This window comes from Coloeus monedula, assembly GCF_965178545.1.
Source record: "Coloeus monedula genome assembly, chromosome: 4".
Classification (NCBI taxonomy): Eukaryota; Metazoa; Chordata; class Aves; order Passeriformes; family Corvidae; genus Coloeus; species Coloeus monedula.
In genome coordinates, this window is record NC_138784.1 from 70,337,989 (window position 1) to 70,397,657 (window position 59,669).

The window sequence follows — 59,669 nt, forward strand, 5'->3', positions numbered from 1 at the left end:
TGCCTCCAGGCCTCCTTTGCTGCAAAAGCTACAACAAACATCATCCTAATTTTGCAGCTGAGATGAAGCAGGCCTCTCCGACCAGGATTGCTTTATATGAACTGGCTGCACGCTCCTCTTGTCCCCTGGAAATGCCTTGGGGTAAAAACCATCACCTTTTTGATAATAAAAGGAGGAATAATAAATAAATAATAAAAGGAGGAAAGTCAGGGACCAATGGCTTTTTTTCTACACGGCAGGTGGCATTGCATAGAAAAGATAAAAAGGGATTTTTTTTTTTTCCCAAACTTTACATAGATAAATTGAAAGCATGAGTCAACACCTATGGTCCCAGCATCCCCTTGACCATGCCCTGACACCAAACACAAGCAGCCAGGCACCAGCATCTGTGGAGATGATGCCAGAGCCAGCCAGGGGCTTTGGGCAGAGCTCTGTCATGGGGCTGAGGAAGGACGGATCCTAAGCAGGTTGTTTGAATGCAGCACAGGGTTGGTGTGGCAGTGCTAGGTTTAGTTTAGCAAGCTGCAGCTTTCCCTGGGAGCTCAGCAGGGCTGCTGAGGGCAGGGCAGCCATTCTGTCCTCCCGAGGTCCATTTCGGACGGCTCCGCGCTCTTGCTCCGGCAGCTCTCAGCTCTACAACACAGTGACGGTGAAGGAGGCGAGAAGGGTCTCGCCATGAGGGTTTCAGAGGATCTTTTAATGGTTACATCTTGTCCCAGTGATCCCCAAAGGCACAGAGACCTGGTGATCCGGGTGCAGGGGGTTTCCCAGAGGCTCAGGGGCGGTACCTGGGCGGAGTTGGGATACAGGAACCAACAGGGAGATCCCGAGGGAGTGGCCAAGGCGAGGGGCAGGGGAATGTGGTGGGGGGAACAATTGAAAGGCATTTAATAAATGAATCAGTGGGAAATACAAGACCACAGGTTAGCTTTGAGCGCTTGGTAGATCAGCAGGAGGGCCTAAGGTTTATTTTTTATGCAAAAGCCCTGGTTTGCATGGAGAGCTGCCCCCGGTGGCAGTGAGATAAATGTGAGCTGCTTCCCAAAACCATTTCCTGCACCTCCCCGTTCCCCACTGGCCTTCAGCTGGTGTTAGAGGAGCCACAGTGCTACTCTTTGAATCACTTCTGCCTGTAAGCTGTGGTCAGTGTCTCAGAGGGTATAACTTTGGAGCTGTGTTGATTTCTATCAGCAGAGTACATGGCTCTTTAGGGGTTTTTTGAATGAGAGAAGATATGTGCTAAGAAGCACATTTGTTTCCACTTTTGTATCTGAAAGGCCACCTATTCTTGTTTGGAGAGAAAGTCTAAAGCCCTGTTGGCAGCCCTTTCCTAATGCATAAAATAACAATTTATTCTTCTAACCATATGAAAACACTGTTTTTTCCTCTTTCTCTGCACAACTGAAAATGTGAATTAATGACTCGTTTCCTACACTCTTGACTGAGAAGTCCAAAAGCTATTTTTTTTTTGCCTCTATCCTGAGTGCCCAGCTCTCAGCAGGGACAATAAAATTACATCCCCCCTGATCTGCTCCCCAATGGAGGAAGGGCTGCAAGTGTTGTCCGTGCACTCATTAACTCACATTACAGGAAAAGTCCTGTTGCTGCTGCCATATACCCAGAACTCTGGAATTATCGTGCCTAAAGCCCCAGGAAAATGTGCTGGGGTTTTGCTCAACAAGGAGCAATATTTCTTTATAGATCCCATCAAGTTTTGCAGATGTTTTAGAACATATCTAAGGAATGGTGATACTTTAGTAGCTCAGGGGCTGTACCTGATGCAGACTCCAGCAGGACTGATGCAGAATAGCTGTTCTATTAGAAATTACACAAGCAAGAGCATTTATTAAAAAATCATTGTATTCTGGATATCTAAAACCTGTGACTGCTTTAATGATTTAGTCCTTATTCAGAGAGAAAAGCAGTACTGCTGGTGCAATGGTGCAACATCATTATATTTATATTAATTTTTATCACAAAGATGGAAAAAACACACCCATCCAAAAGCTTTCATGCTGCTATGAAATCTGAGAGCAAGTTTGTGAACTAAACCTGAAATCTCGATTTTCACAGCCTGCTGATGAGGCCTTTCTGCTGTGAGAGCTGTGCTGAGATTTCTCCCCAAGGTGGGGATGTGCTGCCAGCCCTACAGGATCCAGCCCTACACATTTGCTGGTGCAAAGCTGTGCCAAATGACGGAGTCTTTTAGGTGCAGACAGGCTTCTGTGCTGCAGCCCGGCACAAAGCTTGTGAGCAGGTCTGTGGGTGTCCTTCTTCTTCCCCATTCCGGCTTTAATGGTTTTTCACAAGAAATATTGGCTTTTGGGCTCCCTTAGATGAATTGGCAGGCCCTAACGAGCTGTGAATGCAATTTAATAAAGCTCACATTTGTAGGACAGAAATGGTTCTGTGGAAGGAAATGAGGGAAGGTGGGAAAAGGGGGGAAGGAGGGCACAGAGGTGCATGGCCTCAGAGCATGAAAAAGCCAAAGATGAAATTGTAAGAACGTGTAGAGTTTTCAGACTTAGAAACAGCCAGAAGAGAATATCTGCTTCTCCCAGTTAGGTTTTTGGAATTGTTAAGTTATTGGCTAATATTAAATTGCTGAGTTATTGGTTCCAAAACATGCTCCAGGAGCTGTGACAGGAGGTAGAGGTGAAAAGGTGGTCTGACACACCTGCAAACAGGCTCGATGCTGCAGGAGAAGCCACAGAGAAGTAGGAGTTCAGAATGGCACAGTTGGCCTTGCTCTGAGGTGAGCAGCAACTGCAACACCCCAAACTGAAGGGCTCAGCCCACACCTGACTCTGTGGGAGTAACAAACCTATGTGAGATGTCCAAGATGCTGGAGCAAGCATCACTTTATGGAGCAAGCTCAGACCTAGATGCTGATGTCCTCCCAAAAACCCTGTACCTGTGGCCAGCCCCCAGCCAGTCTAAGCCAGAAGCTCTGACACTGCTGTTGAGGGCTGCAAAAAGAGGTCCAAAACACATTCTGTTAGCAAATTTGCTTTGGCAGCCTCTTCCAGCGCAGTACCAACTTCTGGGATGTAGCCATTGCTTAGCTGGCCTTCCTTACTGTAACTTGGGCATCGGGATTTCTGGCTCCCCTTGTTTCCTCTCTCATCACTCTCCAGAGCAGAAGTTGGCTCCACACACACCTGATTTGCCTGATCAAGCACAGAGGACCAAATCAATCACTTTAGACTGAAAATATGCTTTGCTTTCTTGCTTTTCTTGCCTTTTTTGGGTTTTTTTTGGCTTATGTGCCACTGCACCAGGAATCACCTTTGTAGCATATTTGCCCTTGACCTCAAGGACAGGTCATTTCCCTGAGTCTTTAGACTGGATGATGCCATCTCGTGGACAGCCCCTCCAGCTGTGGAAATAAATTGGATTATTGCAACATTCATTTATGTCACGTAGCACAGTACTGTGTAAATCTGCTCCCTTCTCCTCGTTCCCCCTTGGGAATGAATCTTGGAGAAGGTGTGAGGTTCCTGCAGGGGGTTTTGGTTCTCCAAGGTGGGTGGGCCATGTTCTCTCTGTGTTTTCCGGGATTCCTCTATTTAAGAAACAAGCTCTTGCATAACTGTGCACGAAGCCATGCACACATTCATAAACCATCTCCTCCCACACACCCCAGGCACAGCTGAAACATGCAAGCTGGAACAAAGAGCCACCTTACAGTACCCTAGAGATACATAACTGCAAGAATATAGGCAATAAGGCATATTTTATGCTGCCTTTTAAATTTTTTAATGTCAGAGTACCAAACCTGGAATAATTAGGTTTGTGTCCAACTTGCAAGACATCTCACTGTTGGAAAAGCTCATGCATGGTGTTATTGTCTACAAAAGGATCCAGTTCAGTAAAAATCCTCAGCAACGTAAAACTACACACAAATATTGCTTGGATCAAGTTAACCATCTCTCTCCAGCTCCACTCTTCATTTTTACCCCTGTATTTCATTCTAGTAACTCTCTGCCCCTTATTTTTTATTTCTTCTCTACAATTCCTCTCAATCCTAATAAACATCATCTGAATTTCAAAATAATAGAATTTACTCAAATGTGACATTTGACAAAGTACAGCCTTTAGTTACTGAAATCCTAAATAATTGTCTTAGTTTTCCCCAAATTCATTATAGTTTTTTTTGCCAAAAGATAGTCTTATGGTACCAAAAAAAAACCAAACCAAAACAAAACACAAAAAAAAAAAAAAAAAACAAAACCAAAAAAAACCCCCTGAATGCTATTGTAAGAAAAATCATCAAATAGGAAGAAAAATGTATAGGCTAGGATCTAAATGTCATAAATTGTATTTTAATTAGAGTGGAAACTCAAACTTTACAAAGATAGCAGGTATGTTATCTCATCTTAATAGTATTTTGGGTTTCTTACTTAATTTAAAGATGTCTTTCGCTTTATTGATGGTAAAACATACCCAGTCTGAGAGAATTGCCTTTAATTAGGAGAAGCAAGTGCTGGATCTATGAATGGAAGCATTTGTAGGAAGTATGCTGCCAGGATTATCCTATTTAACAAGCTGTTGGAGGCTCATGGAAAATGTTGTGAAATGTTATGGGTTGAGCACAGGCTCTGTGCACACAGGATTGGGGGCAGAATGATGGATGCAACTCCAGTGGGAGATAGCAGTGGGAGAAAGATTTGTCCAGAGAGATGCTAAACACACCCCACATTTTAGCCTTAAGGGCTTTTGTGACTACTCTGTCTCCATTTGTGCCCACAAGTGGTCCACTGGGCCATTGCTATCAATTTTGACAGTTAAAAATCAAATACATGAAACAGCTGCACGTTTTATGAAAAACAGTGGTTGGGTAGAGGAAAAGGAGAGTCTGAAATCAGTGCCTCCCCTAAATAAGCAGTAGTGTAAGGGCAGCAGATATCAGTTCTGCTTGTCCTTCCGGCTGACCAGAGAGCCCATGAGCTGCAGAGCCCAGGAACAGCTCAAAATTATCCCCAGGAGGTTGTGCTTTGCCCATGGCTGAGGAACACAGAGAGAAGTCTGAGGATGAGCTTAATGCAAGGGATTCTGTGTAGGTACAGAGGAGGTGAAGTTTGGAAACCAGAATTTGGTTTCCTACTGTTTGCAGAACGATTTACTGGGCTTATTTGTGTTAGCCTCTGTTTTGGCTCCTTCTGGTCCCTTTTCTACGGGGATACTCAGTCCTGCAGTTCCTGGCCATGAAGATCCTCTCCCTGCAGGGTTTGGGGTGCTCTGAGTGCAAGACGTGCTGCAAGTCCAGACTCCCATAAAGGGATACCACAGGAGATAAAAGTAAGCTACAAAGCAATATCCCACTAGGGGAGACCTCCTTTTCCCTGGTTTTAGCTGTGGTTTTCAGCCCATCACCACAGAGTTCCTGGAAGTCATGGATGCACTCTTAGGTGCCTGTAAGGGGTGACCAAGGCAAGCAGCACCAATTTCTCATCTGAACTTCTGCACTTCTGCTGGAGAAACCTCTATGATTGAGAAAGGCTAAATGCCACTATTTTCCCATGTTTTCCAGCAGCTTCTTCCAGCCTGAATCTCTGTGTAACACACTCATCCTGCCACTGTGCCTCCTTCCTTTCCCCACTCTCCCAGCCTCAAGATGGGTGGGAGAAAACCACTTGAGGAGGCTCCTGTTGCTGAGGGAGACCCCTGCAGTGAGCACAGAGCACGAGGGAGAACGTCCTGCCCAGGGAGGACCTTCTGCAGTCAGAAGTCCTTGCTGAAGAAGCCTCAGAGGAAAATGCCTCAGCAGCAGCAGGACATGATGCTGTTCTCAGGCTCCAGAGGTTCCCAGTAGCTGGTTAATGCCACTACAAACAGAAACCTGCTTCTACAGCTATAAAAGTCAGGTGCCAGACTGGTGGTTGGTTACACGTGGCAGTTGCAGGTGTCTGGAACAACTCTGGCTAATTTATTTCAGGGTTGAGTCCTGTTTTTCCCCTATATTAAATTTAAAGAGGGCTTTGCAGCCATGAAGTCAATACAGCCCTGATCTGACACATGAAAGCTGTAGGCTGAATAACTTATTAGCACCCTCGGTAATGAAAAACACTTCAATATTTAGGACTAATGCAGATTTTCTACTGAAAAAATTCAAAAATCTGTGAACAGCATCTGCAGCCATGTGCTCAAGGTAATAATTAAGGAGAATTATCTTTGCTATATGTATTAAAACAACATAATTGGAGATTATATGTCCATGTTAAAGAGAAGCAGATAATCTTTTGCTTAGGAAATTAACATCAAGTGCAGTAACTGTTTCCATACCTGGAAGAATCTCAGGCTGAATTAGACAAATGGGAACCAGATGTCCAAATATTACATACCAGTTTCTGTTCTTCATCTTGTGACCCCAGTGTGAAGCAAACTCCATCCTTGGGCAGTGCTCCAATCTCCTCCTTGAATGCACATGACAGAGGCTGTGTGCAGTGAGGGTCTCAGATGTTCATGGATTTATGAAAAAATCCTATGAAAGGCTTATGAAAAACCCTTTTTCCTAACATACTAGGAGAAATGCTGAGCATGATCTGGAGACATAAAAAACTGGTTCTGTTACTGGTTGCCAAAGTATTTAAGATGTCACATATTTTATTTAGAAATCCATGATGCTTCCCTAATGGCTTAGCCAGCAAATAAATCACAGGCACTGGAAGGAGCCATCATCAATCACTGCTTAGGCCTATACAGACCTGATTGGTGAAAAAGCAGCAATTAGCACCCATTAGCACTTATTTTCAAGTCTTCTCCATGGAAAAGGGTCATCCAAAGCAAGTTAAAAGTGTCCAGTGTAGAAGTTCTTTGACAGTTTAATGTTTCTGACTCAAAGTCATTTGCAGTTTACCTGCAAGGGAGCAGAATGTAGGTAGGGCTTGTGCAGACTTGGGTTTGGGGGTTTATTTCTATAGTGACTCATAAAGGAAATTTATGCTGAAGGTGTTCCTGCCCTCAGGGCATTTGCAATACGTATTTCTCATAGATTCATTACCCACTGCTACAGAAACTACCACTGCAGCCTTTCCTTCAGGAAGGGGCTTTCAGAGATCTCACTCTCGCCCATCTTTCTACCTAGCTGCCTGCTTTCATGATATTTAATACGTTTAAGAAAGCTCTTGATCAAATTCGGTCAAAAATGGAGATCCATGATGTATGATTCCATCATACTTTTTTTTTTCTTTCTTTCTTTCTGGAGGTATTCATGCTCCAAAGAACACCAAATCCCAAAGGGCAAACACTTTGTGACAGAGGCCTTTCTGCAGACACTTCCCTCCCTTTTATATGCACGACCCCATTGTGCATTTCCTTTCAAAAGATCTGCTATCCCTTTCCCAGGTGTATGCAAGTACAAAGGATACCAGATGAGCTTTCTTCCTCTTGCTGTGAGATGAGGTTGAAAAACCTGTCTCCAGGCGATCAGAATCTGCCACCAAGCCCACCGGGTCTTTTTGCAGCTCAGTGATGCCAATCAAATGGTTTCTATGAGAGACAAAGTGCTATTCCTGGACTCCGGCTGACTTCTTGCTGTGGATCATCGCCTCCTGGAAAAGGGAGAAAACCCAAATCCAAACCCTGTGCTGGAGCTGAATTTCCTTTCCTCTTCAGCCCTGTGCACTGAGAAGGGCTGAACCACCACATCCCCAAATGAGATAGGAAAGCACCGAGGGCTTCCACCTGGAATCAGGGAAACCAAGCATGGATACCACTTTGAAAGGGCACATGGCATCCCCAGGTGAGATCTAAAGTTTGGGGAGGGTTGTCTCACTGGATAAGGCAGAAATTTTCACACCGTATGGAAAGTGAAGGAATAGGATGAGGAAGGGTCTCAAGTTAAGACTGAGCAGAATCAATGTTATTCCTGCAGATTCCCCAGACTCTCTTTGTAGCTTGCCTTAGGGCTGGGATTATTTTCTCCTCTGAGGGCTCTCCCTGCTCATCTTTGCTATCTATTGGCTGATTTCTTTTAGAAACAACACAGAGCTCAGCCCCCTTTCCCATATTGAAAAAGTCAGATCTTGCCTTTTCTAACAAATCACATTTTCTTGTGGTAACAATGAACTATCCCATGAGCAAAAAACTCACAGAGAAAAAAGTCCTTCCTGACCCTGGACCCAGGGCACAAGTGGCAGGTGTGTGCTGAAAGAGCAGCCAGCAATAATTAGCCAAAATGCTCATGAACGTGCCTAAACAGTCCTGGATGGGAAGAAACATGAATGTGTGGAACAGCAGGGACTGGAAGCAGATCTTAGTCCATTCCTGACCCCAAAACCAGGACACAAGGGGCATCTTGCTGTTGCAGAAGCAGCAGGCAATAACTTGGAAAATGCAGCCAGAGAAGGCAGGTCGGACCCTTTGCTGCCTTCTACCCTGCACAGGCTTCAAAGATGGTATCACAGGCCAAGCTGTTCCTTCTGGGATTAGAGCCTGGCATCCAGTGCAGTTAGAAAAACATGTTTCATGATTGCAGTAGTTTTTTCTAAGCAATTTGAGTTCACAGTTGTTCTTCAGCTCAGGGGTGCTCCTTGGAGAAATCTGTCTGGCACTGGAGCATCTCTCCTGTGAGGAAAGGCAGAGAGCTGGGAGTGGTCCATGTACAGAAGAGAAGGCTCAGGGCAATCTTTTGAATCTACGTAACTATGGAAAGTGGAATAGCAGTCAACAATGTGTTCTGGCAGCCAGGAGGGCAAACTATGTCCTGGGATGCATCAGGCCCAGCACCACCAGACAGGTAAGGGAGGGGATTCACTTCAAGTCCAAGGCAGTTTTGGCCACCACAATGTAAGAAGGACATCAGACTATTCAAGTGTGTCCAGAGGATGGTGAACAAGATGGTGAGAAGTCTCAAGGGCAAGATTTATGAGGAACAGCTGAGGTCACTTGGTTTTTTCAGCTTGGAGAAGCGGAGGCTGAGGAGAGACCTCGTCACAGTCTGCACCTCCCCCAAGGGGGACGGTGGAGGTGCTGGTCTCTGCTCTCTGGTGACCAGCAGCAGGACATGAGGCAATGGCAAGAAGCTGCACCGGGGATGCTGTCCATGTGAGCTCTGGGAAAAGGTTCTTCACTGAGCAGGTGCTCAGGCACTGGAAGAGGCTCCCTGGGGAAGTGCTTACAGCACCAAGCCTGACAGTGTTCAAGGAGGGTCTGCACGATGCTCTCAGTCCCACAGTTTAGTTTTAGGTAGTTTAGTTTTAGGTAGTCCTGTGAGGAGCAGGGAGCTGGACTCAATGATCTTTATGAATCCCTTCTAACTTGAATTATTCCGTGATTCTTTAGTCAATCTTTGGCCACTCTCCAATGACCAATGTATTTCTTGCAACATTGTGCCTAAAGCAACACATCTCACTACACCACCCTCTCCTCAAACAAAATAATCTCTCATTTTTTCCATCCCTCTCTCCTCCTAGCCCAGAATGACACCTGCCTTTATCCTCCCCCAACAGCTTATTATCACCTTGCATTTAATGGTCTCTACTGTAACTTATCCACTCCCACTGCACTGCTGCTCTGCCAGCTCTCACCCATTTATACTCGAATGTCTGATTTCTCCTCCTAACTACTGCTCTTTGCACTTGCCTTTATCAAATTTCTTCCCGTTATTTCAGGCCATTTTTCCTGTGTATTATGGCCATTTCTAATTCTGATACAAACCTCCAAAGTGCCTGAGTGTATTCTCAAGTCACTGCCAACCACAGATTTTTATACAGGCTGTTTATTTCACCGCTCCAGCCATTAACGAAGCTGTGGAAAAATACAAACCCTGAAATAAAATGTATAGTGGTCTCACAATGCCCTCTCTGGCTTCATAGCAATAGCCATTCCAAGTACAGTTTTTCTGCTAAATTGTGTTAATTTACTTCATTTCTTCTTTTCCTTGAAAAAAATGAAAAAGAATATAGTGAGGCAAAGAAAACATTAACAGCATCAGTTTTCTCTGAATCACCCATCATTTTTTCTCCATACACTCATTTTTTCACACTTAATCATGTGCCTTTCCCTCAGATTTCCGTAGTTTTCATTTTGATTGATCCTTACAAGCCCTTGCTGTGCCATTTTCCCTTCACATTAGGACATTGCTGATGGGCCATTAAAAAAGCACCTCTTTTCAGTTATCCCACCCACCTCTCCCAAATGGACCCAGGCATTGACACCCACACTTACCAAAACTGCCTTTTCAGGTCCTTATTCTGCTTCTCTCATCTCCCTGCTTTCTCCAGAGCACCAAATGCCAACTCCATGGCCACTTTCACCTGAATTACTTCTGACTTTTAAAGTTTTAACCACTTCAAATAAGCCTGACTGCAACCCAGAACATTCAGCTCTAAAATAATACCCTGTACCTTCTGAAATACAAACTGTCCTCTGGAAAAAATTCTATTAACTCTCTGTCTTTTCAAGTCTTCCCATGTTCGGCACTTTCCCAACAGATTCTCAAGTATTATTTGGACATAGTGGTGGATAAAAAGTTGAGCACAAGCTGGACATGGGCACTCACAGCCTAGAAAGCCAAACATGTCCTGGGCTGCATCCCCAGCACCACGAGCTGCAGATCAAGGCAAGGGATTCTGCCCCTCTGCTCTGTTGAGACCCCACCTGCAGTGCTGGATCCAGCTCTGGTGTCCCCAGTACAGGAGAGATATGGACCTGTTTGAGCAAGTTCAGAGAAAGGCCGCAAAAAGGATCCCAGGGCTGGAACACCTCTCCTTTGAGGAAAGGCTGAAGGAGATGGGGAAAGCTGGGGAAAGTTCTGGGTAAACCATATTCCAATCTTTCAGTACTTAAAAGGGGCTTATAGGAAACATAAAGAGAGACTTTTACCAGGGACTGTAGTGACAGGACACAGGGCAGCAGCTTTAAACTGCAAGAGGGTCAGTTTAGACTGACATTAAGGAAGAAATTTTTCTGTATGAAGTTGCTGAGACACAGGAACAGGGTGCCCAGAGAAGTTGTGGTTGCCCCATTCCTGTAAGTGTTTGAGGACTAGAGGACATTTAACAGTCCTTTCCAAACCAAACCATTCTGTGATTCCCAAGCTTTGGAAATAACACTGCTGGTGTTCGGCACAGTGCCTCCAGCCTTTCCTGAGTGACAGGTCTGTGATCCAGTGCTGCCGTTTATCTCCCAAAGTCACTGCAATGCACATCAATCATTCCTGACACATCCTGACACTGAGCTCCTCCTGTGTATTCCACATTCTGGTGTACAGACGTTTTAGCTTCACATGTTGTTCATTCTCTCTCCTGGAACTTAACAGTCCCAGCTCTGATGAATAATTCATTTACGTCAATGAAGTGCTACAGTCTGTCAGGACACAGTTTCATAGCAGAAGCCAAGACAGAACCCAAAATTTCAAGCCCCTCCACCAGCTGGATTTGAGCCCTAAAGACTAGAAACAACAAGTATTGATTATTCTCTTTCTTTTGGACAGTAATGCTGTTTAGGAGCCACAAGTCTCTCCTGGAAGTTCAGCTGTAACTAGCATCCTTCCCTGAAGAAAGGTTCTGAGCAGCCAGTGTTTATGACCAACCAGCCAACCAACCTTTCCCTACAAGCTGCCAAAACATGTCCTTGGAAGAAGCCTGGCCAGCTGTTAAGAGGACCTTGGAGCAATCAAAGCACTATTGATATCCAGGTAGTACATTGCTGCAATAGCTCACATGAAGAAATATAGCAGGATACCTCCCTCCCCCCGTCTGCCCTCCCCAAAAGAAAGAACCAAAAAGCCCCAAACCACACTTACTGCAGTGCCAATGTCATTACTACTACAAAATCCTGTAATCACATGTAACTGCGTAAGGGCTCTGTATCGCTGAGAAAGCTTCAAGTCTCCACAAAATACACCAGCTATGGCAACAAGTCTTATTTTAGCTCGATATAATTTCAGGATGACCACAAGCTGGAGATTTTCTCTTTACACAGGTCATCAAATTCAGATAGAAGACACTTAATTCAACAGCCAGACAAGCTTTTGCTAAGGTAGATTTATTAGGCCGCTAAACATCAGTGTTACCAAGTGTCCTTCATGAATGAAAAGAATTATGGTTTGTTTCTGTGTTACACTTTAGGTCCATCTTCTCTTGGCCAAAATTATGTATTTTAGTTCAGTATTATTTGTTGAACTAATGTCCAAAATGTAATGTGTGTCCAAACACAACTTTTTGCGTCTAAGGTTGAAATCAATTACCAGTCGCCAAGCTGATTTGCCTATTTATGCTCCCTGTGCTCCTCTCTGGCTGTTTGACACTTCAAATTTGGGACAGTCTGTGAAAGCTGAACTCAGCCATGCACAAAGCTACAGAAGGATTTTTACACAGTTTGTGTCATGCTATTACCCATCTCCACACTGCCACTGCTCTGTTTTCGGGTCCTTTCACCTGGCAATGCTCACCTGAAAGCCTGAAACCAGGAGTGTGCAAAGGTCTCTGTTGCCCCAATGAGCACCTGAACTGCATCTCACAGGGTACCTTTTATCTGCATCCTGGACGTGAGCAATAGGTGAGTACGTAACAATGAGATACATGAGATCTCTAGCTAAGGGTGCCAGATGCAGTTATGTGGATTTTTACAAGCTGTGATCAGAATCGAACAAGTGCTACTGATTTTACTGAGACTTGGGCCTGGATACTACTCCCCTACTTTTAGGGTTTAGGGGGTTTTTTAGATATTATAGAGCACCACTCGAAAACGTGTCTTTGTAAGAGAAAGGAAAAAGTGGATAGGGAGAGGTTTTAAAATTCAGATCAGTATTATCCATGCTGCTGTTACTGCCAATTCTGATCTTAACATTTATCCAAATAAGAGACTGGGGGATGAGGAAAGACATGGACAATACCAGAGAAAGAAAAGTCAAAGGAGAACAAACGGAATGGACAGTCTGAAACCCAGAAGGACAAGAGTGTTACTCCAAACACTGAACTAAGGCAGGACATGTTAAGAACTGCTACTAATGGGGTTACAGGAATCCTGGTCCCCACTATCCATCTGGGAGATTAAACATCACAAGTATTGGCTGTGAAACAATGAGGACTTTTCCTTGGCAGAGCTGCAGCCCAAGAACTGAATCTCACTGCTGGAGCCATCAGACACAGCCAGACTTTTGCAGGGTTTGGCAGGCACAGAATCTGTATAAAAATGACTGCATGTTACCTCCCTCTAAAACTTCTGTGTTTGTCATCTAGATGAGACTGCAAGCATCCTTACACTGTGTTTTAAGCATATAATTAAGAATATATAGTATATAGTTGGTCCTTACTCATCAACTGGTGATGATATAATTGAATTCCATGAACAAGGGACCTGAACAGTTGGAATTTTGTATTTTCAAATTTCTGTATATGATGGCTAGAGGCAGAAACTGCTTTTATGATGAAATACAAAAGAGTGTCATATACTATTCAGTGTAAAATTGATCTGAAGCATTTTTAATCTACCAACATTAGCTCCCTCAGCTCCCCAAAAGGAATATGTTTGTTAATTATCCTAGATCAAAAGGACACGTGGAGTGAAAATTCTTTTAGAAGAGGAATTTTTAATTTATAGACAAACAAAATTCACTGTCTGGTTACCTGAATTTAGGGAAAAAAGCAAAGTACATCTAAAGTATGTATTTAAACTGTAGGGATATGGTATTTTAGGGGACCTGATCATGTAGATCTTATTGTTATATTGGGTATTTTTTCTGCACCAGGGCCTGAACATGGGACCAGTATTTTTGCTCTTCTATCTTTTATGGTTCTTCACTATGACTAAGCCCACAGGAAGCAGGACCAGTTCCTGCAACTCTAAACTACAGTTCACTATCAGTGTTGGATAGCTTGGCTGAGCAGCCCGTGAATTCAGACTGGGCATCTGTCAGCATTTCACAGAAGAGAAACTCCAGCCTACCCATCTAAAGGGACACAGGGTCCCATCAAACTGGTCCCATCACCAAATATGTCCTGGTGAACATTCAGCAAAGACAGCTGAGAAGACGGTAAATTAATTTGTGAAGCCCACATGGAAGAGGTGGGAAACTATCTTCCAGCTTTAAACTAGGACTGTGTTTTCAAAGACAATACTCTGTAGTTCAGAAGCATTTATGAATCTATTGGAAGTTCCACAGCATCATCTGTGTAAAGGAAACGTGGTTAGATCATCACAACAGTTTAAGTTATGGCTAGAAACTTTAAAAGAAAGAGGAAAGCGTTGTTAATTTTTTACACCTTGAAGTTCCTACCCGATTTAGAGACATCAAACTCAAATTTGAGAAACACTCATCCAAAGTCCTGCAGTATATAGCAGGATTAGGTATATAGCCCAGCCCTGAGTTAATGATCATCTAATTTGAATACAAAAAGCTATTGAGAAGCAGGTTCCAATGCTTCAAAGGCAGGGCAGACTTGTTCTGACTCCAGGAGCTTTAATCTGTGATGTTTCACCAATGTGTGTCGTAGAACTTGATTCTTAATCTGCATAATCTTTTACTCAAGTAAATTTTCATTCAAAAGTGAAGCTAAATAAAGACAGTAAGTAATAATTTAACATCTTAGCTCAGATTTAACATCCAAGAACAGATTGTAACCAAGCACCATTCCAATCTGACAGCAAAAGCAAGGCAAAGAAACACAAACAGCTTTATATACACACACACATCACATAACTGGTTTGAAACAGGAACCAATTTCCAGGGGTTATGAACCTCCAAATGTCCTTCTGTTTCAATGGGAACTCTGCACACTGTTAATAAATTACTGATGCCATGCAAACACCTATATCCAAAAGTCAGCTTGTGATTCACCTAAAACTGTCCTCCCCCACCTCCCAAACAACAGCAATTGGTAACAAGAGCTTCTGTTTCCCCAAATTTAGCCAAGCTTCCCTTTATACAAAAAACATGAAGTACCAAATGAATACAGAATTTTAAGAGCTGAAAGAGTAATTGCTTTCTTAAGAAACTCAGAGATGTGACACAAAAGAAACAAGACTGAGTCTGCATATAAAATTATAGGTTGTTGTTAACTACATATATTAAAGTCACAGATGATGTCTAGTATGTAATCATGTTTAAAAAAATCAGGTTTCAAGAAAGCTTTACTATGAAAATGAAATGAAATTTGGTGAAGGTGAAAGAATTTTGTTGCTTTAGCGACTGTGAAAATATTACTTTACTCGAAATGCATTCAGAACTTCAAATTCCCAATATGTAAAATTTTCAAACCTTAAACAGTCTACTCTAGCTATAGCTGTTATCTGAAATGAAATATTAGCCCTTGTAACGAATAAAAAATCCCTTCTCCATTTTTTAGGGGTTTTTTTTTACATAAAGGATGAGAAGTGCTCCCAAAACAAAACCAATTTACAATTTTTAAAGGTTACTACAGATAAAAATGTACATTCCTTCTTCTTTGTGACTACATTTTAAGCAAGACTGTGCCTGAATTCAGAGAATACACCATGTTTTTACTGGACAAGCATTACATGTTGCTGTATTTACACTTTGGACTTTGGGGAGTCCAAAGGCGTAGCTCAGTGGCATCAATGTTCACATTATGAGATGGGAAAGCAGTTGTTCAGCTGCATTCAGGTTGTTGCTTCTTTGCACCTGGAATCCAGTGAGAACTCACCCTGACCTTCTGTGTTTCCCTGAAAAAGCTTTTCTACACTTTTGTATAAACCAACAGACACAGAGGATGAACAGCTCTTCAGTTCTTTCATTGACTATAAAAAGCAGGTTTCCTTTAAATCAAGAGTTTAATAGTTATGCTAAATACAGCTTTTGCCACATTTCTTGCTTGTAATTCAATGTAATGCTTCTGGGTACCTCAGTCATCATCTTGCTGATTTCTTTTCTGTCAACAGAACAGAAGAGTTCATAATGTTAGGACACAGTTATCTGAAGTAAGAGCACGAATAAGTCATGACAAGTGTTTCCAGATACAATGGATTAGACAGTGACTGCATTTCTAAGCCATTTTTTGGAACAGTAAGAGATAATGTTTCCAGCAAATGGAAGAGAGCAATATCAACCCTCTCTCTCATCCCAAACAATAGGATGTTATTTCCAGTAAAGAATAAAATTTGCCTTGCCCATTAAATCATGGAATATACAAGGACCAGAAAACATAATGGTGGTGGCAAGAGTCAGTGATCCAGATGCAGGTAACCTGCCCTCCCTTCCCTACCTTACAAAGATGTCATGTTTTCCTGTCACTGTGCATCAAAAGAACAAAGAAAGTGGATTGAAAAAAGAACAACTCTTTCACGGTTTTCTCTAATATATTTGTCTTCTAACTTTTAAAGAAAAAAGTGAAAAACATTGAAAGTTAAAAGCATTCGCTCCAGGCGTTCAAAAAGCACATTTCCATTCATACTACATTCATATTTACATTTCAATAAGAAAGGAAACAGCTCAGTCCTTCAGTAAGATTTGTCAAACTACATTCATTGCATCCCATAAAAATAAAATTAATTAACCAAAGTGAGAACAGTATGAAAGCTTGCTCTTCATCACTTCAGAAACAATTAACCCAACAATACATTGTGTGATGGCTTCATACATTGCTTTTTCTGTAATTATGTACTCTTTGTTAGTTACAAAAGCACAGTTCCAGGGACTTTGGAGTTTCCATCTGACAAAGGTGGAAAGTCAGAGATTTTTTCTGCTACTTCTTACCAGCTTAAGAAAGTCAATCAATTTGTGAACATCCTCTCCTGTGGAAAGGTCCACAAAGTCCTTGGGCAGTCGGTAGCTCAGGTAGGGACTGGGCTGGACTGTGACTTTGCTGTTCGTACAACGGAACACTGGATAATCCTTTGGAAAAGACACCAGAGATAAGACAAGAACAGTGGACATGGATGAAGCTAGAAATGTTTCTGGAACTCCTCCGTGAGACTGAGTCACGTTGCCAATGACTTTATTTGGCACTCATTCAACTAAACTTGCGCTTTCTAAAAATTGTAGCTTTCTTATAAAACCTCTGCCCACTTAGGAGCAATTTAAAATGTCAAACATGTTCAACAGTCAACTAATGGCTTTCATTAGCTCACTTAAAGTTTTGACAATGTATCAGTTATTAATGTATTTAATAAACTCATGCTTATGATGGTGCTGGAATAATGGAGCTATAAGGAACTTTGGGCAATAGTATCTATCTATGGATCTAGATAGAGCAAAATATTTTTGATAGAATCTGAAACAGGTCTTCACAGTTTCCCTGTTTAAACACATTTGCAACTATAACCTTACTGAAATTATAATTTAAGATTTCCAGCCAATTTACTTACTGAAGGAAAAAATACCTCTATTAAAGGGACAAAATATCTCTAAATGCTCAACTGTAGCAACCGTTTTTGGGGAATAATATAATTTTCAGTTCAACACATTGACATGCAATGCAGTTGCCAGTTGTACAGCAATAAACAACTTCATTTTAAAGAGAGATCAGTAACTTCACACCAGATTCTGTGACTGGATGTAAGATGAAACATGAAGACAACTTACTCTACTTTTCATCCAGGCTTGCACTACAGAAAACTGTGTAAAGCATCTGGCACTGAGAAAAAGAAATCCCAGAACAAAAATTCACGTGTCCCAGAGACAGCTCAAGAATTGGGAGTGTGTTTCAACAAAGGAGACACAGCTTTTAGGAGGAGGTTTCATGGAATGGGTTTTCATAACAACAGCCCCATGGTGAGACAGAGACAATGGCCTGAATAACAGCCTGGAGTGGTGTTTCTCTGTCAGTGTGTTATGGAAAGGGCCACAGGACTAAAGAAACTCTCAGATGTTAAAATTGGCTCAATGAAGCTTGTCATTTCAGTGACCTCCAATGCAGCTCAACAGCTAGGAAATAAAGAAAAGCCCACATTGACCAGCCATCTCTCTTCAGAAAACAACCAAGTATTTCCCAAGATCCACTAACACATCACTTCATCTCTTATCAAGCTGTCCAAGGACTCATTAAGATGTGAGGACTCTGTCTCAAGATCCAGTGAGAAAAAAAAGCTGGAATACAAAAAATGAAGACTATCCCTCCCTCTCTGTATTAACAGGAAGTTACTTGTTTTTACAGAGGAAATGCTGCTTGGAAGAGGGATGGAAAAGCCCTGCTCTGCAAATCCAGTGAGTTCAACCAGAGGACAAGGCTTCCCTGAGGGTGTTCCAGATGAGGAAGAGACAGAAGTTAAGCTTCTGCTTGTGTCCCCCCAACCATAAAACTGGAGATGTGGGAAACTACATGACAGATATCAGGAAACAAGCAGAAATTTAAGTGATTATACAGAAAAGCAACAGATTTAAAGAAAAACTGAAAGGAGTGCATCAAAACTGTATAAAAGCAAGTTTCAGGGCCTCTTCTTTGCAATGGGGTCAAAGCTGCAATATGGGCTTGTACTGTTTGAACTAAAAATTCCCTTGCAGGCCCCTAAAACTAGCAGGTGATACTTGTTGAGATTAACTAATAAAGTAGATTCTGCTTACAAAGAGTCTACATTTCACAAGTTAAGGAGCTCCATTTACTTCAATGGGATTTGCATCACAATTTGATTATAACAGCAAAAGAAAGAAAAAAATAAGGCCATGAATCCTGTTGGATGTTATCCAGCCTCCCTCACCTGTTCTGTTGCTTCCCCTTCACTCTGGTCTCCTTTCAAGTTTTTCCCAGAAGTGAGTTCTTCCCATGTAAAGAGCAGGGAGTCTGTTACTTCACCAAATGGGTTAAAATCTATTAACCAAATCTTACCCTGCAAAGGAACCACAGAAGAATTAAAGCAAACCACAGAATTAAAACAAAACAAAACAAAACAAAAAAAAATTAGAATACATATATACTTAAATTATTGTAGTAAGCTTGGTCTTTAGATAAAAAGATGTCAAATTGAAACTACCTGGTTTTAAGCACTTAAAATATTCTAACATCCTTTACCTTATACAGTTCTATATCACAGCAAGCTGTGATGTACTAATTTACTTTAACTTTTTTTTAAACAGAAAATCAGACAGAGCTCAAATAAACTCAATGTATTTCTGTGCAAGGTGCTTTCAGATGAGCCCACAGAAGGTTCTGGCTAATCCCCATGATCCACCAAGATCCCCAGATGATGAACAAAGAATAGGGGAGAGCACCAACCAAAAACCACAAAAAAACTCCCAAACCCAAAACACAACCAAACGAGCAAAAAAACCCCTAACCACCCAAAAAGAGATTTTGCTTTCCATGAAAAACCACTTCAGCAATGCTGTACCATCCAGCAATCTAGAAAAATTGCTGTTCTTGTTCTTAGAAGGGACCCTAAAAACAGACAGCAGGGTCTGCAAAATGTTAGTGGAGCTCATGAAAGCTCCAAGATGATGTACAGATATAGATAAATAAAGAATAACTTAAAGGCACTTTTAATATAGCCATTACTAGTAGTCCACACTACTAGTAATCTTTAACACATCTGTGTTCCAAACAGTTGTGGTAGTGTGCACAACAGCACAACTGCTTTACAACTGAAAAATGAAAGCAGAGACTAACAAGACATACTAGAAGAAACAGAGGTGTGTGGGGGAGGAAGAAATAGCTTGTGTTGAGTGAACTTGAGATACAACCCCCAGCACGGGGCTATCTTCTCTTGGCCAACAAAGTATCAACTATTCTAATGAAACAAAACATTGTAATAAATTATAAGGAAACATGACTACAGCTGCTAGTAAAAATCTGCAAAATAAGTATTAAATTTGGAAGAAATCAGTTCTATCAAACAGGGAAGGAAAAGGCTGCAGTAACATAAGCAGGGCTGAAGAGTTTTATTGTGTTTATAATAAAGATCAACTGGAACTGGAAAACAAACCTGAAGACTGTGTAGCTACTAAACACTCGTTTTGCTTTCTCCACCTTTCCTTCATCTCTGAAGGATATTCTTGCTTTAAAAGATCTTGCCTATCTTGATACAAACAGCAAATACATTCAATTATTTACACTGCAGCCATCTGGTTTCTAACTCACAAAGATGCTTTTGAAGCGTCGGCAGAGAGTAACAAACATGGAGACTGCCTCTCCCACCCACACCACCTGAGCTATCCCACAGGCATTAACACACTGTGGGACTGGAAATGATGGAAACCTGTGAGACAGCACAAATGCTCTGGTGGCTCTGTTAACATCCACAGCGAGCTCCTCGTGCAGGTGTGGGGAGTCCCAGCAGAGATGAAACCAGTGGTTATGATTTGCAATCTGGAGCTGGGCCAGCAGCCCAGCAGGGAGTGTGTGGTTGCACACAGGCTTTCACAGGTGTCTGTCTCAGGGCATGTCCACGGGGTATGGCTCTCACAGAGCACATTTTAAGAAGCCAAAGCACAGAAACAACAGTGCTGAAACCAGACAGCTTCAAAAAAACCTGCAAACTGGGGGACACAGACCTGAGTGGTTTCTTACTTGTTTTGGAAGGGTGAACAAGCCCAGATCTGCATGGTTGAGTTGCAACACCTCCGCACTAATATTGGCACCATCAGTGCAGAGCACCACTGGGGCAAGCTGCGCTGTCATTTCCCATCACTGGTCCTCCTCAAAAAGCTGTCACAAGTTCTCATTATAAGCAATCTTTTACTTTTGCTAATGGGGGTGTCTTGTTAGCTCCAAGGCAGCACAACGAGGAATCTGTGGGTTTAGATTCATTCTATCACTCTAGAAAAACAAGCTAATGAACCAATTTAATCACAGACAGCAGCAATGGTTGGCGAAGTTCATTCAGCAGTTCAGAGAATCTTTCCTTGGATCAGAAACATTTATACCTAATACTTTCCTATGAAAGGTTTTCACAGAAATTCCTCTTCACCCCAAATACATCCAGCTCAGCTTTTTCACAAGAACATTGAGATCATTTCTCTAGAGAATGTACCCTGGAAAAAACTGAAAATTGATTTTGAGAGTACTGAAAGCCACACGTTTTTTGTGAGCACCCAGCAGTGTTTCTTCACCCCTGCAGACAGCAGTGCACCATCTACAGCAACAGCTGTTTCCTTGAGATAGTCTTAAATCTGCACTGAGCTTTGGTAGCTGAAACTGATGAGAAGTGGCAAAACAAATTAAGCATCTCTTTCCAGGGCTTATTAAAAGGAGTGTATGCAACCCTGGGTCAGTAACCAAACTGCCTTTTCTTAAGATTAAATGCTCTCTCAAGTCTTACATGCAATGTCATGATTTAAATACAGTTTCAGATGACTTGCACTGTGTATCTAAAAAGCAGTAGTAAGGCTGTTAATCTGCTATCTTCTGCCTTCTATTAGTAATCTTTGTCATACGGCAGCACAGAAATGCACAAGCCAGGAAAAAAAAGTTGCACCTAAGTGGAGGGGAAAAAATCCCCCAACTTGTACTATATGGTATTTTTTTCTCATCCTAAAAGAAGGAATCAATAGATTCACCACACCCTGTCAGCTTCAAGCTTTGTTTTACTAAGGCATTAAGCAGCAGGGCGCTGAAAGGAAGTGCCCGTGACAAAGCCTGTTGTTTAAAGGAAGTTAAAGACAGATAAAATGCAAACTGAACTGTTACATCTCCCTAACTCCAGCTGCACCTTCTTGCACAGTGACAATGCTCACAAGGCACAGACACAAGCACTGGTCTGCTCGATAACAAGAGCTGTGAGCCAGCCGCGGTCTGGAGCCGCTCCCTGCATTGCTCTCTTACCACAGTGACTTGTCTTGAACTTGGTTTGTTGTTCACACCTGGGAGACAACAAAGAGCAACAGCTTTTGTGAACTCCCACTTCCAACTCATCGAGCAGGACCTGCAGCAGCCGACTCTAAATAGTCTCTAAAGCAACTAAAGTGAGGATGGGAAGGGGGCTGCTGTCATTCACAACCTTATCAAACAACAACCTGCTTCTCCAAGCTGAATATTTAAGAGTTTAAAGGATTTAAAACAAGTAGAGAGTGAACATTCTCTCTTTCTGTAGCTGAGGTTGCTGTGCAACCAGCCTGATGAGGAGCACGGGCTCTGGAAATTAATCATGCTCACAATATTCTTTTGCTGCCTGTAACTCACACGACAGGGGAGCGATGAATAACAGTTGCAAACCACAATAGTATGTGTGAAAGGAGGAGCATCTGACACACAAAGGGCTATCTGGCAGTTTACAAGACCTGAGGGTAGAAGACACGGAGAGGAATCTACAAACAGATATATTTTATCTTGACAGATGAAGAAACACTGCTCATTTGAGATCCCACAGGCTGAAACCTTTTACTTAAATAATCTGTCTTCATGCCTCAGCTATGAGGCAGAGCACCCAACGGCAGAATCTGGTTCAATGTTCAAGTGCTGCTCCTCATTTCCCCTGACAGCATCCTCACGTCTGCCGTTCTGAGCCTGGGCAGGTAATTTCCATGACAGCATGGCTGCTCTAGCCCACAGCCTCATTTTAGGTACCTACATTAAAACTTGGGCTGAGAAACAGTACAGTTGCTGCTTTCCACTAAGACACGTTCCTGTTTTGTAAACTATGGCAAGATTTACTATTACACAATTATAAAATAGTTCAGCAACATTGAAAATGAGAATCAGGACTTACTCCCAATACACCCAACTCAACTGTAATAAAGACTTTCTCCAATCCCATAACTATAAACAAGTCAAACAGTGAGACTCAAACATATATAACAAAAGTATGTAGACATTGGTTTTGCATTTCTGGTTTAGGATTTCGAAAAAAAACCCATAATCTAAACACTTACTTTTCATGCAGTAATGTGATTCTCAAAATCAGGTTATGATTCCCTTAATCAGGTTTTGAGATTTAAGGATACATAATGCATTTTTGGTTGTGGTTGCTTTTAAAACAACACATGTGAGCCTTTCAAGCACAATTCATCTGACCAAATACTCCGCTCACACTAGAAGTCAAGGTTACTAACTCTGATATTGGTACCTGAAGTTCATAGAATTGTTTAGGTTGGAAAAATTCTCTAAGATGATCAAGTCCAACTCTTAGACCAGCACCTCCATGTTCACCACTAAACCACACCCCTAAGCACTACATCTACATGTCTTTCAAATAGTTGAAGTGGGATGTTTCTCCCCAGCTCCATCACTATCTGGATGTTGAGGGTTCTGATCTGTCCAATTCTCAGAACCACAGCTGGAGCAGCTTGAAAAGAAAAAACTCGGTTCCATCTGCCATAAACTGGGCACACCACATTCATATCCTCTTTTGACCATTATCCCTTCCTACCCTAGACCTCCATAAACAAACCATTTTCCCATCTCACAAAGATAATATTAAGGATAAGTTTTGATGAGTTCAAATGCCGTAGTGAAAAAACACACAGGGGGAAAAAGAAATAAAGCCCAAGGAAATATCTGTCTTAAAAGAAAATGTCCCAAACCTGTTTGTGTTTAAGAGACATTTGTACAGTGCCCTTAATCAAAGAGTCATGAAATATCCTGAGTTGGAAGGGACCCACAAGGCCACTGAGTCCAACTCCTGACCCAGAACAGGACAGCCCCAAGAATCCCACCATGTGACTGAGAACGACACGCTTTAAGTTTCGGTCAGCCTTGAATTGGTCAAGCAGTAGGACTTGATGACCATTGTAGGTTCCTTCCAACTGATATAGTCTATTCTACTCTAAATTACTGCAGCAGGGACTCTCCATAACAGAAGTTTTTTGTCGTAACAAAAAAACTAAGTTGCCTTTTGTACATTCACAGAACTGAGAAAATTGCAGCTGAAGCCAAAGTTCTGTGCTTTAGGACGGACAACTTCTCTGGAAGATATTAACTAAATAATTACGTCACTGGCACAGATATATTTACAACCCTAATCCTATTATTCTCCTACTGTCAACAGTGTTTAACATAGAAAAAGGCCTGTGGAACGGAATAACATCAAGTTGGTTTTAGGGTTTTGCTTGGTGTTTTTTTGCTTGGTTGGGGTTTTTGCTTTGGCGGGATTTTTTTATTTGGTTGGTTGTTTTTGTTTTTTTTTTTCCAGGACCACTTCTAGGAAGAGGAAGCTATTACTTGCTTGATCTTTGTGGCATTTCATGTTTTCACAGAAGAAACAATTATATACTACATATCGTTCACTTACCCTGCTGTCTCTGTACACATCAAAAACAACTGAAAAGGAGAGAAAAAAAGTTAATTGTAAAAGATATATAATTTCACAGAAGATGTCTAAATCTGAATAGATACTTGTGTACACAGCACAATCTGCAAAGTCAGTATGTCTAAAGAACTGCAAGCCAGAATTTGGTACATTTCTAAGAGGGAGCTGAAACATTTCAAGAACTACTGTTAATGCACTGGGAAATCAGCTGCTGGGTTTTTCCATTTAATGCTGGTTCCTTCTGTTGATTTTACCCCCAGTGAAGAATATTTGATAAACTCTTAGCCCAGAGAGCTTATCTTTGACATTACCCCTGTTTTGTTTACAGCAGAACAGAGACACTTCAGGGAAGGATCAAGACTCCACTGTGTTGGACATTGCACAAACATTTAATAAGAGAAAATTCCTGCTCCACAGACATTAGGATTTCAGCAGCTAACAAGACAAACAAGTTGTAGGAACAAAGGGGTTGGTGCAGTGAAATGGCCATGTTTGATATCACCCAGAGCAGACACAGCACACCTAATTAATACCAACAACTCCTCCAAACAACCCCGTTACCACTCAGTGACTGACTCAAAGCTGCCTTGCCTGGCTCCACTGTTGTTCCTCCCCTTGGCTTAATTAAACATGACTCTATATGCAGCTTTCCATCAGCTTCTGTTCTGTATGGTTAAACAAACCTTTGAGTTGTCTTTCTGTTGAGCTAGGGAATCAACAGGGAAGCATTCAGGCATGGCTACATGCAAAAGCTGTACCAGCTTAGCAGGAAGAAAGGGAGAAAAAAATATTTAGAAAAGCCTCAGACAAATGCTGTATTGTTACTTCCTCCTCTAATAAGGGAATATTTCAGCTAAGAGATTTCCCAATACATGTGGATAAACTAAACTCAGGATGACTGCAGAACACTTGAGTCTCAGGAAGCTGCCTGTCAGGAATTAGGATGTTGACTGACCACATCCATGTATGTAAAGCTTAATCTGACATTTCATGCGAAGCTGCCTGAGCTAAGGGCAAACCACAACTCCAAAAGCCAAAGCCAGGCACGTAGCTGGTTTTTACCATGCAGCCTAAAAATCCACACAGCTTTTGCACAAGCTCAGTTGCATCAATGCAAAAGTCACTCCAGGATTAAGGGCTCCATTTTCTCAGGAAGACAAGCCCCCAGTGGCTAAGCCAGTCATCAATGCAACGGGGAGAACAGGAACCCAGGATTTCTTCTCCAGCTGTTCAACTGAACTTAGTGCCTGTACCACATCCTCTCCTTAGTTATATCCCAAAGATATCCCTTGCATCTGATGGTTTCTATAGTGAGCTTAAAGCAAGTCCATGCCAACCACTGGGGCTAATGGGCTATTGGGATTCACAGCTTGGGATTCAGACTGATTGCACTCTGAGGACTGGTTCAGGACACTCACAAACACTGAACGTGAAGAAAACCTCAACTGTTCCCTCTCCTTAGGGATCACCTCAGAGCAGGAGTGTCCCGTGCCAGTGAGACTGTAGTGAAACTTCACCAGAAACTGCTCAAAACAGAGGGAAAGCCAAAGCCCAGCTCTGCAGTATCGACACCTCCAGAGCCCTGCTCTTACTGAGCTCTTATCAAAGGTATTTAGAAGGTTCTAACATAATTTAGAAGCATTTATAAAGCATTCACCCATCTGTTATCCTACTGCTCTGACTCTGCAATGCTTCAGCTGCTCTGACTCAACTCTTCCATCTGGAGATGCTACCAGACCAACTGGAAAAAGCAGAGCAAACAGCATCAAAATCCCCAATGAAACAAGAAGTCAGGAAAAAAGCTGTAATACCTTTCCTTTTAAAAGCAAACAAACAAGCAAACCCAGATTTTTATTGTTAACAACACATATGCTACCAGGCAGTGGATCAAGGGAGATGATGGGGAATAAATGAAATGTGGTAAAAAAAAAACACCCACAAAACCCCAGAAAACATTTTCTGCGTGGCATTTCTCTGCAGATGGACTAGCATTTAGTGCCTAAGAATAAAAGGTTAACAAACCTTCATCCCAGAAGGTTGCCCTGAAACCTCCTTTTTCCTCGAGGCAACTCAGATGGCATCCTTTATATAAGATGACATTTCAGACCTTTCAGTTCACCTGACAGCCATTTCAGAGCCTAAATCTAGGCATCAATTTCCAAAAATAGTGCCCTGAATTCTTATCTATCAGTTGATTACATACCAGCTAAAATTACATTGGAACACAGAGGAAAATTAAAAGGCAGTAATCAGAATGCCAGATCTATATGACTGATCTTACTTCAAAATGTAAGGCTATGGACTTATTAAATTAGTGTACTGATTCCACTGGTCTTCTCCAAGCAGCAGTTCATGACAACTCTTCTGGACTGAAATAAAGAAGCTCTGCAGAATCAAATTGTTAAGAATTTTAATATAACAGAGACTGGCACCTGAAGGTACCTTTTTCAGACAGTCAGAGAGGACTGATCTACTTGACTGCTCTGGTGGCTCAGTAAAACAATAATGTTAAAAACCCACCTACAGGCTGATTTTTTCAAAGCTTTAGAGATGACAATAAACTGCCAGAAAATTCTTATGCTTATGGATTTACTAAGCTGAGGTTTGGTCCACACCAGACCTGATTTAAATTTCTTCGTCATGTTTTTCACCACTATTGATCACCCATCACAATGCAACACCATTCAATTCTCACTAAACCATGTTAGAAAACTATTTCAAATCAAATTTGCAAAGGACTTCACATTTAAAGAACAAGACAATTTACTTGGGCTGATTAGATGTATCAATACGGCCTTTATTCAAAGTTTCAGCACCAAACCTGGTGTGCTTTGACATTCTAGGAGAAATAATTAAAACTTCTTGAAAAGAAACTTAAAAATCCTTTCTTCAAGGAATACATCAATAATTCAGCAGCAAACATTTGACAACATCTTTATAAACAAGTATTCTTCTTACTAAATGCCTTTTGTCAAGGATCTCCTACCTCACTTTTCTGGTATAAAAAATATTTTCAAGTATAAGGAGAAAAAGTCTTAAAAAAAAAAAGTTATTATGCGTTCTGAAGGGATCTTTCACTCATTTGTGTTTTCTTGAAGAGCTCCAGACATTCATTCAGCGTTTTTTTGTTGCCAATGTCATTCCAAACCTTTGCTGCTCCATGTGCTGTAGCCACGAGAGCTTTCAGACTCTCCCCAAGTTAAAGAGAACCAAGCCCTGTGAAAGCAACAGTTATGAAGAGATGTATACCCACAGATACCATCAAGATACTTACAGTCTTCATCCAAGAATTTATACTGTATGTGTTTCTTGAAAAACTCCTGTATGGATCTACAGATCTCCTCGTGTTGCTTAGAGATGTGATCGTAGTACTGGGTGTAGTCCCTCTGGGATATACCTGTTGATAATTTCAGTTAATTATAATTATGAAGAGCTCTAGGCATGCAAAAAACCCAACCAGAAAAATACATTTATCAGACACAGAAGATGGGGTTTTCCCAACTTTTTACCATTATCAGTAACTTACTGTTTGGCTTTATTCTGCTATGCCTGAAGTACTTCCATTAGGAATCTCTTCCTTGAACAGCTCTGTTCTACAGTTTGTGAAGATCACTTTCTACGTACATGCTTTCACTATTTTAAAGTGAATTTCAGGAGGAACCTTTGCCTGTGTTTAAGTTTCCAGCTCCTGTATTTTCCTTTCAGTTTTATTCCCTTCAGTTACTGTGGTGAAAAACCTTGTTCAGCACATCACACGTAGGGACCACAATTTGGAACCATGAAATGCCAGGGGTGGAAGCTAAGCTTGCACATTAGCAAAGATGATAGATCCTTGGATACCACAGATGCTCATTTAACTTATTTTTTAAGTGCAGAATAACACATCCCTGTTTGATAAGGCACTACAGGTGAAACCTTAAACCCCAAAATCAGTGAGGTGGCATGCAGGCCAGTACTTTAGTGCTCCCACTTGCTCCCTCAAGGGCTTTCTTGCCTGTGTGGCACTAGACAAACCATCCTCCTACAAGTTCTTAATTTCACACATTTGTCTACAAGACAATGGTTTAAAATGACATCAACAGGATTATACACTTGCATGCATCTTGAGTGACAAGAGCTCTCACACAGGATGTGTCAACATAAAACATTGCAATACCCTGCCTGACAAATGTCAAATCCAAGACCTGCCCCATTACTGCAGAATGAGTAATTCAGGCTATTTACATACAAAAAGAGACAGAATTCCCCAAGGAAGATGTATCAGTGACGTTAGTTTGCTGTTTTAACCATATACAAAACACAGAGTTTTACTGTAAGACAATGCTGACTACCTCCAAAGATGTGCTCTTTTTAAAAAAGTTCATATAAAAACTTTATGATGTCAGTGGAACTTTGAATTTTTAATACAACTGCAAAGCTTAACTTGAGCCTAAAAAACAACCCAAGAGATGATGGTATCTCAGGGGATGCAGATGTGTAACTGGAAAATCATTCACTATACTGCAAGTATCACTCTTTAGTTTGACTGACAGGCTTATTAATTTTGAGAGCATGGGAACTGGGAACACATTGTGAAAAATCTTGGAACTACATTCAGAAATGCAGCTGGAGTGCTAGCTAAAAAAAAATTATTGGCAGATCTACTAGGTTTCAAAACATAGTCATGAAATGCACAGTGCTTAATTATCCAGTGTACAAATGCTTTGAGGTATTTGAAAGTAAATATTACTATATATATAAAAATATGTTCTATGATAAATCTACATTCAAATGTTTTAGAGGTTATTACAGCAACATGTCTCTCTGGCAGGTGTGGTGTTCCATCACAGAACAGGATAGGATTCAGGTCTTTTCCCTTCAAAAAGCTCTGTCAGGAGCCATTAAGCAATACTGACTTAATGGGACACCTCTGCTGCTAGGAAGATAAACCCTGTTACAGAGAGCTGTAATACACTTGCAACTGGCATAAATGGAGAGAAAATAGGAAGATGAGCATAGGAGCACCAGAAGGAACAGACAAATAAAAGGGCTTAGGAGAATGGTGTGTGTTGACAGCACCTGGATTAGCACAGCTCAAAACATCTATGTGCAGCTCCATAGGAAACCCAGATCAGGAAACAAGGAACAGGGAGTGTGTTCCTAAAGGTTCACAGACTGCATGCAGCAACAAATTGCTGACAGCTCCCAACAGGTACAAAAAGGCACAGCCAAAACAAGCCCACAGTCACCATGCCGAGAAGACAGGAGAAACAATGAGAATTACATCGCCAATATCCCTGGCCTTCCATATCATCACAAGGAACCCTGAAGAGACCACTTGTAGATATGGAGCTTGGTGCTTGTGAATTTGTAGGCATGAGAGAGGCAAAGTGAGCAAACTTGGTTTTATCCTAAAGCAAAAAAAAAACCACCTTCCTTCCTGTAAAGTCTGGATTTGCTCCATCACTACTAAAATATTTCCTTGTTAGAAGAGTTCAGGCAGAATGATTCAACCTTGTTAAGAACAAATGTGCACTAATCCTGTGTGCTATTTGAGTTTCTGTTCATATCTAAAGATTGCATGGTAGACCACACCAAAACCAAACTCCAGAGTAGTACTTAGCCTGAAATTAAACCCCTCAATTCAAGCACCTTTATGTACACTAGGTATCTCATTTCTTGCTATAGTCAGCAGGGAATAGTCAACACAACCAGAGGAGTAAAACTGAGCTAAATTTACCATAAATTACCCTAAATTTACCCTACTCAGCTGCCTACAACACATGCTCTAGCACAATCTGCCTGTTCTCCAGCTGCCAGAGGTCTCCCAATGCACCCACCAGCTCTGTGCATGCTGTGGATGGATACCCTGGCTCTTCAGTGCCACTTGAAATGTTTTACATTTAGGATTCTGTACCTGAGTAACAGAACAGCAGGTTCTAACTAAGCTACAGTGAATTTAACATAAACTCAAGACACTCCCCCGACCTGTGGAGATGTTCTGACCCCCCCAGCTTTCTGCATATAATATCCACGTGGGGTCATGTATTTGCAGCACAACACACAACTGCCTCTGTATTCATTCTGCAAGTTGGAGATGATGTAATTTGCTCCTGAATCACTCACAAAACTGCCTTTGGGTGAAGTTTCTGAATTAACAATGAAATTAAGAATATTCCCACTGTAATGGTGAGCATGCTGTGTTATCAGGCTTTCAAATACAGTGGAAAGTGAGATGTGGCAAACCACATTTTAAATTACAGAAAGAATAAACCATTAATTTCAGAAATGAGGTGTGAAAAGAAAGAACTCTCTTCAGATTTAGCTCTCATTCAAGAAAGCAGAGAAACTCCTCAGAACTTCATCCAATAATTTTGTTTTTAAGAAATTCCTTACCTAAAAGCTTGTTTTCCTTAACAAAGCATCTGAATTCTGCACCAGGGATTAGTTCACACCATTTGCGAAGAACAAGCTATGGAGGAAAAACAAATGACAAAGTATTGTTTCAGAAAAGTAACAGCGTCCTTTTGTCAACAGGTCTGCCTTTTAGAGCTACAGTTTTGCTGTAATGATAAAATGACCACTGATACTAGAAAACAAAACAATCTTAAACTGCAGTTCACATAATCATCTTTGCAAATATTTCAAAGCAATTAGATTTAATATTAATTTCAGAGAATCACAAGATGCTTTCAGTTGGATGGCATCTCTAAAGACCATATAGTCTAAACTATCCTAAAGCAGAAAGGTTCAGATTGTACGTAAGAAACCATGAGGACTGTCAAGCATTGGAAGAGCTCCCTTACAGAGGTTGTGCAGCCTCCACCCATTGAGGTTTTCACACCAGATTTTATAAAATGCCATGCAAGACAGTATGATCTCATTCCTTACCCAGCTTTGAGCATGAGGATGGACTAGACACCTCCCAAGGCTCCTTCCCACCTTAATTATTTTATGCTCTTCCACTTTGTACAGTATTTATAACTGTGAAATCATTTACGAAACAACTTCCAAGTTACATTAATGATAAAGCATGGAAAATAAAAACTCTGATATACAACACAACAAATCTGTCATGGAATTGGCAGAAAGTTGCTCCCTAGTCAAAGGAGCTGATGAGCAGAATTAAATTTATCCAAATCAACATCTATTCTGGTACACACCCAAGCAGAATCCTGTGACGCCTTTGAAGGCGCAAACCAGTTAAAATAAGGACACAGGATAGAAATAGAAAGCAAACTATTATAGTCAATAGGACAGACTGCCTGGGAATTAAAGCATCTCTCTGGCACTTTCTCAAGTTTCTGCATTTCCTAAGCTGAAATATTCAGAAGGATCCATGGTTTTGAAGGCCCAGTTACTGCTACTGGGTGCTGGAAACTCCCAACACCTTTAAACTGCAGCAGAAAGCTTCAGTAACCAGAGATGACATTCCTAACTACAGTGTAAACATGAAACTCTTTTTTCCAACTTTTAGATGTTCTGTATCTTTAAAGCACACTTGATAGTGCTTTAAAATAAAACAAGGTTCATTCACTTTTCAAAAGCCCTTTAAGCCCACAGCATGATGACAAATGTTATATTTACATAAAAACTATTATTAGAGAGATGACTAGATGTTACCATAAGAAAAGCAGCTCCATATTAACAGTTTATAGCATATCTAGCTGAATATTTTGATCTGGTAACAAACATAGGAAAAATAAGATGTGACAGACCACTTCAGTTCAGGATGTCCTCAGGCACTGCAGCAAGCCTCAACCTTGGTAACCTCAGTGTGATGTTCACAAGCAGCTCACCATCAAGAATATATGACTTTGAGCTACTGAACTTGTCCTTCCTGTCAAAACCTGACAGACATGAGAGTACATTGCAAGGAAGCTTCTCAAGTCTGCACTTTAGCTCACCTGATCTGCAATTACATGAAGTTCTTATGACCTGCAGTGCCGAACCAGATTTCCCCTCATATCCAAAGCAACATGAATAAAACAAACATAACACATTTTATGGACACAAACCCAAGCACAAATGTCACCCAGACTGTGAACAGTTCTTTTAAATTACTTAGAAATCATGAAAGAAGTCCTACCTCGTAGTTCAAGGAAGGATCAGGGGAATCATCAGTACAGTGAATAAATCTAGAAAAGTAAGGCACAGGCTTCAAAATCTGCTTTACATGTAAGATTTTAGCCATAGTGAGAAAAATAACCCCAAATGGTGAAACATGAAAACTACTGTTAAATTATTTCCAGTATGTACAAAACAAGTAAAGGCAACACATCTACAACAACCCTCCTTTTAACAATTATCGGGGGGAAAAAAAAAATCACCTCTTTTCTTCTAGCGCAATTTGGAAGCACTCAAATCTGGACAGGGATGTGTCCAAAATGTATTTACTCACTGTTGATTTATTTCTGTTTGAATCAACAGTGCTGCTCCTTTCCCCTTGTATTGTTATGTTGGCTTAACTGAATTCTCAAAAAACCCAACAAACTTGAACAATCTAATCCAGTTTCACTGCAGCATGTTTTTTTCCCAAGTACTTTTAATGTTTAACTTCCCAAACCACACAACAGAGACTCATTATCATGCCTTACAGCAATTCATTTCTATGAATAAAGGATGCAAAACAGCAATGCTGCTCAGCATTTCTGATTCCATAGCACGGTATCTTTCTAAATTAAGAGCCTTAAGAAATACTCTTACAAATCTCTTGAGAGTGGGAATAAACAAAACTATTTCCATAACTGCATGCAGATGTCAAGGTTTTGTCCCTTGTAAGTAGCTGACACTGTGGGTCTCCTTTCAGGAACTATGGAGCAAGAATGGAGGCAGTTATAAGTGAAGTCAACTTCCACGTACCTTTTGGTCATTTTACAGTAAACCTCGCAATAGATTCTGTAACTTTCAGAAAGAATTCACAAAAGAACATGTGTTTTCCTTTGAATTCTACTCCCTGACCTTAGTGGAAACAAACTACTTGGAAGCACGGGACTGTGTTAAGGGTTACTGCTGAGCAATAGTCCTAAATGCAATATTTATAGGATCTCCTTTTGGCAGTGAACTTCATTCAACAACCCAAAAGTCTCACATAAACATTGCATTTGTAAGACATGGCTGCCCAGCCTTCGGTTTGAAGTGAAGAGCTATCGTAAGAGTTCATTCTGTATGCTGCCAGCAGAAATAAATTTCACACATTTTAGTTTAGACTTTAATATCCACAATGCACAGAAAAGTAGGGCAATACAGGCAGGCTTTCCAAAAGCACAGTGATCAAACACATCATATTTATATCTGTAAGCCTGTGTAAACAGATAACATCCTTCAACTACAGTTTGGATTCCCCGCAATTTAAGATCTGTCAAGGCAACAGAAACAAACCCATGAGAGCTCACAGTTTTCCTAGACTCAAAATTCCTCCCTTACTAGAGTATACGCCTATCATGCTGAAGAAAATATCCCACACACACATAAAGCCAATAACAAACTCTATCTATAAAGGCAGCACATGGAGTTTTACAGTCCCTGCACACGAGGACCTTATTACCCCTCACAGATTCCGTATCTGAGATCGAGGTACCTGCAATCTGCTTCATTCCAATAACACACACAGTTTTCCAGCAGTTAAAAAACCCCAGCCTTATAATCAAAATTATTCCCTAACTTGACCCTCAAATATTTTGGCAAAGAGCTATGTGGGGAAGGATGGCTCCGCTTCCCTTGTAAGTCAGAAAATGAAATCAGGTGCCATCCCAAGCCCCACAGACTGTGCAGGTGTTGCTGCAAAATCAAGCAAACAGGCAAAATGACAAATATAGGCAAAAATACTGCAAGTCACAGTAAGGGTATTTTTCTTGAGCCTTAATGCCAGAGGACTGAGTACAAATGAGGACAAAGTGGGAGAACACAGTGGAAGACAAAACAAACTCATGTGTCTGTAATGTAATTTTCCTTCTAAATATTATGAGTTTTCATCGACAAAAGATCACCTCTATTTAGGGGTAAATTTTGGGCAACTTGAGGCTGCAATTTTATACTTTTTACCAGCTTATTGTAGCATTTACTGTTGAGGCCCATGTGAACTCATGTATTACAGATGGCCTTTTGATCACCAGAGGCACAACCCTAAGTGGGGTGTCTTCAACCCACATCCTATTCAGGTTTGGACATACTTGAAAGAACAATCAGAAAGATTTCAGGAAGCTCAAATTGAGACATGCCTGGGCTGTATTTTCTGAAGCCTCTGAAAACTGTAATTTTGAATGCTACAGGTGAAGGGAAACTGTTTTGCTGTGTTGTGGTTAACAGCTTTTTTACAGAGTTATACACAGACATCAAGAGCAGAAGGATCAAGATCTCTTTATATGTGGCAGCTCTGTGTCAAACTCCAAATGCAAATACTTGACCACTTGACATGCTACACAAAGCCATTATGCAGGTCAGTTTTCAACACTGAAAAAAAGCAATTTAAGAAGGTTTGCAATTTTCTCCAGTACCTACCCTGCTAAGAAAGCCATGAACTCATCTGCAAATCACTGAGATAATTAGGAACTATTATGAATATGATGAGAATTATAAAATTTATTCTGTACCTGATACTTCCCTGCTATTATCTCAGTTTATTTTAAAACCGTATTTAAAAAAATATAAGGAGAAGCTTTTAACAGCCTTTGAACTGTATCTTTATTCCTTGAATATTGAACCTTGCTGGAACTTTGAGGACTAAAATAGGAAATTCATGCACCACTCAGAATCTTGTACTACACTGTAAATTGCTAGGAAAAATGGGGCGAGAGTAAAACCCAGAGGGAAAAAAAATCATCATCAAAGGCCTCGTTTTCCACATCCTCTCATGTGGAACTGCCTACCTTGAAACAGCTTATATTAAAGCCTAAACTAACAGCTCCTGTTCCTGCAAAAAGATACTGGAGTGCCAAGGCACATTCTTCATGATCCAACACTGCCTCCTATGTTCTGTTAGGAGAACACAGGCTGTTATTCCTCCACATCACAGAAAAACTTTGAAATTTCCCTACAATTTGGAATTCAATATTAAAAGCATTAAGTTTGGCATCAGAAATGTTGTCAGAATGCAGGGGCATTATCACATCATTAGAAGTACTGCTAATATTTCTACCAGTCTCAAGGTGGGCAGTCAATCGTGTTTTAACAAAATATAGTCCACCCATTCTAACAATAAAGCAGAAAACTGTGTTCTATACCAATGTATCCACCAGGGTTATACAGAGCTTTTTGTTCAAAAGAGGAGTTGTAATCACTTAACAGAAATCCCAGTCAGAAAGGGATTTTTTTAATCACATATACACAACAGTAAGTTTCTGAAAGCCTACATTAATGCCTGAAAAGTTAAGATCACACCACCCACAAGATATTTTGTGAACTCAGCTAAGTAAAAATACAATGCTGACTTTGAAGCAGAAACAACATCAACTGCATTAATGAGTACATCACTCTGAAGTCCTTGTTAATGTATATAAAATTAACAAGCAGGGAAGTTAATTCATTTGTCTGAACTTTTCAACCAAGGTGCCAGCATCATGACAGAATCCAAACTTTTAAAACAGTCAAAGCAATTTAATCATGCTCAGTAAATCTGCACTGAGTCCATATTTTTTAACAGCTTGTATTGAAGCATTAGATGGTTGAAGTTTTCTTGAAACTTGAGACGGTTGAGAATTACAACAAGGGCATTCCCTGACCTGAACAATGTTTAGAGGCAGATAGGAAATGGGAGAGGAAGAAAAAGGCAAAGAAAGTTGTTTGCCTTAAGTCCTGCATCACTGGCTTCAATTTCTAGATTAAAACACAGACCTACAAATTGCCATTGCAGCATGTTCACCATATTATGACCCATTAAGTGGATATTTAAGTTCATACAATTGAACAGGAAACAAGCCAACAACAACAAAAAAAGGATATTCAGCATTTGAGCTGTTACTTATGCAGGGCAAGAAACTTTTAGACCATACTGAGTATTATTGATGAAGTAGAAATATAGTGCATTTATCCTCCATCCAAGTAGTCCTTCCAAGGGATTTGGATGCATTATGTATGTAATTTTCATTTGTTCAGCACTTCAGGTTCTTATGCCAGCTACATTTTTAATCTCTGCTTGCTAAGGACTAGTGAACTGGCAGCTAATCAATAGTATAATTAATGACGACCACTGTTCCGATTTAGCAATAATCATTGCCGTGCTTGGAGACATTTTGTACAAATAACTTTTTAATTTAGAAATACCAAGCAGAGACTGGACAATGATATATGCTTAAATCAAGTATGACATATTCATAAATTACAAGATACAGAGAGACCAAGGTGATTTCCCACAGTCATGTCATAAGCGTTACTTATTTACCACCTTAGCTGAGCTGTGCTATCTGGTGGTTTTATCACATTGGGAAAGGAACCTAAATGGACTGAAGCAGTGGAGTTGGAGGTTTTACCTTTTGCAAGATGTTATTCTCCCACAGCAGGATCAAGAGAAGGGAGTGTGCCTGCTCAGCCACTACTGTTCTTGTGTGAACTTAAGCTGAAATCACTGATGGTTCAAGGCAACGGCCATGCTGTGAAACCTCAAACCACAGCAACTAGAATGTCTTCGCTGCCCCTCCCACCAAGCCAGTGCTGACTGCAGGGGGCGAAGCGAAGAGCTGAGGCACTGACTGTAACTGATCCAAGATTAAACCTGACAGAAAACACACTGATTTCACTATCAGTGAAGGTGGTTGAACCAATTCATTCTACCATACAATGAGTTGCCACATCAAGTGGCGCTTGCTGAACACTTGCTTGTCTCCCAGACTCACTAGAAAACAGTTAACCAAACAGGATTTCTGCAAGGAGCTCTGGGTACTTTTTGCTGGACCTCTTTATACATGAGGACAGTAAATACAAACCCCATGTTATTTAATATTAACAAAGGGATGATGCAAAGTGTGCAGTTCTTTTCAGACCTACAAGAATCACTCCTCAAAGTCATTGTAACGAAGGAGATATTAAATTTTATTACTTGACCCTCCAAGCACACTCCTCCAGACACCCCACCTCGCATTAGGGGAAACCATGAGAAGCAGCTCCTTGCTAAGGCACCAAAGACTTCTGAGAATTCACTCACCTCTGAAATGTAAACTACAGATTTCTCATCTCCCCCATCCCTTTCATTCTCTATACTAGAATCACAAATTATCAATGCTCAATTGCTTCCCAAGCCAAACATATTTTTCAAACTGTTTTATCACTCCAGTATCTTCTCCCTTCCTCCTCAGTCTCTTCCCCAGCACCTCATGACACTGCAGGTCAGGCATGATAGAAAACCCAACATCAGAACTGGACTGACATCCTTGCTGTCAACAGCCCCTTTTTTTTTCCCCATGTTCCAAAAAACTGGGGGAAGAGAGTCATTAGAGTTGCAGGAATAAAAAAGAAGCAGTTGCACAGCACTAATGCAACTGGTTTCACACCTTAAAAAGAAAATTTTTATCGAGACATAAGCCACTTGACATGAAACTTATACCTGTTAACCCACTATAAGGCACCTAGAACAACAGCTCTGCATTTGACTGAGTCTCCTAAATAATTCAGTAATGTAAATAAGCATTGAATAATTACTGGAAAACAATCTCTCAGATACCAAGCCATGGATTGCCCCTTTTCTTTGATATTCTACTTGTCTGGGGAACAAAAAAAAGTAACCATAGTAACAGAAGTATCAACTCCAATAATTTCATTTTCTTTCAGAAAAAGGCTGTATTTTAGAAATGAGTGACATAAATCAATGAGATGCAGGTACTACGGAGGAAACTGCTCCTATACAATTAAGTACTCCCTTCATGTGAGCAGATAAAAATAAACCCCAAGCACATAATATTTTTAATTTTATCTGTAATTGCTATCCTTAGTCACTTGGAATGTATTTGTTCCAAGAGCTACAAGAACTTAGGTTCAGAACGAGCCCTAGAAATATGTTACCAGAAATCTTAGACATGTTCCAGGCAGCCACAGAAACCTCAACAACTTTAAAATACGGAAAGGACATGGTAAAGTCACACTGTATTACCATAAGAAGTGGCACCAATAAGGACAGTAGCAACAAGTAAACACCAAGAGGGCTGGGAAGGCAAAAAATCCCAAGAATACAACACAACTTGCTCTGGAAAGCTACTAAAAAAAATGGTCTTCATCCATAGTGCCATAGCACACTGGTTGCATGTGCTACCTTAATACCTTTCTGGTTTGCTTCTGGATTTTTCTGGCTGTGTATAACTAAGATTGTCTGCTGGAATTCTACTTACGGCTGAGTGAGGTCACGAGTTATGAAGTCTGAACTCTTGAAGAGGAGGAAGATGTCACTGAGAGCTTTACATTTCAGAGAGCTGTTCATTGCTATCCAGTAGGCATCCTAAAGAAACAAGATTATCCACAAATGTACCTTTACTAGCAGGAAAGAATGCAGGCTGCAGGTCTATCTAAATATTATGCAACATTTGAAATACACACAGAATTATTTTTTTTATTTCGAGGAAAACTTCATTCATGGTTAAAAGAGACACAATAGTTACTGTTTTTCTTATGAATACTCTGATGAAAGCAGGGCAAATCCATTTGCAAAACTAAGTTTTTGCGTTACTGCTTCCAGGAACTTTCTTGGAATGCTTGATTGAACACAGTGTCTCTTGAGAACACAAAACAACAATATTTGGGTGCAGCCATCCTTATGGTATAGTTAAGAGTACCTAAAAATAACTAGAGGCAAGTTTATTGCTTTTTTAAAAATTGTGGGGCTTTTCATCTTTATCCCAGGCAAAGTTTTCAACTAGTATCCTAAACAGAGAGCCTGACCATCGCACAACCATCTGTGACCAGGATATAGGGTTTGAGATAAGAAAGCCAGTGCTGCCTTGCATCAGCCTCCCCAAACATGCACCATGACCGTCTAGTGATAGGCAAGATATCAGTGAAATGGTTGATTAAAGAATCCACCACTTCACGGATATATTGTCTATCACTTCTTCCTTCATCAGAAGCACTAGTCTCTTCCTCCTTCCAATGCATTTAGAGAAAACAAACACAAACCACTCTGTATGACAACATCTCTTACAAGTTTTGGGAGTCAGCATTCTTACCCTTGGAGCACTCCAGTTGAGTTTAGGAAAAACACTGCCACCCAAGGAACTTATTGCTTCCTGAACTTTAGCTGCGAACTCGGGAAATTCTGGTGCCTGAATGAAGAACAACAGCAAAAATATCAGTTTCAATACATTTAATAGTGAAGTTTAGCCATCTTCTAAATATTACTAGAGATCCATACTCCAGAAGAAATATGTCCAAAATCAGTATGAACCCCAGAAACATAGTGTATAATAAAATCACTTAATCAAATCTGGTACTAGCAAGTACCATGAACTTCAGGAGAAAACCCAAAACTTCGTAACATTCATAATGAAATCTGCAACAGCTGGCAAAAAATACAAGTCAAATAACCAAACCTTAAACCCTTACCTATGGGTTTATACCCTGCGGTAGATTATTGTAAACAAATAAGATCCAGTAATATTTAAACTTTCAAAGAGAAATTTTAGAATTAAGCATCTCATAGGCAATTTGAATAACAGCTCTTCCTTTAAGCTCTAGTTTTATAAAACGTTAGTAATACTTTAACCCATCAGCTCTTAAATTAGGTCTTCAAAGTAGCTGCTTAACAATATATTAATTCCAAATAGAGGACACACTGCAAAGGTTGGACTAGAAAACCTTGCCTTGTAAAGAACATTGAAAATGTAAGATTGAGGTAAAAAAAACCCCAGCTCTTCAGGTTGCTCCAAACTCTACCCTGAATGTGGTGCTATAGATAAAAAACAGGTTGCTGACCTTTAAAATAATACAAAAGGATTTCAAGCATATGTCAAAGATCTTTCATGTAACAGGATTTATAGCAAGAAGTATATAAGAACACTATTTCTGCCTACTTATAAACTCAATTCAAAGGTAACTTCTAGGCTAAAGCTAATTGATGCTTCTTAAACAACAAAGCCCTCACAGCCAAACAAGTGAATAAAAAACCCTCATACATTCTGGAATCTCCTCACTGCAGCTTCCCCAGATGCAAACACTTGAAAAAACCTCCTCACATTTTAGTGCAATGACCTAGACTGAACCTCAAACATTCTGAACCTTCCCTTCGTACATTACCTAGTCTCCATGGGAAACTACACTTGGAAAACTGAAAAAACCACTTCTCTTATTTTATTTTTAGACATTCAGTCGATTCTAGAGACTGTTCCTGCAAGAAGTAAGACTCTTCATCCACTGCATTCTGATCCAAACTCCTCTTGTTTTGACAGGAATCGGGAGTCCTACTATATATGTAATACCAGCACATACTAAGCCTCCTCGGGAAAATGTTACCAACGTGTAACTTGATTAACACAAGGGATAAATATACACACAAGAGGCAAGTTCTAAAACTGCATAAACAAGCTAGACTCCATCATTTCCTGAATTTTGAATGCTTGACTTTGTAACCATCAATATTAATGCAAGTTATTTTAAAAACAGGATTTTCTGCCCCTCTACTTCCCTCATGAGGAAGCTGTAGACTTACCTAGATACAGTAGAGTCATTTGACCTGTGTTCTTCTGACAGGTTAAATACCTCTTAATTATGTAATTCCTTATTGTGTTCCATACTATAACAGAACCTGATTCAAAACTCTGATATTATTTTTTTAGCATCATTACTATGAACTTTGCAAACGATAAGATGGATCCTAAAATCCTTGTTTTAAATAATTTACAATTTAAGGAATATAGTTTCCCAAAGGTTAAGTATTTGAACTGAAGATTAATCAGTGTGCACAAATTTGAAATGTATTAAACTCTGGGCTATAAATTCTGTGCTAGCAGAAGCGGACCCAAAGCAGGGTTGTGATTATATGGCACCTAATCCAACATGAGCAATTCCACACCATGATGAACATTAGGGAGCTAAAGGACTGAAGTCACACTATCAATGGCAGACAAGTACCACGAGTATTTTAACTCTGACAGTGACACGGCAACAGCAAATTTCAAAAAAAGATGCAAGAAAGATCAAGAAAGCCTGGTTTGCATCCATTATGACTCTCATTCCATGCCAGGCACAGTGCAAGGAGACCATAAACACAGGAAAAGAAAAAAAAATTACAGAAAGAGATGTACTTAGGAAGAAATAATGGCATATTAAGAGAAGAGCTGTGAAGATTGAGCTGCAGGGGCTTAGTTTCTTCTGCATCCAGTCTGATTAAATAATTTGGAGATATTCGAAGTGGTGAAAATGAAAGACAGCTATATTTAGAGCTGTACTTCAGTTCATTTCCTACAGTCTAACAAGTGTGTATGATTGTTGGGGATGAAGAAAAGTGTTTTATTTTTAGTTAAATAAAATTAAGCCAGCAAAACTTTCTTGACGTTACAGACATCTACACTGCCATCCATCTAAAATAGTCTGAAAAATGTTAAATACAGCAAGAGGTATCTCTAACCAGCAATAAGTTTGTATCACAAGGCTGAAGAAAGGAAACTGCTGACGAACCCACATCGGGCTTTTACAGGACCTTACCTTAAGTGTTGCAGTGTTTTCATCATCTGACCACTGTTAAAAATAAGAACAAATCAAAGGTTACCAGTTTCCTGAGACATCCTTTATAATTTATGAGAACATCAGAATTCATACAACCTCCTACAATATGTAGATCAAATCACTGCCCCAGACAGCACAACATCACCATCCTGCAATTATTTTGGCTGTAAAGTAAGACAGGGAAAATACTGTATATTCAGCAGAAGTTCTACTCTAAAGTATTGATAAAAAAACCCCTGTATATTTCAATTGTGATTTATATCAGGAAGATAGACATTTCAGAACTCAGTCTTCCCTATCTAGAGCTTGTCTCCAGCTCTAGCACTTCCATCATTAGACCCATGATCCATTAGTTTCACTTCTATTTCTTTTTCATCTCCTTGTTGTACCTTCTGTCACGTTGTACTTACAACATTTTTCAGTGGTTTTCTTCTAGAATGACCTTCTGAGTTATTATGCCCTCAGAAACTTTCGCTGTTTCTTGAAGTAACTATTCCAAATGTACTCCTAATTTTCCATTTCAACATTCCCTACTCATTATTACAAATGCAATTATCAAGAAATAAAAATGAAAAAGTCTTCCATGAAAGATCACAGAAACATTTAAACTTTCCCGGATGTCACAGCATAAATAATCATGTTTCTACATTTTTCATTGCAACTACCACATGATAATGATTTCTATGAAGGAATCTTCACACCTATAAATAATGCAGAAAAGGTTATACATTCATATTTTTCTTAAAAGACTTGACATTAATTTGCATTTTACACTGACCTGTATCTCCTCTGCATCATCACTCCCCTCCTGAGCATGACTTGGAGGATCTTCTCTGAAACAAAAAATTAACAGGAAAAAAATCATTAAGCACTGGAGTTTGACTTGACCATATCCATTATATTTCCACAGCATTTCCAGCTGTTGATCTCAAAATGTTTCCATAAGAAGATAAAACTTCAAAACCCTGGCAGAGAAAAATCAGTAAGCTAGTACTGAAAACAGAAGACCAAACACCCTGGCATTAGGACGAGGTCCTACCCTGAACACTTTGCTTCTTTCAAATTAGCAGATCAGTTTTTGATCTAAAACACTGCAATTGAAGCTTTTCAACACCCAGTTAATGATTCTTTTCCAACTTTACTCTAGTCTAACATAAACACAAATTGAACTTTTTTTTTTTCCACAAGTTCAATTTAGATTATGCTTTGCCTCCATACTCCCTTTCCAAGAAAAATTCATAAACCTTGAGTTTCAAATGTTGACATGTGAATTTCTGGCTCTGAAAAGAAAATGTCCTCAGACTCAGCATACAGACAAAAGAAGAACCTATGGAAAGTGGACAGCATAGCAAACAGGGCAAGGTCAAATGTACATCCCTGCCAAAAGTCAATTCTTAGACGAGCTGAGTCTCTGCAGTCCCTCAATGCACTTCCATAGCAATTAAACCATCAATCCAGTTTTTGAGATCTAGAGGTCAGATAGGGGCGCACTGAAGGTTAGAAGCAATCTTGCCCTTGACTGCAAGGAGATCACATTCACTTCTAGCTAAGAAAGTTCAACTCACAGAAAAAAATGGTTTCTAAAAAGGATTTTAACTGCAAACATCTTAAAAATGTAATTTAAGTCAATCATACAGCTGTCCATTACTCCATTGAAGACAGCAAAATTGTAGAACACAGCTGTTAAGTCAAACCCTCAAATTCAGCTTTTCTGAAGGCTTATTAAAATAAACAGCTGCTGCTAAATAAATTGCACAATTCTGCAGAAGCAGGTGACAACACTACTTTTGATCCAAAATGGTTTAAAAAACAATTCTAATTTTCTGGATACCCTTTAATAAGAAAAAGAATTTAGAAAGAAATTAGAAAGGAAAGAATAGAAATTAAAAATTAAATTTAAAAATAAACCCTTTCACCTTTACAAGGCATTTAAACAGCTTCAATTTTTACATAAATTGCTATCTTATAAATCAGACAAAGCTCCCTTTCACTCACAGCCTCACTGGTTGCTCTGCAAGGGGCAAACTACCAGTTAGGGAATCATGGAATCACTGATTTCTGAGTTTCATCATTAACAAGATGCATGCAGCAACCATTTCACAAGGAGACCACATAGTGAGATCCCAAGCAGAACACAAAGAGCAAGGCCTGGGTTCTTACCAACTGTTCCTGCTATCTATCCATCTCATTCTTCTCCATCCAAAATCCTGGCATGGGTGTACATATGGGACATTCAGCTTTGTCATATGCATGCATTACACATATGCAAATGATTATATAAAATGTTCCTAATTATTGAGTTTGTATATAGGTTATTTTATTGAGAACTAAACTCAGGTAATGTCACTTCACCCCTGGACTGGCATGGGACAGGTCAAGCCTGTGAATTGGACCTAACACAAACCAGCAGCTGAGCATTCCAGAGCTTGGTACACTCCACAGGGAAAAGCATAGAAAAAATGAAATGGTCTAGCATGAATTGTAGTTCATGGATTTTAGGATTCTTCAGGCAGCAGCAAATCGAGCTGTACTAAAAACAGTCAGCCCATTCACATGCTTACACAGTATGAGGTTTACTGCAGTCACACTGGTCAAACTCAGAAACTCATCATGCACAATACAATATATATATACAAAATGGTGCTGTGAATATAAAACACATATATATTATATTTATAAAATATAAATATAATACTTGGAAGCTGGGGACAAAACATGCCTTACCTTCCAGAAACCACGAGTGTTCCATCATCCAGCAAATATTCTTTCACATTCTCTGGCAGGGGAAGTATGACACTGGAAGAAAAATGAAAATCTCTTTAATACCTTATTAATACTCGCTATAATAAAAACCTAGTTGAATAAAATCATTTGGGTTTTTAATAGCACATACTTCAATAACACTATGTTTTATCCTCTAAGAGAACTGTTCTTCCATAGTGTTTCTCCCATTTTATGCCACACCCAAAAAGCAATGCCCATTTTCCCTCCAGGGTAGTATAGGACAAAAATTTTAGACTAAATACACAAAAATACCCCACTCCTTCAAAGCTCTAAGAAATTCCAAGTAAATTGTGGGCAGCCTGTGAGAAGGAGACAACAAGTTGCTCAAATTAAAGGTTTCCCTTATGAAATCCAAACCAAAACTTGCCTATGCCATCTTAATGTTCCAAAAATGCAGGACTATCACTAAATGTACCAAAAATAAGCCTGTGCTAAACACTAAAAACCATAAAAGATCAAATGCTTTGATTACTAAAAGCATGATGTCAGCACTTTTTGATCCAACAGGGCAACTGTCCTGACTTTCCTGAGTTACTGGTAGTTCTTGTAACTATCTCGTGACCTGTAGCAGCACCTTAGAACCTGAAGAATTTTCTATGCCTTCCAGAAATACACAGAAACACCAAGTCAGCCACTTGGTTTGGATCTATTCAGTCAGGTTTTTTAAGTAAGCAAGTAGGAACAGCAGTGTGGATAGCAGGACATGGATAGTAGGAACAGTGTGGGTATCTTCTAATGCTGAGCATGGAGTCACACCAGGAGAGCAGGAAGCACAGGGGTACCTGGCCTGCCCCAGGGCTTCCCAAAACACCCCCTCAGAGTGTAGAGGCAAGACCCCAGCTCCCAGGATGGGAGCTGATGGCTCACTCAATCCTTCACCACCTCCACCCCAGCTCTGCCCCACACAGGTCACCTCTATCTCACCCAACCCTGCCCCACCACAAGCGAATTTCCAACCCAACCCAGCCCAGCCCCATAGAATCCCCGAATGGGTCAGGTTGGAAGGCACCACAGTGGCTCATCTGATCCAACCTCCCTGCTCACGCAGGGCCATCCCAGAGCACATGGGTTGTGTGTCCAGACAGTTCTGGAATATCTCCAGTGACACAGACTCCACACCCTCTCTGGACAATCAGTTTCAGTGCTCGGTCACTGCACAAGACAGAAGTTCTTCCTCATGTTCAGGTGGAACTTCTTGTGCATCAGTTTCTTCCCCTTGCTTTCTATTTCTGGGTGCCACCAAACAGAGCCTAGTCCACCCTTTGGCACTCCCTCTTTAGATATTTATATGCATTAATGAACTTCCCTCTCAGTCATCTCTTTCTCCTTCCAGTACCTGAAGGGAACTTACAGGAAAGACGGAGCAAGACTACTGACAAGAGCTTGTAGTGACAGCATACAGGGCAATGGGTTCAAATTGAGAGAGAGTCGGTTTAGGTAGATATTAGGAAGAAATTCTTTCCTGTGAGGGTGGTGAGGCCCTGGCACAGGTTGCCCAGAGAAGCTGTGGCTGCCCCATCCCTGGAAGTGTTCAAGGCCAGGTTGGACAGGGCTCTGAACAACCTGGTCTAGAGGAAGGTGTCTCTGCCCGTGGCAGCAGACGGGGACCAGATAATTTTTACGGTCCTTCCTAACCCAAACCATTCCTTCATTCCCGAGGCTGAACAGGCCCAGTTCCCTCAGCTTTTGCAGTCCCTTAATCATCCACGTAGCCCTGCACTGGACCTGCTCCGGGAGCTCCATGTCCCTCCTGCTCCGAGAACCGGACGCAGCACTCCAGATGAGCTTCACCAGGGCGGAGTGGAGGGGCAGGACCACCTCCCGCGCCCCACACTCCTCCCCACCCTCACCCCACACCGCACCCCTACGGCCCGCACCGCCTCTCACAGCCCCCAGCGCACCTCGCCGCCCTCACCTGCGGATGGTGACGGCCTTGAAGAGCGGGTACCACACGGAGAACTGGCAGTGCGCCACCTGCTCTTTCTTCATCCTCCTCTTCCTCCTCCTCAACCCGGCCTCTCCCGGAAGCTCCCGCTCCGCCCGGAACCTCCCGCGCAGCTCCAGGCGCTGCCCGGCGCCATCGCCGGCGCACAGGGCTCGGCCCCGCCCCCGGCCCGCTCCGCCCCCGCCGCCTCAGCGCTGCCGGGTGCCGGACCCGCTCTGCGGCAGCGTCGCCTTCGCTCTGCTCTGCCCTGCCCTGCCCTGCCCTGCCCCGAGCCGAGCCAAGGAGTAACTGAGTAACGTGCTATCCTTTCAGGTTCTGCTGTCCTCACTGTGCCTGCGTGTTTCCTGCGCGGAGCTGTTTCATAGACTCATAGAATTTTAAGGGGTTGGAAGGGACCTTAGAGATCATCCAGTTTCAATCACTCCCTGCCATGGGCAGGGGCACCTCCCACGAGACCAGGTCGCTCACGGCTTTATCCAGCCTGGCTTTGAACGCTGCCACGGTTGGGGCATCTACAGCTCCCTGGGCAACGTGTTCTAGTGTCTCACCACCCTCACAGTAAAGAATTTCTTCCTAATATCTAACCTAAATTTCTCCTCTTTTCAGTTTGACCCATTACTCCTTGTTCTATCACTACAGTTCTGATGAACAGTCCCTCTACAGCTTCCCTGTAGCCCCTTCATTTACTGGAGGGTGCTCGGAGGTGTCCATGCAACCTTCTCCAATTTCCTCAGCCTGTCTTTGTAGGGGAGGTGCTCCAGTCCCCTTATCAACTTGGTGGCCTCCTCTGGACTTGCTCCAGCAGTTCCATGTCCTTGTTATGTTGGGACACGGAACCGCACAGAGTGCTCCAGGTGGGCTCTCACAGGGGCAGGGGAGAGGGGCACAATCTTTGGATGCAGCCCAGGACCCCTTTGGCTTTCTGGGCTGTGAGCGCACATTGTCAGCTTAAGTTTTTCATCAACCACTATTTCATTTTGTGTAGTCCCAAGTCAAGCATTAACAGAGTAGCGTGAGGGTTTTTTTTAAGCCCCGTGGTTCAGCTGTTGTGTCTGTGGCTGCGTGTCCCTTGCATGGTGGTGTTTCCATACGATGTTTCCTTGTGTACTCTCATACCTGCAGTTTGGGGATGTCTCCTCCAGCCTTGTAACACCTCAGCTGTTGGGAAGTTTGATAACATGGAGCTGCCTCTAACCCTCTTCTGGTTATGCGAGATAATCCTTGTTGTTGTTTGCTCTGCAGTATTTGTTCATATTTTATTTGGCACTGGGTGCGTCATCCATGCTTCTAAACACCATGATAAAAATGAAACGTTTTCCACTTACTTTTCTTCCTCCCATCAACTTAATTGCTAAGTAATTGATATTGTTTCTAGAATCATAGCACTAAAGTGCAAGTAACAAGTTTAAAGTGCCTTAGGAGTTTTTAATGATGTTTATCTTCAGTGTACCTTTCTCAGAGTGCTGTTGGTTAAATCGTGCTTAAAATGTTGCTAGTGTCTCTTTTGCACATTCTTTACGAGAAAACCTGTATTTTGTTTGACCTTGGGCTTGCCATGAGACCCTGTTGCTGAGCTTCCATTGAATCTGTTTGCTGTCAGCTGGAATGTGTGTTTGGATCAGAGAATTTCTTCTGAAAAGTGATTTAGAAAAGCTAATCGATTTATCTAAGTATTAATATGAAAGTATAGTTCTGATATCTTGGCTTCTCTCTTGAGCTGATTCACAGACTTCAGTTGGCTTAAAATTTTAACTCCTGTGAAGGATAATTTGGAAACTATAGAATGGCTGGGTGCTGCCTTGAAAGGAAGCCACTCAATAAAGGAATAAACAATGGGAATAAAGTTACATGTTTCATAAATGGCATGGCTTTTTCAGGACAGAATTTGACCCCAGTATGAAATAAATGGAAGAAGTAGCATCATTTGCCAGCAGCACCCTGTAATACTGGGCACAAAAACTCTCAAAGTAGAAAACATTTATTTTTCCCCATAACTGATAGTTTGAGTGCTGTTGATTTGTGTTAAGGCAGCTGATAAATGTGGGCACTTTGACATATTCTTAAGATTGTATTTATAACTATTAAAAATGTCTGTTCTTAAGAGCTCATGTAATTCTAAGTCAGGTAGCCGGGTTCCCAGGCTGCTGTATCAGCTGCATTGAATTTTTAACTCAAATGAACTCATATTTATATGCAGAGGGAATTTTATGAGATAGAAGAACCTTCCTGTTAGAGGGCTGGAAGACACGGCATGTTCTGAAAGCTAAATAGGCCTTTAGAAACCTAACATTTTAGTGTTAAATTTAATTTTCAGTTGCAGCTAATTTTGTTTATGAACAAAAGATGTTGCCATCCTTGACAGCATAACTAACGTGAGATGCCAGAATTGCAGTCTTCATTTAACCAAATGGTATTTCAGCTTTCTAACAGCAGAAATTCTCACTTTTATACAGCCAGCTAAATCTGGGCAAAAATGCTGTTTTGGTGGAACTTTAAAAAATGTCGCTATACGTAGAGTTACTGCACCCACTTGTGGAGGAGATCCAAACTACAGAAGCCGGGCTAGATCAGTGTTTCCCTCTCTTTGAGGTGTTCTCCCATTTTAGGTTTTAGTGATAATTCAAACCACTGAAACTGTATATTTTTTTCGTTATTTTAAGTAGTAAGTTACCCCTTAATCTCTCAGAAGAGAGCAAGGTGTGGTGAAAATAGCTTCTGCCATGAGATGCGGTTCTAGTGTGTTTTTTTCGTGGTACAACTGTGTTAGTCCACATTTGAGAAAGATACACTGATAGTTGTGCAGAGGGATTAGTGTGATCAATGGAACAGCATTTCCTGTGAGGGGAGAGTAAAAGAAGATGATTTAGCCCAATCCAAAAAAACTTCAACAAGGCTGTGGTTTGCTCTCTACTCCTTTGATATATTTATACTGACAATGCAAAAGGCTGTAATTCTTTCCTAATGTAGGAGGTGAATTTGTTGTAGCTGGGTATGTAAGGTTTTAATGTTTTTAAAGACATCACACAGAGCCTCCTGTGACTGTTTCTCCTGGGCTGTGCTTCTTTTGCATGTTTGGTGGAAAGCTTGATCTTGTATTTGAGAGTCACAGCATGAGACCATGGCCATTGTCCAGATAAAACTCTTCAATCCTAAGAGAAGGGAGTTCCAAACATTGGAACAGCTAACTGAACTGAAGTGGGATAGAAACTGGAACATAAGCAAGTGAGGTTCCTGAGCAGTTTTTCTTACAAATAGCTGTAAGGTAGATAATAAACCTATGTAGTTTTGAAAAGGACCTTCATTGCTTTAAGAAAATATTATAGAACATATTTTTGAAGGAATGGACTGTGGTTTCACAGGTCAGGGTTTCTTTTCAAGACTTATGTTACATAAAACCGATCTGCATGTTTGACCTCTATGATCTACTTCGTCCAAAAACACTTAAGAAAGAGCCTGCCCTGTGTACAGACGGAGGAAATGGTTTCATGTACTTTAGTTTTACTCCTGCTAATAAACAGAAATATATCAGCCTACCTGTTCCTTTTAACTACTTGGTGGAAATAAATGTCAATCCAGTGTGTATGAAAGCTGATTGTTGCTCTTTCGTGTTTCACAAATGTGCAGCAGATGCTACCATAAAAGGATAAAGATGAAGTAAAAAATGAAAGTGCTAAAATTGGGCTTGACAGAGAATGTCTTCACACACTTTGGTACTGTTCATTGCTAGAGACCACACAGAGCCTGATTAATCCATAGTTGAGGTCATGGAAAGATTCCTTTTGATTTTATGGAAAGTTTATGACCATCAATGCTATGGATGATCGAGATCTTTAATATTATCTCATCTCTCCTGGTGTTTAAACTGGTTTGTTTCTTTTCATTGGCTTTTGCTTATGATTCATGGTGATTTTCAGGACTTCAGGATTAAGTTAATATCGGAGATGATTTCCCTGGTATAAGTTTCTGTGCTGAAAGTGCCCCGTAGTTCCACAGTGACACAGGGTCAGTCTCTAATACGTTTCTTTTTTCTGCTGCCTGCTGTGCCTTTAGGCTGGAACTGGATGGAGGGAGTGGATAATCTCACTTTCCTGGAGATGCAGGCTGAGGCACTGGGCTGCAGGTGCAGAGCCTTGCTTTGGGCATATTTTACTGAAAATGCTGCCTTTTGCATGGTATTGGGCGCATCATTCCCAGTAAGAGACTGATATGCTGTGCTCACACCAGCCCCACATGCTGCATAGACTTGGAACACACGTGTAGTTTTTTGACCTTGTTTTTTAGTGGAAGGACTGAGTCATTTAAGTGTTTATTTGTGATGTAAGGTGGAGATAGGTTCTAGTTGTGATTCTTAATAGCAGATAGTTTTTACCACTGAAGTTCTCTTAGTATAAGGTTTTTTTTCCCACTTTCACAGTGGAGTGCATAGTCCTGTTGTCCAGACACTGTTGACAGAGCATTTCACCCAGATCAGAATGAAACAATTTGACTGAAATGGATGAATTGTCTGTATGTGTGTTTGATACTTGAATTTTCTGTTAAGAAAAGTGTCTTCAGCCAGCACAGCTACTAGATAGCTGATAGGACTATTAAAACCATGCAAGTCAGGGATTTGACCCAAATTTACATTTCTCCTTTGAATTATTTGACTCTGAAATCATTGGGTGGAGCTGAAAACATGAATTGAACTTGCCATCACAAGTCCCTGGCTTTCTCCAGCAAGCTATATTTGTTAATTTACAGTGCAGAAATGAACCTTTTAACTTTACACTGAAAGCAAATATTGATTGTGTTTCATATATATCTGGACTTTGCACAGGAGGGGAAAGCCTAACATTCCTGAAAATGGCAGCTGAGACATCCACAGAAGTTGCAAAAACAGCTAAACAATTCGTCCTTAAGGAAGAGGTACAGCGTGCTTGGGTTTGACATGTTTTGTTGTTAAGTAACAATTATTGTGAGTTTGTGGGTGCAGAGTACAAAATGCTGTAGAGGCTGTATGTTCATAAAAACCTACTCAACAGACAGAGCACTTCTTCCTGATTGTCAGAGAGTTTAAAAGATGTGACGTTCCTCTTTATTGAAATAACTATACAGGTTGTCAATGAGGAGAGAGAAATCTTATTATTAAGATTATTATGAATTATTTTAGTATAAAATTATTTTAAGCTGCTTTTCTTTTTTCGGATTTTGCATCTGTTTCTTGTATTGTCTGTTCAGGAGGTTTTTCAATGTTCAGAAATAATGCTGGTACCTCTGAGAGACTTTACAAATTAGTGGGTTATGAAACTCAGCAACAGTTTTCTATTTCAAACAGCTTTCTGTTTCTTTAAGATGGTAAACCACTAAGGGTTGCTTTAACATTTAGGATTGTACCACCTTTTATGTTTCCTGGAAAGATTTGAATTTAGATAATCGCCGTTTCAAAGACATCAGTAAGGAAGTAGTAAGAATAATACCAGTCCTAAGGAAGGATTCTGGAGGTACTTCATTCTTATTAGAAGCACTTTCACCCTACACTGCCTGTATTTGTTTCTGTTCCCTTTTAAGTGAATTCTTAGTAGTTAATCTTTGGTGTTGAGGCAGGTTTGGCAGTGTCCCCCTCTTGTTATAACACAAATGTGGTTTCTTTTATTTGTTCTTCATGGAGTGAACACAGTCTTGTAATTTCTTCCAGTTTCAAGGCACAAGGAAAGAAGAGATTTGTTTGGATTTATATCTTTTCTCGTGGACATTTTTTAAATATGAATATTTCACAAGCATGAAGGATTTAATTTTTGTAATTTTTTTGGGTTTTCTATTAAGAGCATGTTTTTTTTGCATCAGCATTTTCATTTTATCCTATTTTTTGCTTGGTTTTGCTTGAGTTTTTTATGGGTTTGTTTGGTTTGTTGTTGGTTGGGGTTTTTTTGTAATGTTTCTTAGTTATCCTCTTTTAAAACAATGTACTCTTTGGTATCACTGGAAGTTTATAATTAGATCTTACATATATTAATCTATTTATTTTTTTCAATCATTTTGTGGGCTTAATACAGAGAAGTGTTTACCCTCTCTCTGCCAGTGGCTCTTATATCAGAAGTGGTTCTGTAACTGCAGTAACTGTGTGGTCTGATGCTGGAATACTTTCCATGAAAAGTGGGAGCTGATCTTCCTTGATTCTTCCTTTTTCTGGGAAGGCACATTCAGACTGTTGTGAGCAGATATTCTTTACCCATCAAAGTAATAATAAAAATAACTCATTTTAAAACAAGTTACAATAAAAGAAGCAAACTGCAGGGCTAATATCTAGGGATTTTTCTCTTTTAAATTAATTACATGAAAGATGAGGAAACATCATAGGGAATATAAACTCATTTAGCTCAGAAAAGAGATTTGGCCATAGTGTTAGTGCCAAGTGCTCTCTCAGCAGCTCTCAGAATCCTGAAGGGGCAGGTATGTATCACTCTCACAGCTGCAGAAAACAGCAGTTACACGAGGCCACAGTCTGAGGGCAGGGCAAGAAAAGTTTCAGGGTAGTTTGGTTTTCAGTCGTGCATGCTCAGCCTTTGGGCTGTGCTCTCTGCTGATGGGGCACTCGTGGGCACCAGTGCAGTTAAAGTCTGTGCAGCCCAGAGACCCTTATGGAGCTGATATATTACCCTTGCAAAATCCTACTTAGAAAATGAAGATGTTCCAGTACGTAAAATCCCACTGAATTCATCAAAACTTGGTTATTAAACTCATGTTAAGAAAAGTTACTGTCTTGGGGTTATTTTTTTATTCATATTCAAGAATTTAGAGTAAATGTTTTTTTCTGTATTAGCAGCAGGAATGCTGTTGCACATTCTTGCATGTGTTGTGATGCTGAAATTTTGTCTTCAGAAGGATCTAAAAATAGTTGTGTTGTTTCTCCCAAATCTTTGGATTAATTTTATAATGTATTTAACAAAGAGTTCTTTATTTTAGGTAATAGTAGAAAGACAATGGTTGAAGCTTGCAGAAACAACTTATACGGATCCCTTTGGGAAAACCAGGTAATTGCCTCTCTGGTGTTCCAGATTCCCAATTGTACAGACTGGCCCCAGGCTAGAGAACATGAGCATTACAAACCCATCACTCCACACAAGATGAGAGCTATTCATTGTGAGGTTCCTTTGGAGTTCCTGCTGTTCAGGGGAAAGAGATTTACTCCAGCAGATGTGCAAGCATTTGGATTGAATTTGGCTCCTAAATCCTCCTGGGCATGTTGGACCCTGGATTGTCTTGCATTTCCAGTTCTTTGGAAAGATGCTACACAGAAGGAAGTTCTAGCTGTGCAACTACTCTGTGACAATCAGAGAGTCCATCCTGAGGCTTTTCTGGTTCTTCATTAAGGGTTCTTTTTTCCCTGTTGGTGGTGCTGGACCTTGCATATTATTGACAAATTAATGTCCTCTTGTGTATTATTATTTCTGTCCAATTCTTTTGTACTCTTTAGTTTTGCTGTGTTTATGTAGGATTATGTACACGGCTTTAGTTCCCTCCCCTTAATGTGTTAGATTCTGTACTGATTGTTTTCTCTAGTGCCTCCCAGCTCATCAGCAAAGTATCCTCTTACAATTAGCAAGATTGGATCTTTTGTGTAACTAAAATTAACTATTTCCTCTCTCCTTCCTTAAGTAGGCAAAAGAAAATTATGCTATAGACATTTTATAGTGCCAGGGTATGACAGGGCCTGCCTAAGGCTGGTTGCTTCTTAAAAGACCTCACTGTGTGATGGTACCTTTTGCTTTTAATGAAAGTAGCAAGGGTAGAAGATGATTTAGGTATTCATTTGTTCTTTTCTCTGTTTAAACAGAACTTGGGAAACTGTAAAGCGCACTGGCAACAAAAAAGGAGTTACAGCTGATGGTAAGACACTGGTGGCTTTTTTTGTTTGCATTTTTGCCCTGTAAAAGCGCTTCTGATAAGCTGACAGTTCAGATTTAGAGCTGATCTGTTCCTGAATGAATGAGGCTGTAGAACAGGTAGTTTGGCAGAGCTGGCTATACCCCTGAGCTAATGAAATGCTAGCTTAAGTGCTGAAGAACCAGAACCTTACTGGTGGGAGTGCTTTCCCAAGATCATTGTGTTCACTTTAAAATGATGGAGCACTTCCAAAGATATCATGGGTACCCTGACATGGAGTAGCTCACAAACTGGTGATTGGGTCTCCTGTTAGGGGCCAAGGGGTCAAGGGGCTCTTTGGGACATGATTTACACATGGAAGGAGTGTAGTAGAGAGTTCCCTACAGAGCCTTCCAAACAGTTTCTGCAGGCAGGAGAGCCCTTGCCTGAGGCTCAGTCTTCTTTGGTATGTGTGCCTCTCACATGTGGGGAGCTTTGAAGATCTCTCACCATGCATGGTATAAAAAGCTTAAATTCATCATTCAGGATTCTGGAGCAGGCATCTAAACATTGCTCAGAGTAGCAGTGTGTGGGTTCCTTTCCAGATCTTGTACTAAAATCTCACTTTCTGCTACACTCACATTCCATGTCCTTGTGTCTCCCATCGCTGCTGTAGGTGTAGCAGTGATAGCAGTGCTACAGAGAACCCTGCACTACGACTGCATTGTGCTGGTGAAACAGTTCAGGCCCCCAATCAATGGCTACTGCTTGGAATTTCCTGCAGGTACATGGCTGAAACATTGGGATGAGTCACATATGGTTCAGTGTGTTTAAATGTGCTTGGAGTGTCAATCTTTATATGTTTTATAGGTTATATATATTTTATAGGTTACACTTGATGATCTCCAAGGTCTTCTCCAACCTAATTGGTCCTGTGATCTTAATGAAGCTCTAGCTGGAAAACCATGCTGAGCTCCATGTGCTATTCCAAAATAGAAATATTTGATAAGGAAAAAAACAAAATAAGCTTGTTTTAGCAGATTGGAGAAAATTCCCTCCACTTCTCCTTTCTCTAAGAGTCAAAGCATTTGGCTTCTTTCCCTCATGAGAATATTAATGCCATTTTTGGGGAAGGCAGCGTGATTGTGTAGATAATCAGTTAAGGATGTGGGCAGCAGCATAATGAATCCAGGGACTGGAATCTTTCCTAACATTTATCCCTCTGTAAAGACAGAGTAGTGAGGATGTTTCCCCTCTTCCATAAAGCTTGATTAATCTTGGGATGGGTACTGCAGTTAAGTGAGAGGCTTTTAATTGTTTTTGTGTATTATGTATCTCCCAGGCCTTATTGAGGAAAACGAGTCAGCAGAAAGTGCTGCACTTCGAGAGCTGAAGGAAGAAACTGGCTATAAAGGGGAAGTCATTGAATGTACTCCAGGTCTTTTGCTTTTATTTATTTTTTCCCACCAAAGCTAATTCTGTCTTGGTGGCTACTCTAAATGTCTAAAACGCTCTAAACCAAAGGGAAAATCCAAGCAGCAAAGCCTATGCAGATTAGCAGGGTAGCATCTCATGGCTGTAAAAGTGAAACTTCGGTCCTTGATGTGCGTCAGTTGCTGAACTTCTGTCTGAAGTAAAAGTTTGATGTCTGTAGGGAGGAAAATGCTATTAATTAAGGTCCTTTACACAAAACCCAATTATTCAAGCTGTGATTTGGCATTTTAGTGTAAAGGTCTAAATTGCTGGACTTCTGTAAACAGCATCTGTGAACTTAGAAAAAAATAGCTGCCTGATGCAGAGGTCACCCTCCTGTCAGCTGTGGGGAGGTAACTGTACTTGGGTTCTCCAGCTGGAAAGAAGAAAGGAGAGTAATTGGAGTAAATTCAGAGATCCTTTGGAACATGATTGTTCCAATCCCATGCTTCCAACATAAGATAAAATGAAGGCAAAATGAGGATCATAAATCAAACTTGAGAAGGTAGGTGAGGCAACTTAGGTAGGATTTCAAGGAAATGTCATTGCAGTTGAGACTTGTCTCTCAGCTACTGGGTACAACTGCATGCTGGGGATTGAGAGAGGCTGGAGACAGGTGATGGCAAAATTAGACCCCAACAGACTGAGGAAGTCTGTAAGGGATAGTTTACAGTAAATCTTGAGTCTGTGGAATAGAAAGTAAACTTGGCCGCTGAAGACAAGTCTTACCAGGGATCTGTAAAAAAGCTCAGAGTTACAGACACATTACTTCTAAGAACATGTGAAAACAAAGTTTTTGCTACTCTTACAGCATGAATGTCTGCCAAATATATATTCTTCTATTGTATCAGATACATTTCTGTGAAAGCTTTTGATAAAATGTCAAGGTGCCTGACTCCTGCTTTGAAAATGAACCTCTCCTCTCTCAAATGTACTTGTTGGCAGCTCTGTGCTTGGACCCAGGTGTGTCAAACAGCACCACACACATAGTGAGTGTCATCATTAATGGAGATGAGGCTGAGAACACGAGACCTAAGCAAAACCTTGGTGAGTTTTGTACCATTTATTTGAAAATTTTGAGAAGATAACAAAACAATGGGTTTAAAACAATTAACCCCACCACTGCATCTCTTCTGGCCTAGCTGATTTGGATGCTGCACATCCTTCCAATCATATCCTGCAGTCTAGATGAGCAGAGTGTGTCTCTGCTGAATTCACTGGAGAAGCCCAGATGTGAAGTGTCAGCTGTGGCACACTCAAAATAAAACATTTCGGTGCCAAATTTCAGTGAGGGCCATAAGCACTTGTGAACCTAGATACTGCTCTCAGTTGTAGCTTTACTCCGAAGTAATTAGTGTCAATCACAGTCAGTCAGCCATCAAATGCTTTTTAACTGTAAATTCTAGTGTATTTCAATCCCTTAACTTCTTCTTTTTTCACTTGCAGATGATGGAGGTATGTAATGTGACTCTGTTCCCATTGACAATAAGGTCAAGTGTGATCTTCGTGTGGCAAGTTTTACTTAGAAAAAGTCAGTTAAAACTGGTTTTTATTTGTGCTTGGGTAATCTCTTGACCCTAATCAAATGTGCCTGAGGTTGACTTTGGCCTAGATGCAAATTCCTGTGGGGCATGATTGCGTCAATTATCTTTCCAAGTATTGCACCTATAGCACCAGTATTACAGAAAATTCAAATTAATGAACCCCCAACAGCTATAGGTCAAGCCCCAAAGACAAATAATTCAGAGAGAGAGGGGAGGGGTAGGCCAACATTAATTCATCATGAACAAACCCTTTGAGATGGTTTGGTCTTGAAATGCATCTCCAATCCATTCCAAGAGAAGCCAAACAAAAGTCTCCTTCAACAGTGTATTTTCCATTCTCAAAAGGGAGGTTTCTCCTTTTAGGATTCTAATCCTTCGTAGCTGTCAGCTACTTTTTTCCTAACTATTTCCCAGCTTCTTTCTGCCAAACATGTGTTTTAATGAACCCAGTCACTGTCTTCCCCCATTTAATTGACTTTTTTTTGATAAGGCTTACAAGTTTTGGATGGTGATGAGCATTAAATCAGTTTCTTTCCCCTTCTAAAATGCAAGAAACAGAACACAGAGGTGAATTTCTCTACTGTTCACTAATTTAAGGGTATGTAAATCTTTTTCTTCTCTCCTAGAATTTGTGGAAGTTGTTTCACTCCCAAAGAACGACCTGCTTCAAAGGATTGATGGTAGGAGCTTTCTGACACATTAAATGCACTAACTTGAACTTCAGGAATCCCTTTCCTTCTCAGGGCTCCTCGTGGTATTTCACATCCTGGAATACTGTATGTTAGGCAAAAAGCCTTGAGAGACCTGGCCAGGTATGAGAATGAGTCATAGCAGTAGGTGTTTGCAGTGTCTAGAACGCTACATATCTTCATTTTAGCAAGGACTTACATTTCTGTAAAGGTGAGGTTTTAAGAGCATCTCATAATTTTTTTCTTTTATTTTCAGAACTAGTAGCAGAGGAACATCTGGCAGTAGATGCCAGGGTTTATACTTACGCATTGGCTCTGAAGCGTGCAGCAGAAAAACCGCTCCAAGTTCCTTTTATGAAGTTCTAGAACTGGACAATGAGAAATTCAGTTGAAAACTGCCCCAAGTTGGGTGATTTAGAAGTACAACTGTTCTTGTAATCAAGGTCCTTTGCTTTATTGTAGAGCACAAAAAAGCATTTGTGGAATGATTCTGATCTTTTTATTTGGAATTATATAACTGACAAAAAGCATTTCTTCTAACTGCTCTATCAAGCCTTGACAGAATATCCATAATAAAAATACTGTTTAATTTTCAGAATGGCTTGTTTCTCACTAGACTCCTCTCTGCACTTATAATTCAGTATATAAGAAAGAGGCTTAGTTAACTGTGGTTGGTGTTGTTATCACCATGGTTCCAAAGGAGCGCAGATGGCAGAACAAGCACAGGTTTCTCTCACTCACACAGCACTCAACTCCAAACACCTGGAGAGGGGAGAGCTCATGGTGGTCTGCAACTTCCTCATGATGGGGAGCAGACGGGCTGGCAGATCTCTTCTGTCTGGTGACCAGTGATAGGACCTGTGGGAGTGGCCTGAAGTTGTGTCAGGGGAGGTTTAGGTTGGATATCAGGAAAAGGTTCTTCACCCGCAGGGTGGCTGGGCACTGGAACAGCTCCCCAGGGCAGTGGTCGCATCACTGAGCCTGACAGAGTTCAAGAGGTGTTTGGACAATGCTCTCAGGTGAATGGTGTGACTCTTGGGGTGTCCTGCACAGGGCCAGGAGTTGGACTCAGTGAGTATCTTGTGGGTCCCTCCCAACCCAAAAATCATAGAGTCATAGAATATCCTATGAAGTAGTAATTTTCTGTGACAGGAGCAGGGACAGCAACACAGAACACTGTGTGCATGCTCTGGCTTCAGTGTTTGAAACAGCAATTTTAAGAACTTCCTGTTATGATTTAGACATGCAGATGCTGTTTGCTTCTCCCAGCCCTAACTAAACTATGCAGAAAGAGACAACTGTTTTATTTGGCCTAAGATAATGACTATGACAACACCATCCACTGGTGCAAACCAGAACTGTGTAAGCCCAGCCAGGGGATCCTGCTGAAGGTACGAGGTCACTTAGGTGCCCTAAGAGGGCACAGCCTTGCAGTCTTCCCTCTCCTGAGGACACATCTGTGTACCCAGGCTGCACCTTCACTCGGTCAAATCACTTCTAGGTCCATCTTATCCCAAACAAACCCTCAGTGCATCTGCACACAGTGGGCTGCTACTAATTATGTAAACAGCCACCACTGCTGAAAGGTCAGGATCCAAGAGTTTTAATAAACACATGTCAAAATCAGTCTTGCCTCTGAAATAGATCAGGATGAGCATGCATAATTAGGGAGACTTTGTGAAACAGAAAACT

General features: G+C 40.8%; 2 protein-coding genes across 2 annotated transcripts; one reads left to right on the forward strand and one right to left on the reverse strand.

Annotated features, from left to right (window-relative positions):
- Positions 1 to 13,485: 13,485 nt before the first annotated feature.
- Positions 13,486 to 46,573, reverse strand: CDC123 (cell division cycle 123). The gene is made up of 13 exons (XM_082279989.1): positions 46,400 to 46,573; positions 44,425 to 44,496; positions 42,479 to 42,533; positions 41,680 to 41,712; positions 39,207 to 39,302; positions 38,376 to 38,482; positions 32,150 to 32,198; positions 30,457 to 30,532; positions 27,356 to 27,478; positions 24,064 to 24,092; positions 18,601 to 18,729; positions 16,661 to 16,798; positions 13,486 to 15,836 (listed from the first exon to the last, which is right to left on the reverse strand). The coding sequence occupies exons 1-13, from the start codon at positions 46,471 to 46,473 to the stop codon at positions 15,810 to 15,812; spliced, it is 1,008 nt and encodes a 335-aa protein (XP_082136115.1). The 5' UTR covers positions 46,474 to 46,573; the 3' UTR covers positions 13,486 to 15,809.
- Positions 46,574 to 51,225: 4,652 nt separating this feature from the next.
- Positions 51,226 to 58,437, forward strand: NUDT5 (nudix hydrolase 5). The gene is given in 8 exon segments (XM_082280055.1): positions 51,226 to 51,334; positions 53,372 to 53,439; positions 54,243 to 54,295; positions 54,948 to 55,055; positions 55,614 to 55,709; positions 56,690 to 56,799; positions 57,917 to 57,968; positions 58,234 to 58,437. Coding segments are annotated over 8 exon segments (660 nt in total). The 5' UTR covers positions 51,226 to 51,271; the 3' UTR covers positions 58,344 to 58,437.
- The last annotated feature ends 1,232 nt before the right edge of the window (positions 58,438 to 59,669 follow it).

Coding starts and splice junctions, on each gene's coding strand:
- CDC123 (XM_082279989.1), bottom strand. CDS start 46,473: ATGAAGAAAGAGCAGGTGGCGCACTGCCAGTTCTCCGTGTGGTACCCG. Junction 24,093..27,355: donor TAAATTCTTGGATGAAGACT/GTAAGTATCTTG, acceptor TCTCCTTTTCAG/TTGTTTTTGATGTGTACAGA. Junction 15,837..16,660: donor TGATTGACTTTCTTAAGCTG/GTAAGAAGTAGC, acceptor TTCTGTTGACAG/AAAAGAAATCAGCAAGATGA.